Source organism: Bufo gargarizans, chromosome 2 (genome assembly GCF_014858855.1).
Source record: "Bufo gargarizans isolate SCDJY-AF-19 chromosome 2, ASM1485885v1, whole genome shotgun sequence".
Classification (NCBI taxonomy): Eukaryota; Metazoa; Chordata; class Amphibia; order Anura; family Bufonidae; genus Bufo; species Bufo gargarizans.
In genome coordinates, this window is record NC_058081.1 from 718269040 (window position 1) to 718341128 (window position 72089).

The window sequence follows — 72089 nt, forward strand, 5'->3', positions numbered from 1 at the left end:
AGGCTGTTAGGGACACCAAACGCTAATAGGGCCACAAAAGTCCTTTTAAGGAATGGTATAGGTGTGCTATCGATAGGTGTGATACACAGAGGGGTGCGATATACTTATAATATACTTTTATAATGAGTCAAAAACACATAGATCTATATAGAGATCACCTGGAAGTCAGGGGCTTAGGGGCTAGGGGCTTACTAGGGCCATTTTTATATCAGAGCGGGTGGTCTGTGGTTAGGCTATCAGGGCCAGAATAGCACCCCCCTGTAGGGCAATATCAGGGACAGTTCTTTGCCCACCCTATCCTTCAATACCACATCATCATCTAGCCCAGGGATGGATGTTTTTTGCTTTCAATCCGGGATTCATGGATGTGCACTGGAACCCCCCGGATTGTGGTAGGACATATGGTTTCTGATTTGGTGCCGCGGAGCACTTGTTATTGCCGCCGAGCACTTGTTATTGCCGACCACATCTATGCTTTTTGCTTAACTTTAATAATTAAATTTATTTTTATTTTGAGGGATATCTTTTCCATTCACATGTCTGCAAAATGGGTTCGCATCTATTCCGCAATTTTGCGGAATGGGTGCTGACCCATTCATTTTCAATGGTGCCGGAATGTGCTGTCCGCATCCGCATTTGCGGATCCGCACTTCCGCATCCGTGCTTCCGTTTCCGCCCAAAAATAGTACATGTCCTATTCTTGTCCGCAATTGCAGACAAGATTAGGCATTTTCTATTAAAGTGCCGCCGATGTGCGGTCCGCAAATTGCGGAATGCAAATTGCCGGTGTCTGTGTTTAGCGGATTCGCAAAACACTGACGGACGTGTGAATGGACACTCATAGTAACATTATTAAAGGTTATGTTTTATCTTCATGTATATTCTAATGGATTGCCTTCCGTGTACAAGGTTATAATGTCCTTTCTATGTTAGACGGTATATTATAGTGCATTTGTATTGTGCAGCAGTTGTGTGCGGTTCTGCTGCGATACTGCAGGTATATAGAGGGACAAGCGTTACTGGAGCAAATAATTTCTACTGGTGTGATATACCAGTCGCCCCCCCAAAAAACAGATTGAAGTGGGGTGTTATAATACCAATATACTTTCTTTATAGTGCATTTGCGCATGCGCGTACGCGAAAATTACATTGCCAATATTTTGCATTGAAAAAAATAATGACTGGAGATCGCAAATTCAAATAATACATCTGGTGTCACTGTCCATGTTGTGGGACTATTTGTGCACTTCTAGTAATTATTTATTGGCTGCAAATATGAGCTGAAGGTTTTTCAGGTTCGCCGGCCATTAAAATGAATGTGACCTGCCGTGAACTTGCGGTTCGCAAACATTTGATCGCGTTTGCAAACCGTCCCGGCAGATGTTCGTCCATCACTATCTATACTCCTAGTAACAGGCTCTTTGTGCGGTGTAGACTCTGGTCACACTCAGGCTGCTGTATCTGTACTCCTAGTAACAGGCTCTTGGTGCGGTATAGACTCTGGTCACACTCAGGCTGTTGTATCTGTACTCCTAGTAACAGGCTCTTGGTGCGGTGTAGACTCTGGTCACACTCAGGCTGTTGTATCTGTACTCCTAGTAACAGGCTCTTGGTGCGGTGTAGACTCTGGTCACACTCAGGCTGTTGTATCTGTACTCCTAGTAACAGGCTCTTGGTGCGGTGTAGACTCTGGTCACACTCAGGATGTTGTATCTGTAATCCTAGTAACAGGCTCTTGGTGCGGTGTAGACACTGGTCACACTCAGGCTGTTGTATCTGTACTCCTAGTAACAGGCTCTTGGTGCGGTGTAGACTCTGGTCACACTCAGGATGTTGTATCTGTACTCCTAGTAACAGGCTCTTGGTGCGGTGTAGACTCTGGTCACACTCAGGCTGTTGTATCTGTACTCCTAGTAACAGGCTCTTGGTGCGGTGTAGACTCTGGTCACACTCAGGCTGTTGTATCTGTACTCCTAGTAACAGGCTCTTGGTGCGGTGTAGACTCTGGTCACACTCAGGCTGTTGTATCTATACTCCTAGTAACAGGCTCTTGGTGCGGTATAGACTCTGGTCACACTCAGGCTGTTGTATCTGTACTCCTAGTAACAGGCTCTTGGTGCGGTGTAGACTCTGGTCACACTCAGGCTGTTGTATCTGTAATCCTAGTAACAGGCGCTTGGTGCGGTGTAGACTCTGGTCACACTCAGGCTGCTGTATCTGTAATCCTAGTAACAGGCTCTTGGTGCGGTGTAGACACTGGTCACACTCAGGCTGTTGTATCTGTACTCCTAGTAACAGGCTCTTGGTGCGGTATAGACTCTGGTCACACTCAGGCTGTTGTATCTGTACTCCTAGTAACAGGCTCTTGGTGCGGTGTAGACTCTGGTCACACTCAGGCTGTTGTATCTGTAATCCTAGTAACAGGCGCTTGGTGCGGTGTAGACTCTGGTCACACTCAGGCTGCTGTATCTGTAATCCTAGTACAGGCGCTTGTTGCGGTGTAGACTCTGGTCACACTCAGGCTGTTGTATCTGTACTCCTAGTAACAGGCTCTTGGTGCGGTGTAGACTCTGGTCACACTCAGGCTGTTGTATCTGTAATCCTAGTAACAGGCGCTTGGTGCGGGGTAGACTCTGGTCACAATCAGGCTGTTGTATCTGTACACCTAGTAACAGGCGCTTGGTGCGGGGTAGACTCTGGTCACACTCAGGCTGTTGTATCTGTACACCTAGTAACAGGCTCTTGGTGCGGTGTAGACTCTGGTCACACCCAGGCTGTTGTATCTGTACTCCTAATAACAGGCTCTTTGTGCGGTGTAGACACTGGTCACACTCAGGCTGCTGTATCTGTAATCCTAGTAACAGGTTCTTGGTGCGGTGTAGACTCTGGTCACACTCAGGCTGTTGTATCTGTACTCCTAGTAACAGGCTCTTGGTGCGGTGTAGACACTAGTCACACTCAGGCTGTTGTATCTGTACTCCTAGTAACAGGCTCTTGGTGCGGTGTAGACACTGGTCACACTCAGGCTGTTGTATCTGTACTCCTAGTAACAGGTTCTTGGTGCGGTATATACTCTGGTCACACTCAGGCTGTTGTATCTGTAATCCTAGTAACAGGCTCTTGGTGCGGTGTAGACTCTGGTCACACTCAGGCTGTTGTATCTGTACTCCTAGTAACAGGTTCTTTGTGCGGTGTAGACTCTGGTCACACTCAGGCTGTTGTATCTGTAATCCTAGTAACAGGCTCTTGGTGCGGTGTAGACTCTGGTCACACTCAGGCTGTTGTATCTGTACTCCTAGTAACAGGCTCTTTGTGCGGTGTAGACTCTGGTCACACTCAGGCTGTTGTATCTGTACTCCTAGTAACAGGCTCTTGGTGCGGTGTAGACTCTGGTCACACTCAGGCTGTTGTATCTGTACTCCTAGTAACAGGTTCTTGGTGCGGTGTAGACTCTGGTCACACTCAGGCTGTTGTATCTGTAATCCTAGTAACAGGCTCTTGGTGCGGTATAGACTCTGGTCACAGTCAGGCTGTTGTATCTGTAATCCTAGTAACAGGCTCTTGGTGCGGTGTAGACTCTGGTCACACTCAGGCTGTTGTATCTGTAATCCTAGTAACAGGCCCTTGGTGCGGTATAGACTCTGGTCACACTCAGGCTGTTGTATCTGTAATCCTAGTAACAGGCCCTTGGTGCGGTATAGACTCTGGTCACACTCAGGATGTTGTATCTGTAATCCTAGTAACAGGCTCTTTGTGCGGTGTAGACTCTGGTCACACTCAGGCTGTTGTATCTGTAATCCTAGTAACAGGCTCTTGGTGCTGTGTAGACTCTGGTCACACTCAGGCTGTTGTATCTGTAATCCTAGTAACAGGCGCTTGGTGCGGTGTAGACTCTGGTCACACTCAGGCTGCTGTATCTGTAATCCTAGTAACAGGCTCTTGGTGCGGTGTAGACACTGGTCACACTCAGGCTGTTGTATCTGTAATCCTAGTAACAGGCTCTTGGTGCGGTATAGACTCTGGTCACACTCAGGCTGTTGTATCTGTAATCCTAGTAACAGGCGCTTGGTGCGGTGTAGACTCTGGTCACACTCAGGCTGTTGTATCTGTAATCCTAGTAACAGGCTCTTGGTGCGGTGTAGACACTGGTCACACTCAGGCTGTTGTATCTGTAATCCTAGTAACAGGCTCTTGGTGCGGTATAGACTCTGGTCACACTCAGGCTGTTGTATCTGTAATCCTAGTAACAGGCGCTTGGTGCGGTGTAGACTCTGGTCACACTCAGGCTGCTGTATCTGTACTCCTAGTAACAGGCTCTGGGTGCGGTGTAGACACTGGTCACACTCAGGCTGTTGTATCTGTAATCCTAGTAACAGGCTCTTGGTGCGGTGTAGACTCTGGTCACACTCAGGCTGCTGTATCTGTAATCCTAGTAACAGGCTCTTGGTGCGGTGTAGACACTGGTCACACTCAGGCTGTTGTATCTGTAATCCTAGTAACAGGCTCTTGGTGCGGTGTAGACTCTGGTCACACTCAGGCTGTTGTATCTGTACTCCTAGTAACAGACTCTTGGTGCGGTGTAGACTCTGGTCACACTCAGGCTGTTGTATCTGTACTCCTAGTAACAGGCTCTTGGTGCGGTATAGACTCTGGTCACACTCATGCTGTGGTAACTTCTGGCTGACTGTCTATCTTCCAGGTGTGGAGTATACATCAATAAACGTCTGTGTCTCACACGGCCAGTACATATACTGTAGCTTGCCTTTCTGACTTACTCACAATCTCAAATAACATATCCACACTGTCAATAGAGGAATGTGGCTCCAAATATAGCTTGTACTTCACTGTAGAGTGTGAACAGGCACCATAGGCATCTTTTGTTTCCCATTGGGTGCTAATAGAGTCTATAGGCTGAGGTATCACTCTCACCTCTACACTGTTAAGGCCTCATGCCCACAGCCGTTGTTTGGGTCCGCATCCGAGCCGCCTTTTTGGAGGCTCGGATGCGGACCCATTCACTTAAATGGGGCCGCAAAAGATGCGGACAGCACTCCGTGTGCTGTCCGCATCCGTTGCTCCGTTCCGTGGCCCCGCAAAAAAAATATAACATGTCCTATTCTTGTCTGCAAAACGGACAAGAATAGGCAGTTATATCAATGGCCGCCCGTTCCGTTCCGCAAATTGCGGAAGGCACACAGGCTGCTTCTGTTTTTTGCGGATCCGCGGTTTGTGGACCGCAAAAAATGGCACGGTCGTGTGCATGTAGTCTTAGTCTGTGAGGCCTATCCTTGGTCTGCTCACAACTCAGACGGGTAGCTAATTGCCAGCTCACCTGTCTTCAGGTTCCAGCAGGTCCAGTCCTAGCTTTGGTCAGCAGGCTCTTTTGGTCTGACTCTGCAGTCTGGCTGAGGTGTCTGACTCCGGAGGTAGCTTTCCTAGGCTGTAGAGTAAACATGCGCTGATTCTACGGCTCTGCACTCAACTGCTGCACTGTTCTGCCTCACCCTTCCCATATCCTGTTATATTTTTAACACCAGCACCACCTAGTGGTGACTGATATGAAGTGGTAGTTTACCAGCCTGTTATAGGAATTACAGCAATATACATACATGCAGTGGCGTACCCACCATATAGGCAGACCACGCAGCTGCTATGGGGCCCGTGAGGAAGGGGGGCCAGCAGTGGAGGAGAGTCCCCGCCCCCTAATTGCTCCCGTCTATCTTCCTAACTGCCTCCTGTCTGCTAGCCCTGCCTCCTAGCTCCGCCTCCCGTCTGCTAGCTCCACCTCCCATCTCCAGAGGCGCAGAAAACATGCTGAATCTGACCACTGACCATATGTCCCCAGAAGATTCTTGTCTTCTGAAATCTTAAGGCCTGATTCTTCTAGTTTACTGCAACCCCGCCAGTAATGAAGTAAGTGACAGCTTGTAGGTGAGGACAGTGCAGAGGTGTGTGTGTGTGGAGGAAGGGGGGTCACTCAGCTTTCCCAGGCTATTCCTCTGCACATATGCCATTCAGAGCAGGAGGAAAGCTGGGTGTCACTACATTATGTAATGTGACTCAGCTTTCCTGATGTCCTGCATTTCAATTACCTAAACTTTCCCTCATGGTGTTCGTATGCGGTGTTTTATACAATAAATCATAATAACTAATGTCCCTAGGACTGCCTTAAACCTGTTAATCCTACACCTCCTATATCCTAAAACTTAACCTTTATTGGTAATGCTCATAATACTAATAATAGCTATCTATGTGATATTTTAAAATTGCCAGTACATCGCAGCCAATAGACGTAGGATTGCTTGTCTAGGATGTAACACTGTTGCCTTACTGGCTGCGCGCTGCCAGTATAATACGGGCCCTGTGTTTCAATTATCCCTATATTTATTGGCTGCAAGACTGTACTGTGTTAACCCCTTAGGGACACAGCCTTATTTCACCTTAAGGACGAGGCCATTTTTTGCAAATCTAACCAGTGTCACTTTAAGTGGTGATAACTTTAAAACGCTTTGACTTATCCAGGCCATTCTGAGATTCTTTTTTCGTCACATATTGTACTTCATGACACTGGTAAAATGAAGTAAAAAAAAAACAACTTTGTTTTTTATAAAAAAATACCAAATTTTACCAAAATTTTTTAAAAAATTGCAAATTTCCAAGTTTCAATTTCTCTACTTCTATAATACATAGATAGACCAGGCACTATAAATATGTAGCCAAAATCGAGATATTTATTGGATAAAAATATTGAATCAATTATTTAAAAATACAGTCATGTGAAAAAATTAGGACACCCTTTGAAAGCATGTGGTTTTTTGTAACATTTTTAATAAAAGGTTATTTCATCTCCGTTTCAACAATACAGAGAGATTAAAGTAATCCAACTAAACAAAGAAAACTGAAGAAAAGTCTTTTCAAGATCTTCTGTAAATGTCATTCTACAAAAATGCCTATTCTAACTGAGGAAAAAGATAGGACACCCTCACATGTATTCCCTCTTAAATTGGCTCAGATCTCACACAGGTATATCACACCAGGTGCACATAATTAGTAGATCGTTACTCTGCATGTTGAATGAGGCTTGCCCTATTTAAACCTCAGACATTTAGTTTGGTGTGCTCCTGACTGTTGAAGTGAGAGTGAGCACCATGGTGAGAGCAAAAGAGCTGTCAGAGGACTTCAGAAAAAAGATTGTAGCAGCCTATGAGTCTGGGAAGGGATTTAAAAAGATCTCAAAAGATTTTGAAATCAGCCATTCCACTGTCCGGAAGATAGTCTACAAGTGGAGGGCTTTCAAAACAACTGCCAACATGCCCAGGACTGGTCGCCCCAGCAAGTTCACCCCAAGAGCAGACCGCAAGATGCTAAAAGAGGTCTCCAAAAACCCTAAAGTGTCATCTCGAGAACTACAGCAGGCTCTGGCTACTGTTGATGTAGAAGTACATGCCTCTACAATCAGAAAGAGACTGTACAAGTTTAACTTGCATGGGAGGTGTGCAAGGAGGAAACCTTTGCTTTCCAAGAGAAACATCGAGGCCAGACTGACATTTGCCAGAGATAAAGTTGACAAAGACCAGGACTTCTGGAATAATGTTCTTTGGACAGATGAGTCCAAAATTGAATTATTTGGACACAACAGCAGAGGACATGTTTGGCGTAAACCAAACACAGCATTCCAAGAAAAGAACCTCATACCAACTGTGAAGCATGGAGGTGGAAGTGTCATGGTTTGGGGCTGCTTTGCTGCAGCAGGACCTGGTCAGCTCACCATCATAGAATCCACGATGAATTCTACTGTGTATCAGAAGGTGCTTGAAGAACATGTGAGACCATCAGTTAGAAAATTAAAGCTGAAGCGGAACTGGACCATGCAACATGACAATGACCCAAAACATACTAGTAAATCAACCAAAGATTGGCTGAAAAAGAAGAAATGGAGAGTCCTGGAATGGCCAAGTCAAAGTCCAGATTTGAATCCCATTTAGATGCTGTGGGGTGACTTGAAAAGGGCTGTACGTGCAAGAAACCCCTCAAACATCTCACAGCTGAAAAAGTTCTGCATTGAGGAGTGGGGTAAAATTTCCTCAGACCGATGTCGAAGACTGGTAGATGGCTACAAGAACCGTCTCACTGCAGTTATTTCAGCCAAAGGAGGTAACACTCGCTATTAGGGGCAAGGGTGTCCTATCTTTTTCCTCAGTTAGAATAGGCATTTTTGTAGAATGACATTTACAGAAGATCTTGAAAAGACTTTTCTTCAGTTTTCTTTGTTTAGTCGGATTACTTTAATCTCTCTGTATTGTTGAAACGGAGATGAAATAACCTTTTATTAAAAATGTTACAAAAAACCACATGCTTTCAAAGGGTGTCCTAATTTTTTCACATGACTGTATCTAATGTGACATAGCAACATAAAAAGTGTAACAATGTCTATTGTAACATAGCAGCACAAAGTTGGTTGCAACAGTATCCAATATATATTTGCAACATGGAAAATAAATGTAGCAGCAATGGGTGAATGGTGCAACAATATATTCAGTAGCAGCAGTAATTAAAGTCCAACCATAAAAAAAACGCAATCTAAGTGTGCATTTTTGCATCCAATATTCCTCTTACAACATGGCAGGGAATGTGGAAGTGTAATCAATAGCAGCACTAATTAAAGTCCAACCATGGAAAAACTGCAAAAGTCTTTGCATATAGTGATCTTCCTATGTTCCGGGTCCGAATATCTTTTAATGTTCACAATTCCACTACTGACTCTCTGTAACAGTGCATACATATAAGTCACCAGTCTTTTCAATATGACAGGAGAGACCAGAAGGAAGGCACAATGTGGTAAGCACCTGCGGTGGCGTCCCACCTACTTGTGGTTGCTGGTTCAATGTTACCTTAATCTGGTCGCTTTACCTGTCTGAATGTAGACTCGGTGATTCGTGATAGAGGGGATGTCAGCTGACTCTGTGCTCGGTATCGTCAGTGGGTTGTGCGCTCAGTGAAGCCAAGCATCACCGGAACTTTCCTTCCAGAAACCTTAGTTCAAATCCAGGGAAGACTCTTTGCCAGCATGCCGGTGCAAGGTGTAGACCATACGCGTTTTGGGGATATGAAAATGACCCCTTCCTCAGTGGTAACCTTGCAGTATTTCCCCTCCTCCTTTTATATTCTAATCCAGGTGAGTGTCAAAAGCTGTACCGGAATCACAGTATCCCACAAGTGAATGTAAAACCCGGATTTCCCATGGTGCGACTTCTATGCGTTTCCTATGTGTTTTTTATTATCAAGTTGCGTTTTTTATACCATAACTGCTTAAATATAATATAAAACACAATGGATGTTAAATAAATATAAAATATATTCAATTTCAGTAAAATACACAGTAAAATCATCATTTATTCCTCAATGCAGCCACAGATGTGGAACTAGATGGGTTCCCAGATATACCTCAAGGTATTCAAAACTGATTTTACAAACATTGTTAACCCTTTAGGTGTTCCACAAGAGTTAATGGCAAATGGTGATATAATTTCAGAATTTAGATTTTTTGGCAAATTTTCCATTTTAATCTATTTTTTCCAGTAACAAAGCAAGAGTTAACAGCCAAACAAAATGCTATATTTATTTCCCTGATTCTGTAGTTTGCAGAAACACCCCATACGTGGCCGTAAACTACTGTACGGCCACACAGCGGGGCATAGAGTGAAAGGTGCGCCGTATGGTTTTTGGAAGCCAGATTTTGCTGGACTGGTTTTTTGACACCATGTCCCATTTGAAGCCCCCCTGATGCACCCCTAGAGTAGAAACTCCATAAAAGTGACCCCATCTAAGAAACTACACCCCTCAAGGTATTCAAAACTGATTTGACAAACTTTGTTAACCCTTTAGGTGTTGCACAAGATTTAATGGAAAATAGAGATACAATTTCAAAATTTCACTTTTTTAGCAGATTTTCCATTTAATCTTTTTTTTTTCCAGTTACAAATCAAGGGTTAACAGCCAAACAAAACTCATTATTTATGGCCCTGATTCTGTAGTTTACAGAAACACCCCATATGTGGTCGTAAACTGCTGTACGGGCACACGGCAGGGCGCAGAAGGAAAGGAATGCCATACGGTTTTTGGAAGGCAGATTTTGCTGGACTGTTTTTTTTTTTACACCATGTCCCATTTGAAGCCCCCCTGATGCACCCCTAGAGTAGAAACTCAAAAAAAGTGACCCCATTTTAGAAACTATGGGATAGGGTGGCAGTTTTGTTGGTACTAGTTTAGGGTAAATATGATTTTTGGCTGCTCTATATTACACTTTTTGTGAGTCAAGGTAACAAAAAATAGCTTTTTTGGCACTTTTTTGTTTTGTTATTTACAACATTCATCTGACAGGTTAGATCATGTGGTAACTTTATAGAGCAGGTTGTCACGGACGCGGCGATACCTAATATGTATATTTTTTTTTTATTTATGTAAGTTTTACACAATGATTTCATTTTTGAAACAAAAAATATGTTTTAGTGTCTCCATAGTCTGAAGGCCATAGTTTTTTCAGTTTTTGGGCGATTATCTTAAAGGATAACTGTCACACTTAGACCCTAATTTCAATTTTCATATATGTAGTTACTAATAGCATGATATTCCAGAATCAGTTACTATTAGACTGACTTACCCCATATTTAATAAGATTCAGCCCTTAGCAACCAGTCTGCATAAAACTGCAATTTCACTGTTCAGTTAAGATGGCCGCCACTGCCCTCACCCTGAGGATAATCCGGCCTGCCCTCACTAGCCAGTAACAATAGCCCCCCAAAAGTGTCAGTAACCAGAGCCCTCTCCCCTAAAGGGTTAATCTCCTGCAGCACAAAGGGGTCCTCTTACCACATGTTGCTTTCATTTATACACTGAGCAGACGGCAGATCTCCCTTCACTGCTCTGCGCTGCTTCCACTCTGCATTGTCCAGCTCTGCTGAGTGAGGGAGCGTCTGCCAAGCGCAGGGACAGGGAGAAGTGCACACAGCACAGGCACTGTTATCAGCTGCTGGGGAGGACCTGGCTCTAATCATTTACTTACAGTCCCTGGCTGTCTGTAATCTGACCTTGCAGGCTGCGTGCGTCTGCGTCCTCCATCCTTCAACACAGATAGACGGACCCTGCATAGCAACACATAGACGGACCCTGCATAGCAACACATAGACGGACCCTGCATAGCAACACATAGACGGACCCTGCATAGCAACCTGATTTTAAGCACAGGTAAAAATAGGCAGTACAGGGAACAAAACTGTGGAATTAAGGGGTAATTGAATACACAGTGAAAAGTTGAAATAGGGCCACCAAGGAGATATTAATCACCACAATCCAATACTCCAAAAAAAAATATGACAGTTATACTTTAAGTAGGGTCTCATTTTTTGTGGGATGAGATGACGGCTTGATTGGCACTATTTTGACTATTTTGGGGTGCATATGACTTTTTGATCGCTTGCTATTACACTTTTTGCGACGTAAGATGACAAAAAATGGCTTTTTTTACACAGTTTTTTTTTTTTTTTTACGGTGGTCACCTGAGGGGTTAGGTCATGTGATATTTTTATAGAGCCGGTCGATACGGACGCAGCGATTCCTAATATATACTTTTTATTTATGTAAGTTTTACACAATGATTTAATTTTTGAAACAAAAAAAATCATGTTTTGTGTTTCCATAGTCTAAGAGCCATAGTTTTTTCAGTTTTTGGGCGATTATCTTGGGTATGATTTTTGCGGGATGAGATGACGGTTTGATTGGTACTATTTTGGCGTACATGCAACTTTTTATTTTTTATTTTAATTATCTTTATTAATTAATTAATATATCAAAACATTAAAAATAGAAAAAAAAAGGATACAATTTCTCCCCAACCCCAATTCCCTCCCTCCCCTCCCCGCCCTACCTGTGGTGCGTCAAAATTTTTATTACCTTTTTTGGGAAGTAAGGTGGGCAAAATTTCTATTTCATCATAGTTTTTTATTTTTTTATTTTTATGGCGTTCACCGTTCGGGTAAAGTAACATGACCGTTGTAAAGATCAGGTCATTATGGACGCGGTGATATCAAACATGTGTAGGGAATTTTTTTTTTTTCATTTTTAATCAGTGATAAATGTTTTTTTACATTTTTTTCAAATTTTATCACGTTATTTTTACCCAGACCCACTTGGTTCTTGAAGATCCAGTGGGTCTGATGTCTGTATAATACAGTACAGTACACTATATAGTGTACTGCACTGTATTTTACTTACACTTTGTCTAAACAGATCTATGACTTTAGCACAGATCTGTTCAGCACCATAGACAGCAGGATGCCTGAGAAGGCGCCCTGTTGCCATGGGAACCTTCCCCATTGTGGCCACAACTGAGCAGACGGGGAAGGGTTAGGAGGGGGGCTCCCTCCCTCTGTGACACCATCCTGTCTGGCGGCTGCAAAGGCACAGCAGCCCCCCGATGGGAAAGGGGGGGAGCTCCCGACTGTTAACCTCTGCTCTTCCATACCGCAGTCCGAAAGGGTTAAACGGCTGACATCGCATCACAGATGTCAGCCGTTTATACCACGTGCTGACACTCTGGTATAACCACTGGCCACCAATGATTATTAAAGAGGAGGCGGGCGGGGGATCGCGATCCCGATTGCCGCACCGCCCGCAACCCCCCCTGCACCTCCCGCCGCCATAAAATCATTCAGGGGTGCAGGGGGGGTAAAAAATCTATATTTTAGGCATATTAAAGTTTCTGATCCCCGTCAGAAACGGCAGAAAGCGCATCAAACAGCAGGTCTGAATTGACCTGCGGTTTGTTGTGATCGCCGACATGGGGGGGTCACGGGACCCCCCGCGCATTTAGCCAAGGTGCCTGCTCAATGATTTTAGCAGGCACCTTGTTCCGATCACCGCCGGCCGGGCGGCAGTGATCGGGACAACACATGACGTACCGGTACGTCATGTGTCCTGAAGAGGTTAAAACATGAGCTTCACGCTGCCCCCCAACATGTTTAGCCGAGTACCAGCGCCTTCAGGGGTTAGGGCAGAGTGTGAGCGTGTCTCCTCTCGGCTTAAATATAAGACCTCTGTCATCACTTCGAGGCTGGCTTGTGGGCGTGATTACCATCCGCATCCTGGAGAATGAAAAGTTTTTAAAAAATTTCCAGAACTATTTTTTTAAATAGTGATTTTGAGGGGCTTACGTAATGGAAACCACCCATAAATGACCCCATTTTAGAAACTACACCTCTCAAATTATTCAAAACTGATGTTACAAACTTTGTTAACCCTTGATGTGTTCCACAAAAATTGAAGTAATATGGAGGTAAAATTTCACTTTTTTAGTAGATTTTTTTAATGTTAATTAATTCTTGCAACAAAGCAAGGGTTAACAGCAAAATAAACCTCAATATATATATTACTCTGATTCTGCAGTTTACATAAATACCCCATATGTGGCGGTAAACTGCCTTACGGGCACGTGGCAGTGGTTAGAAGGAAAGGGGAACCATATGGAGGAGGCTAGAATGGTTAGAAGAGACCCTGACATACCCCTACAGTGGAAACCCTCAATAATTTACCATTTTGGAAACTACACCCCTTAAAGAATATATTAAGGGGGTACTGAGCACTAAGCGTTTTACGGATTTTGTAAACACTTGTCTGTGAAAATGAAAAGTTTCATTTCTTCCAATAAAATATTGCTTTAGCCCCAAATTTTTCATTTTCACAAGGAGTAACAGGATAAAAAGCACTCCATAATTTGTTACCCATTTTCTCCTGAATACGGCAACACCTCATATGTGGTTGTAAACTGCGGTGGGGGCACATGGCAGAATTCAGAACGGAAGGAGCGCCATATGGCTTTTGTAGCGCAGATTTTGATGGATTAGTTTACGGCTGCCATTGGTCTTTATTTTTTGAGTGATTGTCTTATGTGGGGGCTCATTTTTGTGGCATGAGATGATGCTTTGATTGGTACCATTTTGGGCTACATTTTTGATTGCTTGGTATTACACGCTTTGTGAGGCAAGGTGACTAGAAAATGGCTGTTTTGGCACAGTTTTTTTGGGGGGGGTTTTCACGCCGTTCTTCTGATGATGGACCCGATGGAAACCGTGCACCCGGCAGGATACCGCACGTACCACGGTCAGCGCTGACCACGGCAGTGAAAGGATTAATGCACCAGCATCTGTGTTTTAACCGATGCCGGAGCATATAGCAGGGGTCCAGCTGTCAGTGAGTGCGGGACCCCTGCGGCTGATCAGGTGGGTGCAGCTCCTATGCCCTCCCGATCAGAGCGTTGTAGCTGTACGGCGCTGGGATTTTTAACCCTGCTCTCAGCGCCGTAAATGTACTGCGCTGGTATGCTATGGGTTAAGCCTCCATAGACTCCCTGACACCTACTCTGCCTGCTGCTCCACAGATTCCCGTCCTTCTCTTATCTCATCCTCACCGAGCCCCTATCTCCTTATCTCCCTCATGTCTCCTGTCACCTATCTTTCTCCCACTGTTGCACCCCTCCTATTGCTTCCCTGCACATACCTCCCGACACCTACTTCTTGTATGAATCCCCCTCAGAGCCCCTTCCACCTACTTGTTGTGTCGACCCCTCCTGTCCATCCAGGGCCCTGGGCCCCTCTCTCACTCCTCTGCCTCTCATTATAGTGGTGTCTAAACCGCATGCACCATAAAGACCTTCTAACGTCACAGGGTCACGTGCTGGTGTCCCCTACCCTGTACTATGCCCCCTTACCAGACTCTGTACAGTGCCCTAATCATACCCTATAGTGTGCCCCTTATACTCTTTTTTCCGGTCACTGTATGGTGGTGTTATGCAGTTACTGTATGACAACGTTATCCAGTCACTGTATGGAGCTGTTATGCAGTCACTGTATGGCGACGTTATCCAGTCACTGTATGGAGGTATCTGCTCACTGTATGGTGGTGCTATCCATTTAATGTATGGTGGTGTTATCCAATAATTGTATGGCGGTGTTTAGGGTTGAGAAAATTTAATATTTTGAAGTTTGTGTGCTGGTTTGTGTTGTGGTATTTACTGAATTGTGTTATGGATTCCGTGACCACGGACCATAGCGCAATTCCATGATGAAATGCATAACTAACACCGCCATACAATAACTGGATAACACTGCTAGGGATGAGAGAATTTCATATTTTGAAGTTCGTGAAGTTCTGGTTTACGTTATGCTGGAGTCCTCTCCTGCATAACGTAAACCGGACGGATCCGTTATGCAGCCCATAGTCTTCTATTATGACGGAATGAATAACAAAATGCCTCTAAAGGCATTCCATTATGCATTCTGTCATGGAATTGCTTTCTGGTCCGTGGTAACTGAATCCATAACGCAATTCATAAATACCATAACACGAATCTGCACACAAACTTCAAAATATGAAATTCGCTCATCCCTAGCGGTGTTATCCAGTTATTGTATGGAGGAGTTATCTGGTCACTGTATGGTACTGCTATACAGTTACTGTATGGAGGTATCCGGTCACTGTATGGCGGTGTTATCCGGTCACTGTATAGCGGTGCTAGACACTTACTGTATGGAGGTGTTTTTCGGTCAATGTATGGTGGTGTTATCCAGTCATGGATAACATCCTATAGCTGGCAGTGGATTGCCAAAGTTATGTAGAGGCGCCGGCCTCTACATAACTTTGGTGCATCCAGTGCCAATTCTAAATGTTAGACTTCCTTGCTCACTTACATTTAGACCATTTTCTTTGCCTAAACCCGGCGTTAAGAATGATATATGAGACGGGCTTGCCGGACCCTCCCCATCATTGTACCCCTCAGGTACCACATTCATCATGGCATCTGACATTAATATTAAATAGTGATGAGCGGCAGGGGCAATATTCAAATTTGCAATATTTCGGGAATATTTGGTTGAGAATTTGAGATTATTTTCTTAATAGCGAAAAATTGGCAATATGTAATATTCGTGTAATGCACTCGAAATACAGGTGTAGGTCACTATAGCTAAATTTTTCAATTTGCTACAAGTTTTCTGAGACTGGAGAAAATGGTCGGCACGGCAGAACATTACAATAGCTTTATATGCAGATAAAGTGCTCCAATATATTTGCGATTGTGAAATTGGCACCAATGATGCAAATATTTTGGTGCAAATTCGTGCAACTTCACATTCTAACAGGTCTGACTACTTATTAGTGATTGGTGCACTAAGTATTGTTGAGAACTTGTGACATCACAGCACTATGTCTGTAGCATGTATGTATGGACAGCAGAACCTATCAGCTACACTGTATCAGGATATAACCTACACTGACTCTCTCCCACTAACTATCTGTAATAAATATATATATATATAATGTAACTAACTAACTAACTATCTAATGTAATGACACAGGAAAGCAGAGAGCACAGCAATGACACTGCTCTCTCTCTCAGATCTGCAAAATGCTGCATACAAGGGCTGCTGGGGCGGTTCTTATATAGTAAGGGGTCGGCAACTTTCCTATTGGTTGCTGGGGATGTTGCTAAGCTCAGACAAAGACATTGCAGCCTTCTCATTGGCCCACAAGCAAGAAGGGAGGTTACTGATGAAAAAAAAAATCTAGAATATTCGAAATTACGAATATATATCACTATATTCGAGAATTCTCGAAAGTGCCGATATTCACGAATAATATTCGCTATTCGAATATTCGAGCCCAACACTAATATTAAAGTGTAAAATAAAAAAAATAAAAAAATTATATCATACTTACCTCCATTTAATCACAAAGAGCCGGTCACAGCCTTTTTGATTGAAGATCCAGTACGAAATTTTGAGCGATTTGTGATGATATCACGACGGCCGACGTCATACGTCACCGAGCACGGAATTTCATTCAGGATCTTTAATCAAGATGATGGTGGCCAGCTCCTCGCGCTTAAATGGATGAGGTAAGTATGATTTTTTTTTTTTACATTTTTACCACCATTTCAGGGAAATTCGATTCACTACCACGAAGCAGAAGGAAATTCGGCTTTGCGGCAAATTGAATTTTCCCGGAAATTCGGATCGAAGTCCACTTTGTACTAAAATGTCTATGAAACAGACGGTCTGATGCAATAATGCGTCCGCCAGCACAGGTATAACAGTGTTTGCGGTAAAATGTGTTTAAACTATAAGGGAGATTTATCATCTGCGCCAATTATACGCCTCTTTTCACCAAGGTCTGTAGACAGTCAAAGTGGGACTATCTACAGAGGCAAAGTGAGACAAATTTACCAAAAGTCTCAGCAAAGGCGCATCTATGGAAAAAGCACCAACATCAAAAGTGACTAAAAAAATCACGTCACTTCTCTGACTAGACGAGGCAAAAATGGAATAATGGCAAAGACCTTCCTGTTCCCAAGATTTCTCATCTCAAGAGACCAAGGGGATTATAGCTGCAATTCTTATTTTGGTCAGCAGGTGGCAGGCCAACATAAGAAATGAGCAATTCACCTCTCATAATGGATCTAAAAGACCCAAGAGAGTTCAGTTTTAAAAAAAATGGGTTTTGTTGGCTCAAATACGAGCTTCAAAACCATAAAAAAGTTAAAAAACAGGTAAAAAATATAATATTTTTTTTATATATATATAAGATTCAATTGCCCCCTTTCCGTTGAATAAAACAATAAATACATAAATAACAAAAATATAAACATAATGGGTATCACCGCATCCAAAAATGCCCATACAAAAAAAAATATTAAATTATTTTTCCAATACGGCGAATGGCGCAACAGAAAAAAGGGTCAAAATTGCTGGTTCACCATTATTCATAGCTTCTCTTACCCAAAAAAAGTAATTACTTGTGATCTAAAAGTCACACACTCCAAAATAGTATCAATAAAAATTACAGATTGTCCTACAAAAACACATCACCCCACACAGCTCAGTAGATATTACTATAACAAAGTTATGGAGGTCAGAATATGGTGATGTAAAAAATAAATAAAAATAAAATATTTTCTAAGTTTTAATTTATTTTTACATTATTTAGACATAAAATATGCCTGGGCCCCTAATGTTTTGTCCCAGGTCCCGAATGTACTGCCTGCCAGGCAGATACAACTGTATTGCCGTTGTTCTGCCAGATTCCTATACCTGGAAGTGACAAGGCCGCACCGGAATCAGCTGGAGGAGGGTGTGTGTGGATCTGCACAAGCGCAGATCCACTAGATTTGTAAAAATAATTGCACCGCCGGGGGAGAAGCACCTACTTCATTTGCATGTGCAAAACCGTACACCGCGCCTGCGCACTCAGGGGTAGGTAGGTTTTTCAGTGCAAATTGTTCCATCAGATCTCCCCAACCCTGAGTGCGCACGCGCGGACACATCATCTGGAGCAGTTCAGCCTCACCACATAGCAGAGGTGATTGCAGGATTTCGGGTTGGTGGGGTCACCACATGGCAGAGCTAAATGCAATCCCTGAGTGTGCACGCGCGGTGTACCGTTTCGCACATGCAAATGAAGAAGGTGCATCTCCTGTGGCGGTGCAATTATTTTCATGAATCCAGTGGATCTGCGCTTGAGCAGATCCACACACACCCTCCTCCAGCTGATTCCGGTGCGGCCGCATCACTTTCGGGTATAGCATTCTGCCGAGGTATAGGAATCTGGCAGAACACCGGCTTTAGGACGGCAATACAATTGAATATAATGCACTGCAAGATCTGAAGGACCTGTGATGACATCACAGGTCACGTGATCAGTGCAGCCGGCAGAGATGGCCATCATGTGACCTGTGCAGGAGATGCCCGCAGTGAAGAAGAGAAGTCCTGGGGAAGAAGCTGTGGTGAGGTCTGCTACATGAGGAGAGGTAAGTGAAGGGAGAGGCAGAGCAATGCTGGGAGTTGTGGTTATTTAACTGGGACTGTATGTTAGGGCTGAAGGGAGGGATGTTATCATGGGACTAAATGTTCAGGAGTGATGTTATTTACATGGGGCTGTAAATTGATGGTGGCTGGGGGAGCGAGTGATGTTATTTACATGGGGCTGTAAATTGATGGTGGCTGGGGGAGGGAGTGATTAACACGGGACTGTATGTTGGATAAGGCTGGGGAGGGGGTGATGTTATTTACATGGGACTGTATATTAATGGTGGCTGGGGGAGGGAGTGATGTTATTTACATGGGACTGTATATTAATGGTGGCTGGGGGAGGGAGTGAGGTTATTTACATGAGGCTGTATGTTGAAGGTGGCTGGGGGAGGGAGTGATGTTATTTACATTGGACTGTATATTGATGGCGGCTGTGGGAGGGACTGATGTTTACATGGGACTGTATGTTGATGGCGGCTGTGGGAGGGAGTGATGTTATTTACATGGGACTGTATGTTGGAGGAGGCTGGGGAGGGGGCGATTTTATTTGCACGAGGCTATATGTTGGAAGAGGCTGGAGAGGAGGTGGTGTTATTTACATGAGACTGTATGTTGAAGGAAGGGGGCTGTAGACAGAGAGGGATGGTATTTACGTGGGACTGTACATTGGAGGGGGCTGTAGACAGAGGGATTTTATTTACATGGGACTGTATATTGGAGGGGGCTGGAGAGGTGGTGTGATGTTATTTACATGGGACTGTATGTTGATGGTGGCTGGAGAGGGGGTAGTGTTATTTACATGGGACTCTATGGCGGAGGGAGGGAAAGTTTTATTTACATAGGACTGTATGGTGGAGGGGTTGAAGAATTATAATTTGTGAGGACGCTAAGAGGAGGAATATAACTACAGGGGGCACTTCAGGGGAGAGCATTATAACAGGAGGGGGCAATATAAATACTAAGGGCACTGTGGGAGCATTTTAAATCCAGGTGACATTAGGCGTTCTTATTACTACTGGGGGCTCTATAGGAGGGACTTATAGATCCGCATTATTTCTACTAAGAGCACTGTGGGGACCTTATTTCTACTGGGGGCTCTGAGAGGACATTATTAATACTGGAGGGCTCTTCTACTAATGAGGGCACTCTTGGGGAGCATTATCACTGTTGGGGCACTGTAGGGGGCAGTATTACTAATGAGGGCACTCTAGAAGGTTGATACTATTGGTGGGACTATGAGGAGCACTATTACTATGGAGTGGGGCTATCTGTACAGTACTAATTTTTCTTCAGGATAGTATTTGGGGGTATTGGGTAGTACAGCGAGCAGCAGGAGAACACTGTGGGGACTCCAGGTTGGGGGATGGTGATAGAAATGTGAGGAAGCTAAGATGCCTGTGCGTCACACTCTGCAGAGATGAGGCGGCTGAAAGAAGTTGTCTGGACCGAAAAAATAAGCCCTCAAGTGGATATTTGAATAGAAAAAAAAAAAGTTATGGCTCAAGGAAGATAGAGAAGAAAAATTCAAACGCAAAATCAAAACCTCTGGTATTCTAAGAGTTAAAAAGTGTCGTTGCAGGGGTACCACGGGTCTGATCCATGCATATCTCACATTAATAATGTATTTTGAGGAATATGTAATTGTTATGTAACTACTTGATAACTACTTTAAGGCTATGGCCACACGGTGACATAGTGTAAGTCGTGCAACTCTTCTGCAACACATGTCGCCTTGTTGTCCTAGCCCAGTGGTGGCAGAGGCGGCACTCAGAGCCCTTTCTGTGGGCACCCACACCCTGGAAATAGTCTATGGTGTGCCAATATGCCCTAGACTCTTCCTGCCATTCATCAGCGCCGGGCGTCACATTGAATATAGGCAGGCTATAATTGCTGAATGATAACGTACATGGAATATATATTATATTGGACTGTAGTATTCAGGTTAAATTGCCGTGTTGGCACTTTGCTATAAATATGAGGGTTTGGGTTACAGTTTGGGCACTTGGTCTGTAACAGGTTAGCCATCACTGCCCTAGCCTAATGCTTGAGGGGGAGGGGGTGCTTTCAAAAGTATACCATGGGGCACAGCCTTTCCTTGTTATGTCCCTGATATATATTTTTTAAATTATGGCACAAAAACTATATGTTTGCAATTTTTTTTAATTTCTCTTTTCTTTGCTCGATGCAATTTTGATATGGCCTGTATTTTATTTTTTATTTTGACTTCAGCCTGTGCCGATTGTCACTTCTAATCCTTTTAATCCTTTTGCAAATCTGACCAGTGTGACTTTACAGTATGTGTGAATAACTTTAAAACGCTTTTACTTATCCAGGCCATTCTGAGATTTTATTTTTTTTGTCACATATTGTACTTCATGACACTGGTAAAATGGAGTAAAAAAAAAACAACATTTTTATTTAAAAAAAAATACCAAATTTACCAAAAATGTTGAAAAATTTGCAAATTTCCAGGTTTCAATTTCTCGACTTCTATAATACATAGTAATACCTCCAAAAATATGTATTTGGCGGCGAGGGACTGGAACAAGGGGATAATAGTATAAAAGTTATCCACGTACAGGTGGTAACCCTTATCTAGCAGTGGGTGCATAAGGTCCCACACAAGTTTCCCGCTAACACCTAGAGTGGGGGGACATTCTGGGGGTTGAATACGGGATTCTCACACCTCGTATACATGAAACTTGTAAGTGTACCCTGAGGTACTCTCACAAAGTTTCTACAGCTTCACGCCATACCTCACCTGCTTAGAGGGAACATACTGGTGGAAAATGATTCTCCCCTTTAAATCAATGAGAGACTCATCAACCGCGACCTCCCTTTCAGGTACATAGGCCTCCAAAAATTTGGCCCCAAAGTGATCGATGACCGGCCTGATTTTGTACAGGCGGTCATAGGCAGGATCACATTGGGGGGGACATGCTGCATTATCTGAATAATGCAGGCATTTCCAGATGGCCTCAAACTGGGAGCATGTCATGGCCGTACTATAAAGTGGGGTCTGGTAGAGGATGTCCCCACTCCAGTACAGGCTGACACAGTTTTTTTTTTACTAGGACCATGTGCAGCACGAGGCCCCAAAACGTCCTCATCTCGGCTGCACTGACCGGAGTCCAGCCACCGGTCTTATCCAAAAAGGAGCTCGGGTGTTGAGCAATAAACTGTTGGGCATACAAGTTTGTTTGCTCCACGATCAGACTCACAAAGTGGTCACTGAAAAAAAAAAAATGGTCATATTCAGTGAAGCCCACTGTGGGAATCTGAATTCCTGCTTGGCCAACAAAATAAGGAATCACAGGCTCAAAATCCTCTGGTGTACACCATGCAAGTTCACCGGTAGGGCGCACAGGTGGACTGATCTGGTGGGCCGGAAAACTAGTACGAGCCCTAGAGCTGCTTGTACTAGTGTGGGCCACAGGGTCCCTGGCATGGCGGTCCCCTTGCTCCGCCTGGCAGTGTCTCCGCCGCTTTGGGGGCTCATCATCATCGCTAGATTACAAGAGGAAAGTGGGGTCATCCTTGTCCTCACTGGGGCTCTCTGAGTCGAAGGCATGCCTCCTCGGCCGAGAACATTCGGCCGGCCATAGGGGAGTGTGTGTGCGTGCGTGGAAAACTTTATTTAGTGTGCGTGTGTGTGAGGCGGCACGGGTGTTCGCGGACTTCGCCCTAAACCTAACAGAAAAATAAATAAATAATTTTAAAAAAGTGAAAACCGCAGAAAAGGCAAAAAAATAAAATAAATTCAAACCCATGATCAGCCGTCCAAAGCTGATCAGCGATGGGGTGGGTGATGCGCTAACAGTGGCCAGACGCTAAGAGTGCTGGCCACAGACACCCGTGATGCAACAGTCAAACTTATTTTTTTTACCCTAAACTTTCCCTGAATATCCCTGCCTAACCTAACCTTTCCCTAACGTACCTTTCAGTGCCAGATGTCACCTGTGGTGGGTCAGAAGGGGAGATCCGATGCAGGCTGCTCTCTCTCCTCAGAATGGAGGAGCAGAGGAAAACTGGGGGGAGTTATCCCCTGCCCGCCCGTGCAGCCAATAGGAAGCGATCCTGTGAGGTGATGTCACCATCACCTCACAGGATCTAAGGATGGTGATTGGTGGTGTATTATCACACCACCGATCGCCATCCTATTCCGGGTTATCGGGTCAGCAGAGACCTGAATAACCCAGAAACACAGCAAACCGCAGCTCTGAGTTGGCTGTTATCACCGATGTGTGGGGGGGGGGGGGGGGTCACAGGACCCCCTCGGCATTGTCACAGAGTGCCTGCCGAATGATTTCAGCAGGCACTCTGTTCCGATCACCGTGCAGGTTAAAAACCATGCAGTTGGGTTGCTGTGCTGGCAATAAGCCTATGTAGAAACCTGTCTATATACAGAATAGATGCATGTTAAATATCATGCACAAAAATAATGAATATGAAGAATCACAGCTTCCCTAGTATTGTGTAGATACATTACTCATTACATTTACTTAATTATTGCTGAGGAAATCTTGGTTTGTAACTTATTCGTTTATTCAAAAAGAGTATTGAAATATCAATGGATGCGGTAAGTAAAACAAAAGTAGAATTACAACAAAATGAAGCACAGTAGATGCAGAAGACAATTTTAAAATTACTTGTGCACATTGATATTTTCTAGCCAAGGTTTAAAATATTCTATACTGAACACATTTTTTGCTTCCATTGTCTTCATTCATCCAAAGATCCTTAATCTCTGTTAGAAGAACAGTTTCAGCAGTAGAAGACACACAATGGCCGGAGCCAGGACGATGTTATGGACACTAAGACCACCGCTGGTGCAGATAAACTTAACATTGGTTGTCAATCCTCCAGCGCTTGCGGACTGGCTGCCGATGTCACAGATGGACTTTGATGCGCACCCTCGAATGGCTGCTGAAGCTGACACTGATCCTGAAAAATACACAATTTCATTTAACACAACATTAAAGCTGGGTTCACCTCATGTTTTATGCCTGTGGTTGACGTATACGCTAGAAAAAAAAATTAATCCTGCAAAGTACTGGAAGAAAAAAAAATATATATAATTTTTTAAACAATGGAACTCTATAGTGAACAGAGGCCACTGCATTGCATCAGTCTGAATCATCCATTTAACGTATACTCTTTTTGTATACGTAAGGCTACTTTCACACTAGCGGCACAGACCTCCGGCAGGCTGTTCCGTCGGGTGAACAGCCTGTAGGATCCGTCCTGCGGCTACTGACCGTGTGCCCCCGGACTGCCGCTCCGTCCCCTAGAACTCCACCCTGCCCCCTTTATAGTCAATGGGGACGGAGCAGCAGTTCGGGGGCACATGTTCACTAGCGGCAGGACGGATCCGACAGGCTGTTCACCCAACTGAACAGCCTGCCGGAGGTCTGTGCCGCTAGTGTGAAAGTAGCCTTAAATGGATGGCCAAAACGTGAAATAAAAGTGAAGCCAGCCTTAGCCACATATATGAAGATTTCTTAGCCTGAGCATTGTTTTTTTTATTTTGTTTTCTCATTTTTCTATAAAACAATTTTCATAAATGAGGTTTATTTAGGATATTTTTTTATCAGTCTTCAAGCTTTTTTTTACCCACAGCAAAGACCTAGATAATTTGGTAGGAAAATCATTTTTTCCCTACTACCGTTAGCCCTCAATGCCAATAAGTAGCATGAAAGAGGCTCAAACAAATGTCTCCTTCCTTAGCTTTTCCTTAGGCCTCATGCACACGACCGTTTTTTTTATGCGGTCCGCAAAAACGGGTTCCGTAGTTCCGTGATCTGTCCGTTTTTCCTTCCGTGGGTCTTCCTTGATTTTTGGAGGATCCACGGACATGAAGGAAAAAGTCGTTTTGGTGTCCACCTGGCCGTGCGGAGCCAAACGGATCCGTCCTGACTTACAATGCAAGTCAATGGGGACGGATCCGTTTGACGTTGAAACAATGTGGTGCCATTGTAAACGGATCCGTCTCCCATTGACTTTCAATGTAAAGACAGGAGTCCCTATTATACCATCGGATCTGAGTTTTCTCCAATCCGATGGTATATTTTAACTTGAAGCGTCCCCATCACCATGGGAACGCCTCTATGTTAGAATATACCATCGGATTTGAGTTACATCGTGAAAACTCATATCCGACAGTATATTCTAACACAGAGGCGTTCCCGTGGTGATGGGGACGCTTCAAGTTAGAATATACTACGAACTGTGTACATGACTGCCCCCTGCTGCCTGGCAGCACCCGATCTCTTACAGGGGGCTGTGATCCGCTCAATTAACCCCTTAGGTGCCACACCTGAGGGGTTAATTGTGCGTATCATAGCCCCCTGTAAGAGATCAGGGGCTGCCAGGCAGCAGGGGTCAGACCCCCCTCCCTCCCCAGTTTTAATTTCATTGGTGGCCAGTGCAGCCCCCCTCCCTCTCTCTATTGTATAAATTTCATTGGTAGCCAGTGTGCGCCCCCCGGCCCCCCCTCCCTCCACTGTATTAATTTCATTGGTGGCCAGTGTGCGGCCTCCCCTCCCCCCCCCCCAATCATTGGTGGCAGCGGAGAGTTCCGATCGGAGTCCCAGTTTAATCACTGGGGCTCCGATCGGTAACCATGGCAACCAGGACGCTACTGCAGTCCTGTTTGCCATGGTTACTTAGCAATATTAGAAGCATCATACTTACCTGCTGCGCTGTCTGTGACCGGCCGGGAGCTCCTCCTACTGGTAAGTGACAGATCATTAAGCAATGCGCCGCACAGACCTGTCACTTACCAGTAGGAGGAGCTCCCGGCCGGTCAGACAGCGCAGCAGGTAAGTATGATGCTTCTAATATTGCTAAGTAACCATGGCAACCAGGACTGCAGTAGCATCCTGGTTGCCATGGTTACCGATCAGAGCCCCAGCGATTAAACTGGGACTCCGATCGGAACTCTCCGCTGCCACCAATGATCGGGAGGGGGGGGGGGGGCGGGAAAAAGCTTTTATGCAGACGGATCTTAGGATCCGTCTGTATGAAAGTAGCCTACGGCCACGGACCACGGACACTGATGCCAATCTTGTATGCATCCGTGTTTTTTCACTGACCCATTGACTTGAATGGGCCCGTGAACCGTTGTCCGTCAAAAAAATAGGACAGGTCATATTTTTTTGACGGACAGGATACACGGATCATGGAGGCAGATGACAAACGGTGCATTTTACGAGTTTCCAACTGACACATTGAAAGTCAATGGGTCCGCAGAAAATCACAGAAAACGGAACAACGGCCACGGGCGCACACAACGGTTGTGTGCATGAGGCCTAATCCCGAGACGTGTGATGCCAGATGAAAAAGAACCAATTTTTGTACCTGACACATAAGTTGTCATTAGAAGACACCTATTCTCATCCCCAGTGCATTGTACTGTATCATTGGTGTAACACCAGGTAGAGTCTTCGGAGATGCAGGATCGGCAGACCAGACCATTGGGGGTAGAACTTGTTGTTGGAACTAGAAGAAAACAGGTGAAAGAGAGAAATATAAAGAACATTGGTTTCCTTAACATTTACATGCTAATGTTTTTCCATGTATGAACCACAGGTATTACTAGAAGAACCACATAGGAACCTCCATATTTCCCATCAGGACACTGGGAAAGTGCTCATTCATTACATTTATTAAGAAATTATTAAACAAGAGTGTAAGAGCAAGTTCCTAAACTCTGTGTAAACGCTGCATGCGGTTCAACCCATTATCCTGCAATGATCTCATGGAAGAGAAATACTGTACCACCATGAAGCAAAACAGATGTTCCTTATCATTTAAATTAATTAAAAAATCTTTCCTGACTTCAAACATGGCAATAAGAATAAACCTCTGGACCAACATCCCAGCTCTAGTCATTTAGTACTAAATCTTTACAACTAAGGGGGTTACATAGGTATCAAGTCACACGTCAAGCTCTTACCACCTCCTGCCACCTCCAAATCCTTCCTTAACCTTGAGTCAACCAAAATGCTAGTGCATATATCAGCAACCCCCGCACTCTAGGTGTTCTGAAACTACAACTCCCAAAGTGGTCTATTCACTTCTATGGGAGTTAGAACAGCCGAGCATGTTTGCATACTGGAAGTTGTAGTTTTACAGCAGCTGGACCATGTGTTGGTGCATACTCTCATCATCTCCTGCCTGGACGTCTGCAACATCCTCCTCTGTGGCCTCCCAGCTAACATTCTTGCACCCTTCTAATCAATCTCCAATTCTGTTGCCAATCCATCTCTCCCCTTGTTTCTCCTCCAACCTATAAGGCCATCCACAATCTGCCCCATCCTTACATCTCTGACCTACTCTCCCGATATATCTCCACACATAATCTTGGATCCTCAGATGGCCTCTTTCTTTGCTCTCCTTGTAGTGTCCCACTAGGTATGGGTGGGCACTACACAAGGGTCAATTGGTGTGCACGTTACTCTTACTCACAAGGAACAGAAATGTCATATTTAATTCTGCATTTAATGTATGTTTTAATGTGTTGTTATATGCAATGTACCCCTGTCTAATGCAGCAGCAGGCCTAGAGGGTGTAGTTAGACATCCCAGACACTAGAGGGAGATAGGGAGCCCCTAGTATAAATGTCCAGGCCCAGACAGGGGGAGGGTGTGCAGAGTCAGGAGTCTGAGAAGACACAGGTTAAGAAGCCTGCTCCTGACATGCAGCTGGATAGCCCTGGCTGCTAGTGATGTCCAGGAGGCTGTTGAGAAGCTCCAGCTTGCCTGAAGAACAAGAGAGCCTAAGTTAGCTCTGAAGAGATACCCCAGTTGCAGGATTCAACCTCCTGGGAGAAACCGACAGTATCCACCTGATGGGAGGAGGCGTCCCAGGGTAAGCCAAGTGCCCCTGATAGGCAGAGAAACTTAGAAACCATTGCAAGTAGTATAATACCTGAGGAAGGAGATAACCAAGGATATAAGCCACCCTTTTAGGCATCCGGGCCTTGGGAGTTATCAAGCCAGAGTAGGAGTTCTAGAAAGGACAGTGTAAAAGTACAACCTGCTGCTGAGTGCTTGTGGAATTTACCCTTAGTGTAACTTGCATGACTATTGCCTGCCATACTTGTGAATAAGCCCCTTCTTGTGGAACTGTAATAATCTAAAGACTGTGCTACTCCCTGCTGTACAAAGTTGGATTGTCCAGTAAAGTTTATGTTTGGTTTACTGCATACTTGTGTACCTTCATCTTTCCAACCACCAACCGGCGTGCCACCGGCCAAAGGCACTGGCGTCACGAATACCACAGGGACCTTGCCCCAGGCACACAAAATACCTGTAACATCCAGGGCACCTCAACTACCATCTGGCCTGGTCCCTATCTACAGAGCGTGCCCCAGAGGAACTGTGTCTACCTCTCCTTCACTGCCACGCGCCTGCCCAGGGTTCCGCAAATATAGTGAGTACCCTCGATTGCCCATAACTGTGACCTCACTTCGTCTATACCCTGCAGGTCTGGCATGTTGCATAAATTGGCGTCACGAACAGGATACGAATATTCCTGCGCCATAGCGGATTTAAAAACTGTGTGCTGAAGATTATCTTAAAGTGACATGCCCCAATTGTTTTATTGAAAATTGCTGGGCCAAAGTGAACTGTAATATTTGCGGTGTGAAGATTGTGCTATATGGACTGTTTTCTACTTATTTAAGCCACCGCTTGCTGTCAATGAATAGACAGCTATTTTGCTCAAAGATGGCCGCTGAGCTTGCTTGAAATTGTTTGCTGCGTCATCTTCATCTTAAATTGGCGGTAAAAATTGGCGCCTTCTGCTAAAAGTGCGGGAAGGCTGTATGCTGGCGCCACCGCCCTGTCTGGACATTTGCATGTCTGCTGTGATGGACTCCGCCTCCCCATACTGGAGTACCTGGGGGGCGGCCTCCCAGTGCAATGGGAGGATCTGTCTGAACTTATTGGCGCCACCCTGTCGCTCTCCAGAGAAGGATCGAGCATGTTGAGGAGTGAGGACTTTCCTGCTGAGATGTCCGCGCCTGATTTACTAATGACGAATGTGACTGGTGTTGAGCAAGAGGACGCTCCACCGGCCTACTCTCCGGGACTGGAGAGACCCGCCTGCCCGCCACCGAGGACGCAACCGGAGACCTATTATGGCTCCTGGAGAGACTTCTTCCAGCCCTCGTTCAAGTGGTCCGCATTGATGGCAGAGATCCGGGAGGCCGCCATAAAGAAGACAACCAAAACCAAGATATACTATGAGGAACTGGCAAAGACCGTTCACGAGTGCCACACCGACACACAACCCCGCCTGGAAAGGAGAAGGGGGTTGGTTGTGGCCTTTGACAAGGACCGAGGCTTCGGTTTTATAAAAGATTACCTGACTGGACGAGACTTATATGTCAACAGGAGGTCCGTCAAGCGGAGTTACCTCCCAGAACGTCTACACAACCTCCGCGAGGGAGAGGAGGTTGAATTTACCCCTGCTGAGGGCCTGCGAGGCCCCTATGCCACTGCCGTGTCCCGTCCTAAGAAGAAGACAGAGGACTGGGACTTTGATGAGGACTACTCTGGCTGCGAGCGTGAGTCTGTGCGCTCTCCGGAGGACAACCCTGGCTGCGAGCGTGAATCTGAATGCTCTCCAGGACCGGCCCATCACGCCTTCCAAGAACGGGGCTCTTTCATTGGCCCAAATGTGTTCTGGCAGCCGACAGTGGTAGAGAAGAGGGTTAGCCCATGGCCCTCACCTGAGTTGCCTCGCAGGGAGAAAACTGTCCGTGAGCTTCAGGATGCAGAGAGATTTAAAGCTGCCCTGGAGAATATCCGCAGAGGGAGGAAAGCGGACGCCTCACCTGAGCCTGCAGCGGCTGCGCAGGACGAATCACCCACCGCCCAAGTGCCGACAACGACAGCGGAGACCAGCGATCCCGACTCCGAAAGCCTGGACGACCAGATCGTGCGGCTGGAGCTGAAACTGCGGGAGCTACGCCAGCTTGCCACCGCCAGGATCCGGACTCCACCTGGCCTACAACGTAAGGACCCGGACGTCTCCGGGCCAAAGGTGAGAGTACCTGTCCCTGCCAGTCGTCCCTCCTTAGTACCGGCACCTGCGGTGGGATCCTCTTATGCTGTGCACCGGCGCACAGAGCCAGTCGGCCCAGAACCCACCGGACCGCTTGCAGCAGCGGTACCCAGGCCAGTGCAGCAGCCTACAATAGTTATGCCTGCTCCGGTGAGGTCAGCGACTGTGATTACCCCTAGGCCTATGGGGCCTATACCTATTAGGGGTCCGTTTATGTTACAGTTGCCCCCCAATACTGTGTTGTGGGCACATCCATCGATTGAACCTCAGTACAGGCCCAATATACAAATGGAGCCAGGGAGCACCACTGAAATGCAAAGTGAATATGACATGCCCCTGTGATTTGGCCTGCTAGGCCCTTGATGTTTGCTTTATTTACCAAGGGATCCTAAAGAAGATTTAACCCTTCCAGGACAGGAGTCCTTTGTTGTTTTGGCCCTCTGTTGCTGCTGCCAATTACCCACGGCTCAGTGGAGGCGGTGAGCCACTGAAATACCACGTGCAGCAAGGCCATCTTGTTTACAGGACCTCCTGCCTGCTTTCTCAGAGTGAAAACCCAGTTGTGCCTGTTTTCATAAGTTGCACTCTTAACCCTTTAACCCCCTTTTCAGGTTGATTAAGGGTATTACAGCACTACTTTGATGTGTATGCCATTTAAATAATGTGGACTATTTTATGTGCTGTCATTTTATTATGCAACTGGAATTTAAAAGAATTGGGCCCAGGGATAGACTCAAATGCACATGAGCCTCTGAGATTTTGCTACTGTTTTAAAGTATTGTGCCCAGAGATGGACTCCACCCCGTGCGAGCCTCTGTGATGCTTGCTATGATTCCTAAAGGTCTTATATCTCTACTTAGCTGTGGAATGAACGAAAAGAAAAAAAAACCTGGGTACGGACTCATTTTATATGCTTTGAGCCTCCAAGAGCTGTTATTTAATTGTTTTTACATTTTCCATGGACTACAACTGTTCTATCATGGACAATTTGCACTTAAGAGTATTATATGGACTATCCTGGTATTTATTGTTATGCTGTGCCAGGTCAGCGCCCCTGTTCCCATTGTTTTATCCTGAGAGAAGAGAACGACGCCCCTTTTCACCATTACTTGCTCCTATTCCAGTGGAACTGCCTAATATATGTATACATATAATGTATATTTTGCAAATGTAGATGTGTTTTCCTGCTTTGCTTTATTGTCCTCATTACAGGTGCAGTATCCAGCTGTGCAGGGACCCTCCATGTTGCGCCGAGGACGGGCAACGTTATAGCGTGGGGGTATGTAGTGTCCCACTAGGTATGGGTGGGCACTACACAAGGGTCAATTGGTGTGCACGTTACTCTTACTCACAAGGAACAGAAATGTCATATTTAATTCTGCATTTAATGTATGTTTTAATGTGTTGTTATATGCAATGTACCCCTGTCTAATGCAGCAGCAGGCCTAGAGGGTGTAGTTAGACATCCCAGACACTAGAGGGAGATAGGGAGCCCCTAGTATAAATGTCCAGGCCCAGACAGGGGGAGGGTGTGCAGAGTCAGGAGTCTGAGAAGACACAGGTTAAGAAGCCTGCTCCTGACATGCAGCTGGATAGCCCTGGCTGCTAGTGATGTCCAGGAGGCTGTTGAGAAGCTCCAGCTTGCCTGAAGAACAAGAGAGCCTAAGTTAGCTCTGAAGAGATACCCCAGTTGCAGGATTCAACCTCCTGGGAGAAACCGACAGTATCCACCTGATGGGAGGAGGCGTCCCAGGGTAAGCCAAGTGCCCCTGATAGGCAGAGGAACTTAGAAACCATTGCAAGTAGTATAATACCTGAGGAAGGAGATAACCAAGGATATAAGCCACCCTTTTAGGCATCCGGGCCTTGGGAGTTATCAAGCCAGAGTAGGAGTTCTAGAAAGGACAGTGTAAAAGTACAACCTGCTGCTGAGTGCTTGTGGAATTTACCCTCAGTGTAACTTGCATGACTATTGCCTGCCATACTTGTGAATAAGCCCCTTCTTGTGGAACTGTAATAATCTAAAGACTGTACTACTCCCTGCTGTACAAAGTTGGATTGTCCAGTAAAGTTTATGTTTGGTTCACTGCATACTTGTGTACCTTCATCTTTCCAACCACCAACCGGCGTGCCACCGGCCAAAGGCACTGGCGTCACGAATACCACAGGGACCTTGCCCCAGGCACACAAAATACCTGTAACATCCAGGGCACCTCAACTACCATCTGGCCTGGTCCCTATCTACAGAGCGTGCCCCAGAGGAACTGTGTCTACCTCTCCTTCACTGCCACACGCCTGCCCAGGGTTCCGCAAATATAGTGAGTACCCTCGATTGCCCATAACTGTGACCTCACTTCGTCTATACCCTGCAGGTCTGGCGTGTTGCATCCTCTTCTGTTCCTTGCACAATCATCTACAAGATTTCTTATATATCTCTTATACTCTGGAACCCACTATCCCAGCAGATCAGACCCTCCCCTACCTTTCAAACCTGCAACTTGAGATCCCAACTTTTCTAAAAATTCTACAACTTACAATAACCACTAAACAGCCACCTGAGCAGCCTCTACCCTCAGACACTGTCTTTTTTCCATATTCCGTTGTAGATTTTAAGTCCTGACAGGCCGGGCTCTCTCCTCCTCTGTACCATTCTGTTGATACTGTAAGTTCACGCTTACTGTGCTTGTTTTGTTTTATATGTATGTATATGTTACCCTTTTTTTAGATTTAGATTTGTTTTAGATCTGCAGCGTCCTGGAATAAATGATGCTTAAAAATGAAAATGAATAGATAAATATATCATAGGGTCACATAGCAAAACTGTTTTGGCCCTCCTTTGCCTAAAAGTCAAGCTTTTGTTCACTTCTATCTTAGCAAAAGTTGAACAGGGACTTAATTAATATGGTGCTCATCCTAGACACTGTATTTCTCACCTTTACACCAGACAAGTGGGACAATTATATTGATGAATCCCCCAGATACAACTCTAGGTCTACTTGCTTATTTCAGTACCTGATAAAACTGAAAGCCTGCAGCCACCACGAAGGGAGCTTGGTGTATAATTTTTTTTTTTTTAATTTTTACAGTTACAATGGAAGCTGTAAAATCTCTTTACACTCATTTACCCCAATTGGTGACTGCAAGAAAATTATTAAATTCTACTGTGCCAATGGTTCTACAGAACCGTGCTAGCCTTTGTTTTTGCCACAGTTGTATTGCTGGTGTGTTGTCTTGATATGTGACTGTCAAGTTCGGTATAAAGGTTTTTTACAGTAATAATTAATTCACTTCATCCCCCAACATCACCCCTGCTTTACTCCAAAACACCAGTAATTGTCTGGCAGCTGTCTCTAACATCATGTCCTCTCTGTATCTAAAACTGAACCTCTCAAAAACTGAACTTCTTGTCTTTCCCCCATCTACTATCTCACCTAAACTTGATATTTCAATTTCAGTCTGCAGCACTATCATAACTCCTGTGCAACATGCCTGCTGTCTTGGGGCCACAATTCAATAGTGATGAGCGGCAGGGGTCATATTCGAATTCGCAATATTTTGCGAATATTTTGTAGAATATTCGTCGAATATTCGCACATTCGAATATTCGTTATATTCTACGATTTTTTTTACTCGGAAAATCGGCAAGGTAATTGTGTAATATGCTAATTTTTGAAATTAGAATTTTTGTTATACAAATTTTTTATTGCAGATTTTCAACTTACAACTATTAGACAAAGAAGATTATAGCACTATATTAGCTAAATTGCTCTATTTTCGTTTTTTTCGAATATTCGCTAAATTGCTATAACTTTGTTTTTCTGAATATTTGTAATATTCTAAAACAAGAATATATAGCAATATAGCGAATATAAAAAAAATAAAAAATAATATAAAGCAATTTAGCTAATATAGTGCTATAATCTTCTTTGTCTAATAGTTGTAATTTTTTTCTCATCTGAAGTTCAGATTGGAAAAAAATTACAACTATAAAAAAAAAGATTATAGCACTATATTAGCTAAATTGCTCTATATTCGATTTTTTTTCGAATATTCGCTATATTGCTATAACTTTGTTTTTTTGAATATTTGTAATATTCTAAAACAAGAATATATAGCAATATAGCGAATATTCGAACAAAGCGAATATAGAGCAATTTAGCTAATATAGTGCTATAATCTTTTTTTTATAGCTGTAATTTTTTTCCAATCTGTACTTCAGATGAGAAAAAAATTACAACTATTAGACAAAGAAGATTATAGCACTATATTAGCTAAATTGCTCTATATTCATTTTTTTTTTCTCGAATATTCGCTATATTGTTATATATTCTTGTTTTAGAATATTATGAATATTCGAAAAAACAAATTTATAGCAATATAGCGAATATAAAAAAAAAATAAAATCAAATATAGAGCAATTTAGCTAATATAGTGCTATAATCTTCTTTGTCTAATAGTTGTAAGTTGAAAAATTAGCAATAAAAAATTTGTATTACGAAAATTCGCAAACAACACTACTCCTAAAGTCAAATATACTGCAACCTTCTCATTGGCCCACAAGCTAGAAGCAGGGAGGGATCATGTGTACTGATTTTTTTTTTTCGAATATTCAAAATTACGAATATATATAATTATATTTGAAATATTTGTGAATTTTCAAAGTACCTATACTCGCGATAAAAATTCGAAATTAGAATATTCGTGATCAACACTAATATTCAATACCTTACACGCTCTTGCCATCTGCACCTCAAGAATATCACCAGAATCCGCCCTTTTATTATGGTGGAAACGGCAAAAACTCTTGTTGCCTTGATTAATTCTTGTCTTGACTACTGCAACGCATTACTAATCGGTCTCCCTCTCACTAAACTCTCCCCCTTTCAGTCTGTCCTAAATGCTGCAGCCAGGCTCATCTATCCATCCACCCGCTACACTGATGCTACTAGTCTGTGCCAGTCACTTCACCACAGAACACAGTTCAAACTTCTCACCCTCACCCACAAAGCTCTCCTCAATGCTGCACCTCTATATGTCTCCTCCATCTACCACCCTACTCTTGCTCTCCGTTCTATTAGCGGCCTAAGGTTAATAATCTCCATAATTCGTACCTCTCACTCCCATCTTCAAGAATTTTCTCAAGCTGCACCTACTCTGGAATACTCTGCCCCGGAATATTAGGTCAATTCACAACTTCTCCACCTTCAAATGTGCCTTAAAAACACAACTTTTCAGGCAGGCTTATCAAGCTACCTAAAATGAAAATTCCCTGAATAAACCTCTCCCCCACCAACTCCTCTGGCCTGAACTTGATCCTCTAACAGCCCCAAACCCAAAACAGATCAGCCAGCACCACACCTGTCAGTTCAATAATGAATTGAATCCTACTGTCACGGACGGTGTACAGGAAACAAGACAATGCAACATGCATGTAAGACTCACTGGATCCAAAGCTAAGGAACCAAAAGGGAGACCCCTGCACAAAACCTGGCACTTTCCCTGGCTGCTCAGCCTATGCAAAGATCCCAAAGGTGGATGGTTGCATATCCACGTACCTCGACTATATAACCCCTGAACACCCTACAATAGTGAGGGGACACGACCACCGGCTCCCTACACCAGACACGGAGGGAGTCAGGGTCACCTGGGATCCAGCAAACAGAAAATAACAGATAAATGTACAGCACTTAACTTTGTAGCAGACTGGAAAACAGGATCAGCATGCACACACACTCCAGGAAGAAGTATAAGCCGCCCAGTAATGCATTATGGGGCGGAATTTAAAGGGACGCAATCAGTCCACCTACATGACAGCTGAGAGAGGCTAATGAGATGAGGAACTGAACACCACAACAAAGAAAACTCAAGGAGGAGGTTCTGAAAGGCTTCTGTCAGAGCTTCTCAGCTGTCTGGTTGTGACACCTACTTATCAAAATCAACTACCTTCTGTGTCACCCCCAATTCATCATTGACTTAATAGGATGGAAGATCACTTCCGTCAGCTGCCAGACCTGCCACCCACCAAGTACCCTCACTCCCCAAATAACACTCTGAAGCCAACTTCTTGGTATAAATGGCCGTAACAGCCCGTTTATTAAACAAACAAATTCTTTATCAACTTTTTTTTAATGATCACAATAATAAGACATAAACAGTAATAAGACATAAACACATAAATAAAGTGCAATAAATTCCAACACATTGAGAAAGGATCCTAGAAGGCAACCCAAGCAAGCTGCGTTATTCACTCCCATCGCTACTTGACTTTCCACCTTACCCTTGGCCGCAGTCACCGACCCAAAGGTACCAAATCCTCCAAAATTACATCTCCATCCACCCCTGTAAGCATTTTAGCCCAAACAGGAGCCCCAGCCATCAGCTTACCGAGCCTCATGAGATGCACGCTCCCACGTGTCATGCACCTTTTAAACATTGTATTGCCTTCCAGGACCCTCTATTAACCGGCCACAAACGAACACAGGAGACCTCACCTGTGGACGTCCTGCCACACTCTCAGAGCTGTCTCAAGACCCTCCTGTAACCCTAAGGCCCACAAATCCATACCCACATCATTGAGATGCACACCATCAGCCTTCAATAATTGAGGCGACGCAGCCTCCAATTCCCTATGGTGCACCACAAATTTGCCCTGACGACGGACAAAACGACCAACCTCCTTGATCTCGCTCCACTGACCTCGCAAACCACCATGACCTTCAGACCAAACGACCAACAAATCAGGAGAATCTCCCAGCAACCGCAACAGATCCAGTTTGATGTCACGGATCACATCCCTAGAAAGACAAATCGTTCCCCCCAACATGCAAAACTAAATTGTCGGAGGGGCCTATCCAACAAGGCAAAAGCATGAAATTCCAGCAATACCCGACACCACAAAAGCCCCCTCACACCAAGACTTGCAACTCCTCCAGCCAAAAACCCAATTGCCTTCCATTCCTCCGCATGTCGGCTCTCAGCGCTCCCCAGTGAACGTATAAATGAATGACCCAGAATCCACGCCAAACATGAAGAAGATCCTAAAAAAAAAAAACCACAATGAGACTTGGTCCAAACATGCAATCACCTACGCAACACACATCTCATACCTTCCTCATTAAAACAAATATTATCCCAATCTGCTGCCTCGCGCACTACTACTCGCCACCAGCTCAGAGACCCTAAAGGCCCCAAAGAAAGCCAATGAAAACGCGGCCTGAAAACAAACACACCTCATACCAAGAATTGCACACCACACCAACCTGCTCCCACAACTGTTGTAACACCGAAAAAGAAACCGGACGAGGAGTGTCCTCCCTAACAGCTCTGCTCCGATAGCCCTTCAGAACCTGGCACACCAAAAAACTCTGAGACCCGTTGGCTAAACCACGCAAATGCAACCAAAAAGCCACAGCCGCCACCCTTTTAGAAGCCACGGAGAAAGGCACTCCTGAACTATAAGATAGCCCCACAAAATAAACCAACACATGAAAGTCCTCCGCCACTTCACAACCCCCCACCTGATCCACTAACCGTTCCCAATGAGACCACACAGAAGAATAAGCTGACCACGTACTCCTAATCACGGACCGCCTAATCAGATCTGATGAGACCCCAAGGCCACACTCCAGAGCCACTGAGGACAGGGCAGACCCTTTGCGTCTGCGCTCGGGACCAAACTGCAAAAATGGTCCCACTGAAAACGAGAAAGGGAATCAGCGATGGAATTAACACCGGGAACATGCACCGCCACAAAACAAGCATTCAATCTTAACCTTCTGAGGACCAGATGCCGAAGCAAATGCACAACAGGAGGTGAATTAGCTGACTGACTATTAACCGCTTGCACCACACCCAAATTATCACAACAGAAACGCTTGTTCCGTAACAACTCCCCCAATAATTCAGTTGCCAAAACAATCGGGAACAGCTCCAACAGCACTAGATTACCAAGCAAGCCGGCCCCTCTCCACTCTTCAGGCCAAGGACCCGCACACCATTGCCCTTGACAAAAAGTGCCATACCCGCAAGAACCCGACGCATCCGTAAACAATTCCATATTTGCACTAGCAACTGGCGCCTCCATCCACATCGGACGACCGTTAAAATCCACCAAAAAACACTCCCAAACTTCTAAATCCGCCTGCAGAACTCCCCACAGGAAATAACAGATTGTGAATAAGCCGAAACTTGTTCGGCTCCTATTTTGGTACCAACCCCAACGGCGACACTCACAAACCCTGCAACGGACACTCAACCAACGGGCCCGCTATTCTCCCCGCTACCACTTCCTTGGCAATCTTCTCAAACTACCACCGGGTGAGACAATGTGGAAGACAAGTTGCGATCAGCGACCACAACCGCCTCTGAAACACACGGGATCTTAAAACTGTCCCTAAAACCCGATAACAACAACTCCACTGCCTCCCGATTTGGATAAATCCTTAGAAAAATCTCCATCTCGACCTCCTTCACTGGAGTCACCCCTCTCCTGCACCCTTGCCTTTTCCGTGCTTAAAATACTGCGACAAGCTGTGAGCCCCGCCGCAACCGGAGCATTCGTGCTTGAACCTGCAATCTGCCAAGTACTTACAGTACCCCTCATTAAAATGCCAACAGCATCCCTTTTTATTCCCACCATTCAATTCTGCCACCAAGGAACCCCCGGCCGTAACCCGAGAGGACTGGTTACCCCCTTTTGGAGCCGAGATTAGCCGCATTCATAGGCTGATGTCCTTATGGTCCCACCTAATACTAGGCCGGACTGCCTTCCTCTGACGAAACTGCTTGTCATACCTGAGCCAAGCCAACCCCCCATACGTCCGATATGCCTCCCCCACCGCATCCATATAGCAAAAAAGCACCGAACAGTGTTCGGGCGCCTTCTCGCCTATCACACTTGCCAATATAGCAAAAGTCTGCAGCCAATTCAGAAAAGTGCGCAGTATAAGCCTATACTGCCGCTTCTCCTCCTCCTCCCTTTTGCCCTCATCCAACCTCACCCTATCCAACTGATACTTCTCCAACGGAAGTAACGAAAATATTTCAACATACTCGTCCTTCCAAATCTTCTACCTGACCTCCAGCTTCAAGTGCGCTCCCAACGGCCCCTCAAAGCACAGGTATACCTCCCCTTTCGCCGCATCCGCCAACCTAACGTCCTCACCAACTTTACCTTTACGTCCCCCGCTCACCACCACATCACCCACCGGAGCACCAACCACAGCAACAGGCGCACACCCCACCCTAACCACACTAGATTGTTCGCCAATCACGACCTCCGGCCCAGACGCCCACACCGCTGTTGTGGAAACAGCAGCCTCAGTTCCCAAACGGGAAATAAGAGACAACATACCCGACAGCAATTCCTGCGCCAAACTCTCAGTCCCAGCCCTACCTTACTGACCACCCGCAACCCCCAACCCACCACACCCTTGAGCCTGACACGGAGATCTCTCACCTGGCTGACCCTGGGGGTATACTCTCTTAGTCGCCGCAGACCGCTCTGGAACACTTCCTGGCATCAAACCGACCGGAGATGTAGAAGACGATGGACCAACGCCAGAAACGACCTCAGGCCTGTCGGCCACTTCACATTCTTCCAGGCTGAGTTCACCTTCTTCCAAATTCGAAACCGACTGGAGACCCCTACCACCGGGTCGCAGATCCGATGACATGTCGTACCGTCCCGTAACCTCGCTGGTCTCCACATCCGTTCCGCCATCCCTTGGCACACCTCCTCCGGTAGCCAATAGCCGCATTACGCCCCATCACTGCCAGGTCCCCTGACTGTTGCACTGGGGGCGGGGCCAAACTAAAACCCCCACCAGCACTCCTCCTCTTATCCTCTGGCTTGCAGTAGCCAGCCTCGCCACCGATGTCGCTGTTGCCGCCGAACTCTCTTCTGGCTGTGAAACAGACGACCGCTGCCGACCTACAGGCCGCAGCGCCACCCACTCCGTCGGTGCCACTTCTTCAGCAGAGCGCTCACCACAGGACAGTGAGGCCGCATCCCCCGACATCCTCACCGCCGATCTTCTGTCCGCGCAGGTCCAGGTACCCGTACTGGTGTGCTCTACGCTGGGGACATCCAGGGTAGAAAAAAAACGCATCACCATGCGACCCCCCCCCGCCGAGCAAGGGATGAACGACGGGAACTAACCCGTCCTTCTCCCGCAGGAACCCGACACGGTGCTGGATTTCTAACGCTATGCCGGCCAGCCGTAGCCAGATCAGCCCCAGCCGGCCGCAGTGGAGGATACCAAAGTGGGCTCCGCAAACGTCGCCACACACAGGGGGTCGCCTCGGGGCTCAAATGCACAGGTGGCATGGACCGCCGAGCCCTAACCCTCCCCACTAACGCAGCCGGAGATGCAGCGGGCGCCGCCATAGCTGCCTGCAAGCTCCTCTGAACCCACGCAGAACCATGCTGTTCTGCCGCGGCCCTGACCTTTAAGGGAAGCCATAACTAACTGCAGCACTGCCAATAAAACCCTAACTCACCGATACACCCCGGACACTGGTGCAGATCCCACCCCTACCCTAAGAAATATACAGCCCGCGAAAATAGCAAACCCCACCCTCTTTCCTAACATACAGACACCTAACCTGAAAACACATACTTAACCCTTTACTGCCTACATACTTCCCCCTAAGTCAAGTTACACTACGCTACTGTCTGCGCCTTGCTCCGTTGCTCTACAGATTGTAAGCTCTTGTAAGCAGGGCCCTGACTCCTAGTGTTTCAGTTGTACATTAGCCAGTTAGTTTTGTTTTGTACATGAACCCTATGAATTTGAAAAGTGCGGCGGAATATGACAGCACTATATAAATAAATATTATTAGTAATTCACAAAGTTATTACATGAAGTCTTGCGAGACTTCGAAGTAATAACTTCGGCTAATCGAAGTCAATACATTCCAAGGGTCCATTCACACATCCGCAAATGGGTCCGCATCCGTTCCGCAATATCGGGAACGGGTGCGGACCCATTCATTCTCTATGAGGCCGGAAGAGATGCAAAGAGCACACTATGTGCTCTCCGCTTCCGCATTTCCGGAAAGCAGCCACGAACTTCCGGGCTTCGTCCCCGAACTTCTGGGCCGTGGCTACGCCAAAAAATTGAACATGTCCTATTATTGTCCACCATTGCGGACAAGAATAGGCAGTTCTATGGGGGGTGGTGGCCGGTTGTATTGCGGATCCGCAATACACTAGGGATGTGTGAATAGACCCTTATACTGTACGGAGCTGGAAAAAAGTAAGCAAGACTCAGAACCTTATATATAAAAAGTATTATATTCTTTATTGCAGCATATATAAATAATTAGGTAAACATAAATCATTTAAAATGGGGACAAAACATCTAGAAATGGAGCAATGTCCACAAACACTGTACTGAGTATGGATCCCAAAGTACCCACATAGCTCCTACAAAAGATGGAAAGACATGTACATAAGGCACATGACAGTGTGCCCCCCGTGGCCGTATTGCGGCCCGCATAAGGCGGGTCCGCAATACACGGAGCACCAGCGGAGATGCGGTGCGGAAGGAATGGAACCACGGAACGGAAGCACTACGGAGCGATTCCTTGGTGTTCCGTTTCGTGCTTCTGTTCCGCAAAAAGATAGCACTTGTGCTATCTTTTTGCGAAACGGACGGATCCATTGAAGTTGAATGTGTCTGGATCTGTCCTGGCCGCCGCACGAACGTTGCCTGTGCATTGGGGACCGCATGCAACGGAACAAATACGTTTGTGTGCAAGAGGCCTAACACAAAGGTAGGTAAGCCTGAACCAATCCAAATAATAATATCAGATCTACATAGCAAACCTAATGCTACAGAGGGGATGAAGTAACATACCCACTCAAAGGGTTAACCATCCCAAAGCCAATTTAGGACCAGGAGAAACATAAGGAAAAATAAAAACAACTAATAAACGAGGTCAGGACAATAACCAACCTGTGGACATGTTTGTGGGAGCGTACTTGAATGGAGCATGACCTTCCATGGCCGTCAGATTTACGATAGTTTGGTGACAATTACAATACAAATCTACCCCGGCCAATCGCTCACGTACAGTAGATTTGCTATTCTGGTGGACAAACTGACAGAAGATGGACCAGTTTTGTTAAGAGGCCCATCTTAGGGCACTTTCACACCTGCGTTGTTTGATTCCTGCAGGCGGTTCCGTTGCCTGAACTTCCTGCCTGATCAGGCAAACTGTATGCAAACACATGCCATTTTTTCTGACTGTTTAGGCATTTTTCAGAATTATCAGAATCCTGATCAGTCTGAAAAATGCATTGCAATACCGGATCCGTTTTTCCGGTATTTATTTTCTTCCCATTTTTAAAGGTCCGCGCATGCAGGAATACCGGATCCGTCAATGCAGTATTTTGAATGCCGGATCCGGCACTAATAAATTTCTATGGCAAGTGTTCCGATTTTTGGGCCAGAGATAAAACCGCAGCATGAAAAAGTCCTGAAAAGTCAAAAAGACTGAACTGAAGACCAGTGATGGCCAGTTCGCCCGCGAACACATGCGAGCTGCCATCTTAACTCACAAGTCCGGCGATGCACAGGTAAGTCCTTACCTGTGCCTGTGCGCGAGCCGGTCTGAAATGAAATGCGGTCTCCGGGTGCAGGCAGTTATTTTTTTATTTTTTATACTTTAACGCAATATTGACAAAGAGAAGCAGAAAGAGACGACTTACATGTGGGAAGATCAGGAGTGCAGTTGTCAGTGTTGCAGCATGAAGTGCTCATCCTCATATGTCCTTGTTTTAGGCCCAAACTGCCCTTTAAGCCACATTGAGATGAAGGTGCGCATGTCCTGACCAAAGATGTAGACTTCGCTCCAGCTAAAAATAAACAAAGCAAACATTTTCTCTTACTGAAATAGGAAAGTATATATATAATCAGTAAATAGTAAGTATAATCAATGTCTCCTGCCCTTCCATATTCTCTGTGATCCAAACATACTGGAGGAGCGCAGATTGTGTACACTGGTTACTTGTTATGCACAAATGTCTATTCTTACAACAGGTCACATTTAGAGTTGAGCGGACACCAGGATGTTCGGGTTCGGACGAACCTCGGGACCCGAACTTGACCCCGAACCCCATTGAAGTCAATGGGGACCCGAACTTTTGAGCACTAAAATGACTGTAAAAATGTAATGGAAAGGGCTAGAGGGCTGCAAAAGGCATCACAATGTGGTTAAGAGCATGGCAAGTGCTCTGCAAACAAATGTGGATATGGAAATGACTTTAACCCCTTAGTTACCACCCATATGTGTTTTTACGGCGGCACTTCAGCCCAAGTTAGCGAGTAGCGCTGTAGCTCCGTGCCACCAGCTCGGCAGTGATCAGAGACCGTGACAAGCGGTCTCTGATCACGTGATTGCCGTGATACACTTTATCACGGCGATCACAGAAAATGCCGGCAGTGGAGCTGCCCGCACTAAACTTTCTCCCTCCTCTCATGTAAGAGAAGAGGGAGAAAGTCTCCGGTGCAGCGATCGGGTCCCCCAGCGCTTCTGGCCCTAAGCTGGGTCTCGATCCTCACCCCACACCCCCCTTACCCTCAATAAAGATGGCGGCGGCGGCCCGGCGCATGCGCAGACTGAAAACCACTCACCGCTGCTCTCAGTTAGGTCTCTCTCCTCAGGAGAGGAGAGAGAAGTTCAAATTATGCCCCGACCGGGTCTACCAGCACCCCGATCGGGGCAATATGGCCCACAGATGTGTTAAATAAAGTTATTAGGGCGCCCCCCTCCCACATCTAAAAAAATTAATAAATTGTAAGTGCAGTCAAAATAAAGTAAAGATGTGGAAATATATTTCTGATAAAAATATTGAATAGCATTTATGTATGTATGTGAAATATTGCAGTTGAAAATAGGAAAATGTGCAAATTTTTACAAATTTTCACTTTTTTAATAAAGATACGCATATTTTATTGGTAGAATTTTACCACCTCAGTAAAGTATAATATGTGACGAGAAAACAATGTCAGAAGTACTTTGATGTGCAAAACCGTTAAAGTTATTCTAAGCTAAAATGACACATGTCAGATTTCCAAAATTTGGCTTGGTCATTAAGGCCCAAACAGGCTTGGTCACTAAGGGGTTAAAGAACATAATACATAAAAATAAAAAATAATAATCTTGATCTAGGAGGACGAGGTCCATATGGAGTAGGAGGTTGAAGAGGCGGTGGATGTGGCGGTGTAGGTGGAAGTGGCGGTGGAGGAGGAGGTAGCCTACACTGGTTTTTGGTTTAAAATTTTATTTTTTAAATTAGGGTACACCCCAAAACATTGGGAAATATAACCTGTGATAACCCCCTGCAGTCGTGCTAAACACACGTTCAGACAATACACCGGCTGCAGGGCATGCCAGCACCTCCAAGGCGTAAAGGGCAAGCTCAGGCCATGTGCCCAAATTTGGAGACCCAGAAGTTGCAGGGGCTGACCCCTGTCAGTCAGTTTGTGTAGGCGTGTGCACACTTACTGCCCCACCATGTCGCACGTCCCCGTGATGTTCACGATCCAATTTGATATCTGCTCTATCAACTTTTGATGTTCATTTATGCGCCTACCATGGTGATCACGGGTGGCGGGGAATCAGGGTTCCAGGCCAGAGAGGGAGCGTGAGAAAGAGATACCACATCCAAGGGAGGATTATTTTTTTCAAATTTTAAATTATAGAGCGGAAATATGGGACAAAGTATTAAAGTGTAAAAGTGGGACAACTTTTTAAAGTTTAAGCATTGAATGAAAGGATGTCGCGCATCAATGAATTAAGAATTTCTCACATTTTATTCCCTGTCAACTATGCAGAGCAGGTGTTTCTATCTGGCAAAATTTGAAAAATGTCACCTGACAATGTAATTGACGATTTTTTATTTATTTATGTTCCTGTCACCTATGTAGAGGTGCCCCAGTGACATCCACCATCCATTTGGATATCTTCTCTATCAACTATTGATGTTCTTTTCTGAGCCTACCATGTTGATCACGGTTATCGGCTAATCAGGGTTCCACGCCAGAGAGGGAGCATGAGAAAAAGAGACCAAATTTAAGAGAGATAAATTTATACTTTTTTTTTGGGGATCGAGCGGAAATATGGGAAAAGCTATTGAGGCGCAAATGTGGGACAAATTACAGTAGCCCAAATGTGGGCCAAAAGAGTCAAGCGGAAATGTGGGAAAAACTATTGAGGCGCAAATGTTGGCCAAAAGGGTATAGCGGAAATGTGGGACAAATTATTGAAGTGCAAATGTGGTACAACTTGTTTAATTTTAAGCATTTGAATCAAAGGAGGTGGCGCGCATCAATTAAAGAAGCATTTCAGAAATTGTATTCCCTGTCACCTATGCAGAGCAGGGGTTTATTCAGGTCTAAAATTGTATAATGTAACAGAAAAATTACAGAAATTTATTAACCTGTCTACTTGGTAGAGCAGGGGTCTATGACAGAAAACAATTGGTGAATTTGACCCTAAAATGTAACTGACAAATGTTATTTCTACTAGGTATAGCATTGGTACATCACACCCAAAAATCTGTAAATTTCAACAGAAAATGTAACTGACAATTAAAAAAAAAAAATTGTTAACCTGTCTACTAGGTATAGCAGTGGGACTATACACCCAAAAATTGGTGAATTTCACCAGAGAATGTAACTGACAAAGTAGTGAAATGATATAAAATAAAATACGTACAAATAAATAAAAAAATAATTGATTTATGAGGTGGAGTTCCATATGGTGTAGGAGTTTGAGGAGACGGTGGACGTAGCAGAGTAGGTAGAAGCGGCGGTGGAGGACGACGAGATAGCCAACACAGGTTTTTGGTTTTAATTTTTAATTTTTTTTATTAAGGTACACTCCAAAAGAGTGTGAAATATCCAAAATACAAGAATGAGCAATTGCGCTGCAGTATAACAATGGCTGGTTAGTGCCGGTATACATGTCTATTCTGCACAAGCTACGGACAAGTCCTGAGCGGATCCATGCCTGGTTCATTTTAATGAACGTGAGCTTGTCCACATTGGCTGTGGACAGGCAACTGCGCTTGTCTGTGATGACGCCCCCTGCCGTGCTAAACACAAGTTCAGATAATACACTGGCTGCAGGGAAGGCCAGCACCTCCAAGGCGTAAAGGGCAAGCTCAGGCTATGTGCCCAATTTGGAGACCCAGAAGTTGAAGGGGGCAAACATGTCATTCAGTAAGTGTAGGCGTGTGCACACATACTGCTCCACCATGTTGAAATTCTGCCTCCTGCTAAGACGTTCCATATCAGCTGGTGGGGCTGGTTGTTGTGGCGTGCTGACAAAACTTTCCCACATTTCGGCCATGCTAACCCTGCCTTCTGAGGTGCTGGCGGTGACCCAGCTGTGTTGGCGACCTCTTCCTTGTCCTCTGCCTTCGCCTTGTGCTTCCACTGTGCCCCTGCTGTCAGGTGGGAATGCCACCAGCAGCGCGTCTACCAGCGTGCGCTTGTACTCGCGCATCTTACGATCACGCTCCAGTGACGGAATTAAGGACGGTACGTTGTCCTTGTAATGGGGATCCAGCAGCGTGGCCACCCAGTAATCAGCACAAGTTAGAATGTGGGCAACTCGCGGTCGTTGCGGAGACACTGCAGCATGTAATCATCGCTTATGTGTGCCAGGCTGCCCAAAGGCAACGAAAAGATGTCCTCTGTGGGAGGTGTATTGTCTGTGTCCTCTGTATCCCTCCAGCCATGCACCAGTGATGGCCATGAGTTGGTCTGGGTGCCACCCTTCTGTGAACCTAGTCCCTCCTCCTCCTCCATCTTCAAGAACTGTGCCCTGGCTGGACAATTGTGTACCTGGCGTTTGAGGGTGCAGGAACCCACCCTCGGAGCCACTTGGCAATGACTGGCCGGAAACTCTACGAAATGATCCCTCTTCCTCCTCCTCCTCCTCCTATGTCCTCTGTGGGAGGTATATTGTCTGTGTCCTCTGTATCCCCCCAGCCATGCACCAGTGATGGCCGTGAGTTGGTCTGGGTACCACCCTTCTGTGAACATAGTTCCTCCTCCTCCATCTCCTCCTCCTCCTCCTCCTCCTCCTCCTCCTCCACCTCCTCATCTTCAAGAACTGTGCCCTGGCTGGACAATTGTGTACCTGGCGTTTGAGGGAGCCACTTTGAGGGAGCCACTTGGCAATGACTGGCCGGAAACTCTACGAAATGATCCCTCTTTCTCCTCCTCCTCCTATGCCACATCCTCTTCCATCATCGCCAGGAGCGTTTTTTCAAGGAAGTATAGAAGTGGGATAGTAACGCTGAGAACGGCGTTATCGGCACTGGCCATGTTGGTGGAGTACTTGAAACAGCGCAACAAGGAACATAGGTCTTGCATGGAGGCCCAGTCATTGGTGGTAAAGTGGTGCTGTTCCGCCGAGCGATTCACCCATGCGTGCTGCAGCTAAAAATCCACTATCTCCTGCTGCTGCTCGCACAGTCTGGCCAGCATGTGCAAGGTGGAGTTACGCTGCAGCGCTGACAAGCGAGCAGCAGCAGGGAGAGAACGCTGAAAGCCCGAACAGACGGCATGCACTTTATGCAGCAGCTCTGACATATCGGGGTAATTTTTAAGGAATCTCTGCACCACTAAATTCCGCACATGCGCCAGGCAAGGGATGTGCATCAAACGGGCTAGTCCCAGAGCTGCTACGAGATTTCGCCCATTATCACACACCACCAGCCGGGCTTGAGGCAGACTGGCACAAACCACTCATCGGTCTATTGTTCAAGGCCCGTCCATAGCTCCTGCGCTGTGTGGGATTTGTCCCCCAAACAGAAGTTTTAAAACTGCCTGCTGTTACTTACCTCTGGCTGTGGTGAAGGTGTTACGCTGACCGGATGAGGAGCTGGTAGAGGATGAGGAAGCAGAGTAGGAGGAGGAAGCAACAGGAGGCAAACTGAAGCGCCCTGCAATCCTCGGTGGTGGAAGGACATGCGCCAAACTGCTATCTGCCTCAGGCCCAGCAGCCACTGCATTTACCCAGTGTGCTGTTATGGACATATAACGTCCCTGACCGTGCTTACTGGTCCACGTATCCGTAGTGAGCTGCACCTTGCCACAGATGGCGTTGCGCAGTGCACACCTGATTTTGTCCCCTACTTGGTTGTGCAGGGAAGGGATGGCTCGCCTGGAAAAGTAGTGGCTGCTGGGCACGACGTACTGTGGGACAGCCACCGCCGTAAGGTTTTTAAAACTATCCGTCTCCACCAGACGGAATGACAGCACTTCAAAGGCCAGTAATTTAGAAATGCTGGCATTCAGGGCTAGGGATCGCGGGTGGGTAGGGGGGTATTTCCTCTTCCTCTCCAGCGTTTCGGAGATGGGGAGCTGAACGCTTCCGTGGGACATTGTGGAGATGCTTGGTGACCCAGGTGTTGCTGTTGCTGGCAGATCCTCTGTTTGCGGGGTGGCAGGTGGCACTGTCACTCCAGAGGGGGATGAAGAGGCCGAGACTGCAGCAGAAGAAGAAGCAGGAGGAGCCAGAGACCTTTCTTGGTTTTCGAGGTGTCTACTCCACTGCAGCTCGTGCTTTGCACTTAAATGCCTGATCATGCAGGTTGTGCTCAGATTGAGAACGTTTATGCCTCGCTTCAGGCTCTGATTGCACAGCGTGCAAACCACTTGTGTCTTGTCATCAGCACATTGTCTGAAGAACTGCCACGCCAGGGAACTCCTTGGAGCTGGCTTTGGTGTGCTCGGTCCCTTGCTGCGGTGGGCAGTAGCATGCCTACTGTCTAGAGGATGGCCGCTCCACTTTTGCACCCTGTTCCCTCTTCTGCTGGTGGCCCTGTGCGACCACCGCCTCTTCCTCCGAACTACATAGGTCACTTGCATGACCTTGAGTCCATGTGGGGTCAAGGACCTCATCGTCTTCCACATCATCTTCCACCCAGTCTTCCCCCCTGCCTTCCTTGTCGGTCTGCACATTTTCAAAAGCCCCAACAGTTGGCACCTGTGTTTCATAATCATCCGAGACGTGCCGCGATGGTCCTCCCATGTACTCATCTTGAAACATAAGTGATTGGGCATCAGTGCACTCAATCTCAATGTGTTTATTAACTGAATTTGACCGCAGTTTATAACCCTGGAATTTCACACGTGCTGATGCTACAAGGCCAGAAGAATAGTGGAATATGGCAAAAAAAAAAGTTTTTAAAAATCAAGAAAATTATGGCTGTATTTCAAGCTTAAATTGCACACTGACTAATCCAGATGTTGTATATTACCAAAAAAGTGTTTTTTTGGTAACAGAATATGAAAGCTGTATATATTAAACTTGAATTTAACACTTGCAGATCAGGAAAATAGTGTTTTTTGGCAAAAAACTTGTGTTTTTAAAAACCCAGAAAATGATGGCTGTATTTATAGCTTAAATTGCACACTGACTAAAGCCTCATGCACACGACCGTTTTTTTAAGGTCCGCAAAAACGGGGTCCGCAGGTCCGTGATCCGTGTCCGTTTTTTCTTCCGTGGGTCTTCATTGATTTTTGGAGGTTCCACGGACATAAAGAAAAAATCGTTTTGGTGTCAGCCTGGCCATCCCAAACGGATCCGTCCTGACTTACAATGCAAGTCAATGGGGACGGATCCGTTTGACGTTGACACAATATGGTGCAATTGCAAACGGATCCGTCCCCCATTGACTTTCAGTGTAAAGTCAGGAGTCCCTATTATACCATCGGACCGGAGTTTTCTCCAATCCGATGGTATATTTTAACTTGAAGCGTCCCCACCACCATGGGAACGCCTCTATGTTAGAATATACTGTCGGATATGAGTTAGATCGTGAAACTTAGATCCGACAGTATATTCTAACAGAGAGGCGTTCCCATGGTGATGGGGACGCTTCAAGTTAAAATATACTAAGAACTGTGTACATGACTGCCCCCTGCTGCCTGGCAGCACCCGATCTCTTACAGGGGGCTGTGATCAGCACAATTAACCCCTCAGGTGCTGCACCTGAAGGGGTTAATTGTGTGTATCATAGCCCCCTGTAAGAGATCAGGGGCTGCCAGGCAGCAGGGGGCAGACCCCCTCCCTCCCCAGTTTGAATATCATTGGTGGCCAGTGTGTGCCCCCCCCCCTCTATTGTATTAATATCATTGGTGGCACAGTGTGCGGCCCCCCTCCCTCTATTTTATTAATATCATTGGTGGCACAGTGTGCGCCCCCCCTCTATTGTAATAATATCATTGGTGGCACAGTGTGCGGCCCCCCCTCCCTCACTATATTGTATTAATATCATTGGTGGCACAGTGTGCGGCCTCCCCACGGCCCCCCCTCCCTCCCTCTATTGTATTAATATCATTGGTGGCACAGTGTGCGGCCTCCCCTCTCCCCCCCCCCCCCGATCATTGGTGGCAGCGGAGAGTTCCGATCGGAGTCCCAGTTTAATCGCTGGGGCTCCGATCGGTAACCATGGCAACCAGAACACTACTGCAGTCCTGGTTGCCATGGTTACTTAGCAATATTAGAAGCATCATACTCACCTGCTGCGCTGTCTGTGACCGGCCGGGAGCTCCTCCTACTGATAAGTGACAGGTCTGTGCGGCGCATTGCTTAATGATCTGTCACTTACCAGTAGGAGGAGCTCCCGGCGCAGCAGGTAAGTATGATGTTTCTAATATTGCTAAGTAACTATGGCAACCAGGACTGCAGTAGCGTCCTGGTTGCCATGGTTACCGATCGGAGCCCCAGCGATTAAACTGGGACTCCGAACGGAACTCTCCGCTGCCACCAATGATCAGGGGGGGGGAGAGGGGAGGCCACACACTGTGCCACCAATGATATTAATACAATAGAGGGAGGGAGGGGGGGCCGCACACTGTGCCACCAGTGATAGTACAATAGAGGGAGGGTGGGGGGCCGGGGGGGTGCACTGGCCACCAATGATAATAATACAATAGAGGGAGGGGGGCCGCACTGGCCACAAATGAAATGAAAACTGGGGAGGGAGGGGGGTCTGCCCCTGCTGCCTGGCAGCCCCTGATCTCTTACAGGGGGCTATGATACTCACAATTAACCCCTTCAGGTGCGGCACCTGAGGGGTTAATTGTGCTGATCACAGCCCCCTGTAAGAGATCGGGTGCTGCCAGGCAGCAGGGGGCAGTCATGTACACAGTTCTCTGTATATTCTAACTAGAAGTGTTCCCATCACTATGGGAACGCCTCTGTGTTAGAATATACTGTTGGATATAAATTTTCACGAAGTGAAAACTCAGCTCTGAAACAGCTTTTATGCAGACGGATCTTCGGATCCGTCTGTATGAAAGTAACCTACGGCCACGGATCACGGACGCGGATGCCAATCTTGTGTGCATCCGTGTTCTTTCATGGACCCATTGACTTAAATGGGTCCGTGAACCGTTGTCCGTCCAAAAAATAGGACAGGTCATATTTTTTTGACGGACAGGATACACGGATCACGGAGGCGGATGACAAACGGTGCAATTTCCAAGTTTTCAACGGACCCATTGAAAGTCAATGGGTCCGCAGAAAATCACGGAAAACGGAACAACGGCCACGGATGCACACAACGGTCGTGTGCATGAGGCCTAAGCCTGCAAATGTACCAGATGCTGTAAATTGCCCAAAAAATTCTGGTTTTTAATGTCCCAAAAGCTCAGATGCAGTGCTAGTTCACTGAGCTTACATAAAATGGCCGCCCCACACCTAACTGACTTATAAATGTTTTTTTTTTTTTCAGTCACTAGGCTCAGGGCAGGATAAAAAAAACACAATGTATGTAGATAGCGGAGTTCGATTCAGGTTTTGAGCAAAGATTCAGTCCTATTCTCTCCCTGAAATCACCCGCTGCATCCTCTCCCTACACTTAGCACAGCAGAGTGACGTGCAGCGCTACGTAACTCCAGCTTATATAGAGGCTGGGTCACATGTGTAGTGTTCCACTAGGTAAATATGGGCACTACACAAGGGTCAATTGGGCCACGTTGTTACCCACCTCCTGTGGGACAGGGTCATTGTATTTTATATAATGTTTTTATGTGTATTTTCCTGTTATCTCCTGTGTACCAGGCCTGTTAGGGGTGTAGTTCCTCCTCTTAGGCAGTAGAGGGAGCTATGGAACCCCCTAGTTTATATAGGCAGGTCCAGTCCAGGGAGAAGTAGTGTGTGGTTAGGAGCCGGTGTGACTTTAGCTAGGCAGCAGCTGAAGTGCAGCTTCTAACATGCAGCTAGACAGTCCATGGTACTAGCCTGCATCCAGGAGAAGAGTTTGCCTCCTGAGAAACCAAGTTCCTTTACAAGTTCAGCGCAGAGCCAAGTTTATTCCAGCCAAACAGAGAGCTGAAGGGCAGAAGGATATTTCTACAGCAAGGAGACATATACCAGAGGAAGTGTAATGGGGCAATGGGGCATACGGGCCTTGGAGAAAGCCAGACAGGAGCTGAGGAAAATACAGCCTGATCTGTAAGTGTTATTACCTCTGTGTATCTTGCAAGGACTTTGCCTGCCGTTTATATGAAGCCTGCCTGTTACAATCTTTTTCATGTGGAACTAACTAAAGAACTGTAAATACTTGAACTGTTTCAGTAAAAGGAAGTTCTGGTTCACTGCAACTTGTGTTCCTCAATTATTCCTACAACAAATCGGTGTGCCACCGTTACCGGCACTGGCGTCACGAACTTAAAGGGATCTTGCCACCGGCATATTAAACCTGCAACACCCAGGGCACCTCACCTACCACCTGGCCTGGTCCATATACTGTACATAGAGAGTGCCCCAGAGGATCCCTGTGCCAGCCTCTCCATCACTGCTGTACGCCTGCCCAGGGTATATATAAAAACTGAGTACCAAAAACACCCTTGGTTAGTAACTGTGACCTCACCATCGCTCACCCTGCAGGGCTGCGTACTGCACATGCTACACTGGTCAATCACAGCCATGCCATTAGCAGGCAGGTTTGTGATGGCTTCTAAGGTCAGACAGTTAAACGCTTGTTGCTTGGCTTAAAAAGTGCCAAGAAAGCGCTGAACACCAAACCCAAACTTTTACTGAAATGTTCGGGTTCGGGGTCCAAAAATCCTAAAGTTCGGTACGAACTTGAACTTTACAGTTCGGGTTTGCTCAACCCTAGTCACATTCCTTCATAATTTATTTAGGAACAAGAGCTCATTTAACCCTTAGACATACAGAGTTGCTCTCACGCCTGTGTGGCACACGTTGCCCTACTTTCCCCTGTGTGAACTGGGGCTAGTGCTCAGTGAACTGTCCTTCAGCATTGCAAGAATAAGAATTTTTTTCACCTTACATCACAAAAAATGTAAAACAAAGCAGTCAAAAAGTCATACGCACCCCAATATCATACCAATCAAACCGTCACCTTATCCCGCAAAAAATTAGACCCTAAAAAAAAAAATTATGGCTCTCAGAATATGGAGACACTAAAATGTGATGCAGAAAAACTTTATCCAGCTCACCTTCCTGGTTGTGAAATAGTCCCGACTCCAACGACCTAGGGGAGTGTCCCCACTGCAAGCTGCAAACAATTTGAAAGGAAGGTCTTGGAAGCATGAAAGTCCTCTTAAAAGCTTCTTCTTTTATTGAACATACAGGACAGCAGACATAACCACTGGGGTACACGGAATGCAAGCGTTGACGCGTTTCGGGTACTAGACCCTTAGTCGTAACGGTGCTTCATAGTGTGACCCCTCAATTTAAAGGAGCGTGATGTCCAACCCTCCAAAATTCTGGGAGGCAAGGCACCCGTTACAGTGTGTAACTCATCTTATATGTGATTAGCAGGTTGTAAGAAAGGGTGTGATACATAGTGTGATAACCAATTGGAACGGGTGCCTTGCCTCCCAGAATTTTGGAGGGTTGGACATCACGCTCCTTTAAATTGAGGGGTCACACTATGAAGCACCGTTACGACTAAGGGTCTAGTACCCGAAACGCGTCAACGCTTGCATTCCGTGTACCCCAGTGGTTATGTCTGCTGTCCTGTATGTTCAATAAAAGAAGAAGCTTTTAAGAGGACTTTCATGCTTCCAAGACCTTCCTTTCAAATTGTTTGCAACTAAAATGTGATATTTTTTTTTTCAAAATGCTGTTATTGTATAAAAAAACTTAAATAAATAAAAAAGTATACACATTAGGTATTGCCGCATCCATAAGAACCTGCTGTATAAAAATATCACATGAACTAAATGGTGTAAAAAAGCCATTTTTTGTCATCTTAAATCGCAACAAGTGTAATACCAAGCGATCAAAAAAGTCATATACACCCTAAAAGTACCAATCATACCGTCATCTCAAACCGAAAAAACTTAGCTCCTACATAAGACAGTTGCCCCCCAAAAAATAAAAATAAAACTATGGCTTTAAGAATATGGAGACATGGGGAGGAGTAAAGTGAAAAGAAGGCAGAGCAGCCTGGGCACCTACACACTGAACGCCGCCCCTGGGCACCTACACACTGAACGCCGCCCCTGGGCACTTGCGAGTGCTCATTTGCATATTAATTAAACTTTGTTTTTCCTGCTGATGCAAGTCTAAAGAAAAGAACAAAGGTACAGTTACAATCCTGCATAGGTGTCCTACAGAGCCATGTAAGCACTGTATATGGCCATATGGAGGTGACCGACTCCCTTTAAGTCACAGAGGATTGTCTAGACCGGAGACACTTGTAGGACTGTGATACTTCTTAGGTTTTGATGGGTTTTCAGCCCATTGATCTAAACAGGAATATACCATAGGTCCCCATTCACAGACAGCAAACAGGGATATTAAAAATATTTAAAGTCTATTGGAAAATTTATACACAGATTAAGCTTGAGTTACGATAGAGTCTAACCCCTCCAAACCACTAGAAAAGATTGAACTTAATCAGACAACTCACCAATAGTGGTTTCTGTGTACGCAGATCCGCACTGATTTCCTGAAGGACAGGTCATGCTGGGACCCGAGCATGTCGCTCCGCTAGAAAAGCACTGTGTACACGAAAGAGCATAACCTAAAGAAATGGGACACAGTCAGGACATTTATTACCTATTAGTTATTTGCAAGCACATTTTTTTCTGATGCAATGTTCGGAGAATAATGTATAATAGCTTATGTAGCACTATGAACAGGATCAGAAGTAAAATCTTACCAGGCATTGGGGGGTTAACATTAAAATAAATGTTAGTTTATGGTAATATTATTATTATTAGTTTTATTATTTCTTCTTATTATTAGTATTGCTATTTAATATTATTTTTAAGATTAAGACTATTATGAACAAATCCATAAAAATAAGTAAATAAATAATAAAGCAAATATAAAACAAACAAAGGATGATTCAGGTCTTATAATGTTTCTGAAAACTTACTTGTCGCTGCAAGAGCCGAGAGGAGGCTGAGAATTCCGATCAGGGAGCTCATGGTTCAGTTCTTGAAGGCAGGATGTAATGTGAGATGACACTCTCGAGGATCGAGGTTCTTAATTTAATATTGTTAGGGTGGGACTTGAGAAAGGAAAGAAGAAGCCTACCAAGAAACGAAACAAACTTTACCTCTTCTATGATTTTGCAATTTTGTGAAACAACTTTGTTTGGATTGTGAAAGAATTGTGTAAATAAATTCTGAATTTTAAGTTTGGTATCAGGCTCACATTGTCTATCCCCTTTCCCCCTAAATCAGTAGGGGAGAGATGAATGAATATCTTAAAATTTGGTTTGGGTCCGATTCATCCAAAATCACCTTTATGATTAGATTCAGGTCCAAATAATTTCTAACCAAATCCCTCTCATCCCCAGAATCAAATCACTTCAAATTTGATTATGTTAGATTCAATAGTTTTTGTTCCCCTTAATCCTTACATGGACGGCGCTGGGAAGTTCTCTAAACATGGAGCCCACTCGTGCGTGCAGTGGGCGCCATATCCGACGGGCCTGTGACTAATGTCCATGACTGGCAGTAATGCAGATCACAGGCACTTAAGCCTTTAAATGCTGTGATTAAGTGTGACCAAGGCATCTTAATAGCGGGAAAACCTAGAAGCAAGTGGACCAACAAGTCCTATGGAGTTAGAATATAAGGAGCTGTCACTGGAGGAGGAAGAGGGTGTCATTGGTAGAGGAGCAGGAGGATGATGACACCTGTCACAATGACCATTCATCTCAATGGGGGGAGTGGAGCCATAAAGAATTAGGTCCTTGGACTAACACTGCCCAGAATGGTAAGCTGTATGTATGCTTGCTTGCTTACATACTGACAGGCGTATCATTCACAAGAAGGAGTCTGATGATTACTGGATCGCCATGCTTTTAGACCCTCGCTATCAAAGCAAAATGGGAGAATGTTTTCCTCTTGCTGAAAGGGAGGCCAAATTACGTTATTACCAATAAACACTGTGTGTGTAGCTTGTCACAGATTTCGGTGGTTCTGACCGGGGGCCCTTTCCACCCCCTGCAGAGTTACCCATCTCCCCCATCTCTGCTACCACAAGCAGCAGAAGCCACAGCAGCAGCAGCCAAATCAGTACCATCAACACGATGGAGCAATTCTTTCATGTTCTTTGCCAGACTGATGCAAATCAGCAGATGGAGATGTACCACCTCAGCATCCAGGTCCAATCCTACCTGGACTCTGGTCTTTCTCCAGAGGATACTGTTTCCTGACCCCATGGACTTTTGGTTAGTTAGATTGGAACAGTGGGCCAAACTGTGCCAGTGAGCTCTCTCTCTGTTCTTTCTTCCCCAGCCTCCAGTGTTATCTCAAAGAGGATTTTCAGCACAACATGAGACTTTGTGACACCCAAACAGACCAAGTTGTCCTCTGCCAGTGTACAAAATATCACTTTTGTCAAAATGAACAAGTTATGGATCAGTGAGGATTTTCACACTCCTCTGACTGGGGTCAATGTATAGATCTGCCCTTGCTGATTGTCACTGATCAGCGGATGTGAACCCACCTTGCCACTATCTAGCAATACTCTGGAGAGGAGTAACTAAGCAACTACCCGGATTTCACTAGAGCCTCAGATGGTGAGGATAGGCTTGACCGTCAGAAATTGCCACGGGCTACTCCAGAGCATAAACCAGTCAGTGGCAGCTTGTCCAGGCAGACCAGGAGGTACCTGAGAAGGTATCAACAGTAGAAATGTGGTCAGACAGGCAGGGTTGTTACCAGGAGCAAAAAGACAGGAACCGGAGGAAGAGGCAGAGACATAGTCAACAAGCAATGGGTCAGGGCAGGTGGCACAGGAACAAGGTCAGACAATCCGGGCGCAAGCAGGCAGGGATCAGACTAGAAACAAAGTCCAGGAACAAAGTATAAAGTCAGGAACACAAGTGGTAAACAAACTCTTTAGCACAAGATGAGGACCTAGACTCTGAGGCGTCTGGGTAAAGGGCTGAGCCACTTAATTCAGTAAAAAAGAGAGATACTTAATCACCAGTCCGCAAGAATTCTGCTGCAAGTCCGAGTAGTGTTGTGGGGTCGATCACACTTTCATGGAATGTACATATAGGGTTAGGACCGTGCGTATCGTAAATAGATGGTATAAAACAGTTTTTTTCTCCTTCTCCCTTTAGAAAGGTACCGAGGTCTGCAGATGTCCTATTTGTGGATATCCTGCAACTTGTAAAAGAATGCAATAGTGTAAATCCGTATGGCAATGCACAGATTGTACTTACACGGCACTCCACCAACAACAGGCGTATCAAAGGTATCCTCCGCAGCTTGTTTAGTTCTTCGTGGCGAAGGTCCACGTTCACACGCCAGCACACAGAGCCCAACCACGGACTTAATTCCAGCACACACCAGATGAGTCTGCTAGTGTTCCCAACTTCTTTTGATTTAGAAATTTAAACATGCACTTTAAAATCGCATTTAAAAATCCCAGCGTCTTTTTTCCTTGCCCGACCCAGGTTTCGCTCCTTGAGTTTCGTCAGGGGCACACATCTTCTCTCCCTCCCCCTTCTGTTCAGCTCCTCCTGCTCTATAATATGCTGCCTGCAGATTACTTCACAATTTCATGGTGACAGATTCCCTTTAAGGTATAAATTTGGGATGCCTGTGCAGCACATGCTACTCTATCTTCTAACATTGATATGTGTGTGTATGTATAATCAGTGGTAGGAATCTGCACCCATTGAGGCAACAGTTTTTGGACGCCAAGTCCCAACAAGCCACTGTTTTTTCTTCCATAACACTGTATGTTTAAACACTGATAAGAAATTATTTTTGGAATGTTTCTAACAAGAAAAACATAACACATGGGATGGCGCAGTCAAACACGCATTTACCCATAACTACAGTATATATATATATGTCAGTGTCACTGTGATATTTGCAATTGCTGTCATGGCATTCCAGAGCTTAAGGCCGAATGCACACGACAGTGTTTCATGGCCGTGAGCGGTCCGTGGTAACACGGCCTGGATTCCTTCTGAGAGCAGGAGTGCACGGCGTCATTGGTTGCTATGCTGCACCCAGTGTATTACTGTAGTGCAGCGGCGGCATGAAGCGCACGGCGTCATAGCAACCAATGACGCCGTGCGCTCCTGCTCTCAGAAGGAATCCAGGCCGTGTTACCACGGACTGCTCACGGCCATGTGCATTCGGCCTAAGAGGAGAGAGTGGAGGAGAGAAAGAGAAAACATTCTTAAAAAAACAAAATACATTTTTTATTTTATTTTTTCTTTCTAGGAGATTAGAGGGTGCTATATACCGATTTTCAGGGCAACTGAAACAACTTTGACTTGTGACTAATTGGATCTGAACTGAACCTTTTGAAAAATTGGCTGGTTTGCTTCTCGGCCTTCTGGCTATGATCAAGGCATGACCGTATGTAGTCAGAGGGTGCGAAGTTTGAGGTGATCTGTTTTTGTTTTCAATAAAGGAGACAACTTTTTTTTTTCTGTGGCTTAGGCTGACAGTTCTTAAAGATGGCTGGAATCCCTAACACCGTTCGTTTGGAAGTGGACCCAAAGGATATAAGGAAAAACACTTTGGAGTTTATGGTGGCAGAGCTCAGGGAAAAGAAGGCTGGAGCTGAGAGACATCACACCTACAGTGTCCAGAACTTTCATAAGCAAGGTGTGTATGATATAACCTTCCTGAATGAGAATTTATGTTTGGGGGTATATGAATGGTTCCGAAGCCATTCAATGGACTGTTCCATTGTTGGGTGACGTGAAGCATGATTCTCTGCTATGATATGAAGACTGATTCTCTGCTGACATGAAGCCAGATTCTCTGTTACGGGACCTCTCTCCTCTGCCTGGGTGCCAGGGCCTAAATTTATGACAATGGACTGTTACAGTGGTGGGTGACGTGAAGCCTGATTCTCTGCTATGACATGCAGACTGATTCTCTGCTGACATGAAGCCAGATTCTCTGTTACGGGACCTCTCTCCTCTGCCTGGGTGCCTGGGCCTAAATATCTGACAATGGACTGTTCCAGTGTTGGGTGACGTGAAGCCTGATTCTCTGCTATGACATGAAGACTGATTCTCTGCTGACATGAAGCCTGAATCTCTGTTATGGGACCTCTGTCCTCTGTCTGGGTGCCGGGGCCTAAATATCTGACAATGGACTGTTCCAGTGTTGGGTAAAGTTATGCCTGATTCTCTGCTATGACATGAAGACTGATTCTCTGCTGACATAAAGCCTGAATCTCTGTTATGGGACCTCTCTCCTCTGGCTGGGTGCCGGGGCCTAAATATATGACAATGGACTGTTCCAGTGTTTAGTGACGTGAAGCATGATTCTCTGCTATGACATGAAGACTGATTATCTGCTGACATGAAGCCTGAATCTCTGTTATCGGACCTCTCTCCTCTGCCTGGGTGTCGGGGCCTAAATATATGACAATGGACTGTTCCAGCGTTGGGTGACGTGAAGCCTGATTCTCTGCTATGACATGAAGACTGATTCTCTGCTGACATGAAGCCTGAATCTCTGTTATGGGACCTCTCTCCTCTGCCTGGGTGCCTGGGCCTAAATATCTGACAATGGACTGTTCCATTGTTGGGTGACGTGAAGCATTGTTGTACATTGCGAAAATGGCGTGTATATAAGGGGCAGGAAAGTTGAATTTGAGTAGAGTGAGTTTAATGTAAGACCAATCTATGCGTGAAAAACTTTTTCCGCGTCGGTGCCTAGTAGAACCAATGGCAGCTTTTATATGTGGTGTAATAAAGAGCATCTAGAATTTTGGTTGTATTATCTTTGCCCTCCCATCCTTTTACAAAGCCCACCTGATCAGGGTGAATAAGGTTTGGTAGGAGTGATTGAATTCTTGTTGCAAGGGTCAATATTTAGGAGGGATATGGGGCGGTAGTTAGCACATAGGGTGGGATCTTTGCCCTCTTTGGGTATAATAGTAATCATTGCTTTTGTCATGTCTAAATTACATACGCGCAGCAGGTAGGGGAGTAATGTGGCCTGGAAGGTGGAGTAATAGATAGTTAAAAGCCTGTCAGCTCCTAGGCATTTACCGTTTGGAGAGTTTTTGAGAGCTAAAGTGAGTTCAGCAGTGGAGAATGGTTTGGACAGATCTTCGGATTGGGAAGGGGTTAAGGATGGGAGATTTAGGGTGTCTAAAAAGGATTTGGTAAGGAGATTTTTATCCATTTTGGGCTGGATGATAATGGAAGGAGGTAAATTATAAAGGTCTTTATAGAAGAGGCGGAATTGTTCAGCAATGGCCTCAGGCGAAAAAAGTTGATGACCTTGGGGGAGTTAATTGAGGTTACGTATCTGGCGGGTTTTTTACGTTTAATGTGATTCATCATTAATTTTGAGGCCTTGTTACCATGGGCATAGAACTTATGTTGGGAGGAAAGGTAGTATTTGGCAGTTTTTTTGTTGAGTAGGCTTTTGAGTTCTGCTCTAAGTGTTGAGAGGTCAGATAGTTGTTGAGGAGCAAGAGATTGTTTATGTAACGCTTCCAAGACATGTATACGATCTAGTAGTGTCTAGTAGTAGTCATTTGCTGATGAAATGACCTTGTATAAATGCTTTATGGGCATCCCATAGCACTTGTGGGGAGATGTCAGGGGTATCATTAGTTTTTAAATATTGTTCTAGGAGGGAGGAGAAGTGGTTTTTATGGCCATCATCGCTCAATATGGACTCATTAAGTCTCCAAGTGGGGGACTTACCAGACTCAGGTAGGGAGTGTAAGGTGCAGAAAATCAGAGAATGGTCTGAGATGGTGATGTTTCCAATTTCAGGGTCAGTGCTTTGATGCGGGAAGTCTTTGGATACAAAGATATAGTCTATTCTACTATATGAGTGACCTGGAGCGGAATAGAAAGTATAGTCAATAGTAGAAGGGTTCATACATCTCCATATATCAATCATACCCATTACTTGTAATTTAGCTTTGCGTTTTTTCAGAAGTTTAATTGATACTGGGGATTTTTTGGAGGACTTATCCAGTAGCGTATGTAAAGCAAGATTAAAGTCACCTGCTAAAATTAATGTACCTTCCTGGACAGATTCCACCAAAGATAGAACAGATAGAAACCATGGGACCTGGTCAGAGTTAGGGGAGTAGACATTCACAAAGGTAAATATCTTATGGCCAATAAGACCTTTCAGGATGATATATCTTCCCTCTGGGTCTGACATATGGGTGGAATATTGGAAGGGGAAATTTTTTCGAAAGCCCATACTGACTCCGCTCGAGGCCGCACCATCTGAACCACAGTGAAGCCACACCGGAAATCTAGAGTGGGAAAGGTCTGGCAATTTGCCTTGTTTATAATGGGTTTCTTGGAGAAAAATTACTGAGCAGCTCTTTTTCCATAGAAGAGAGAGGACTTGGGATCTTTTAGAGGGAGATCTAAGTCCCTTTACATTGAATGTAAGTTTGAAGTCAGTCATAAGGGGTTATATGATAAGTAAGGGGGAGTCCGGGCGTAATACTGCTGGTCCCAGCTATAGAGGGGAATGTAGGAATGGTAGGCGGCCCTGAGGAGAATCAGACTCCTGTGTGTCACAATCATAGTCAATGACATAGTACCACAATACTCTGAGTGTGAATTAACAAAAAGAGAATGAAACAAAAAATAAACCAATAAAAAAACCAGGGTCGCATTGAGGCAACCAACAATGAATACATTAGCAAGAAGCTCATAGGCCTCTAATAGAAGAGGGGGAAGAAGGGTATCAGGATAATTAGAGAGATTTGCTGTGTATTAGGAATTAGTATAAAAGTGAGACCAGAGAGGTATTAGAGGGGGAGAAAGAGAAAGGAAAATAGAAAGAAAGAAGAAAGAAAAAGGGGGTGGGGGGATGGGGTTAGGTGGAGGTTGTAGGGTAGTGAAGTAAAGGTAGATAGAAGGAAAGCAATGAATGATTTAGAGAGATTAGGGGAGGGAAGAAAAAAGGAGTATATTTGGTCAGCAACAGATATTAATTATAGCATTTAAGCGGCATTTAGAGGTATTAAGAGGTGGACCAGGCGATCCTCTTGGGGGTCAAGAGGCTGTTTCTTCTCTTTGCCCGTTGATGCTTTGGCGTGTTGGCTCTCTCCCACGGAGTCATCCTTGGTAGATCTGGCAGAGATGTGATGTCTGAGACAGCATCCCAGTTAGCGATATCATGAGGAGGAATGTCCGTTGAGGAGAGGACTTCTTGAAGGTCTTCATAAGAGGAGATTCTGATGAATTTTCCATCGTAGTTGAAAGAAAGACAAAAAAAAGGGGAAAAGTCCATCTGTATGGAATCCGCTTGTGGCGTAGGAGATCCGTGAGGGGCTTAAGCATTTTCCTCTTCTGGAGAGTAATCAGGGATAGGTCCTGATAACCCTATATCGATATATCTTTAAAGGAAATGCTGTTTGCCGACCTAGCAGCAATGAGGATTTTCTCTTTATCCACAAAGTTTAAGAAACAACAAATACTGTCTCTTGGCGGTTCAAGAGGTCTGAGGTATCTTTGCTTCCCAAGAGAGAGTTGCGATTTGTTTAATAGAGGGCAGGATTTCATCGCTTGTCAGCGCTTCAGGTATACCTCTGAATCGAAGATTATTTCTTCGGCTGCGGTTCTCTTGATCCTCCATATTCACATATAGTGTGTTGATATGCGTCTGTCAGATGGAGAGGGATTGAGCCACCGCGGAGCTGTGTTCTAATGCAGCTGCTTTTGTAGTCTCCAGAGTTTCCACCCTGTGGCCCACGTGTTGGATTTCCTGAGTCAGGACTGATATTTCTTGTTTCAGCGGGAGAAAAGCTGCAGCCAGAGCTTGTTTGATAAAGCGCCTGGACACCGGTAAGGCCCAGGGGGATCCTGTGTCACCTGCTTCACTTTCCCCATCAGACTGACCTTCATCTCCGGCATCAGAAGCGTGTTCATTCGGCGGCGCCATTTTGGATTCTTTAGCGCTCGCCCTGCTGCTTGTTACTTGAGGAATTTAGCCATCCCCGAGTTAGGATTAGTTGCTTTGGAGAGAGCCCCCGGTTCGGAGGGTCTTTGTCCTCTGATTTTGGCCATGTTTAGGGTCTCTAAGCTTACGTAGGCTGCTCTCACAGCAGGTCAGTGAACGGAGCTCAGCAAGAGATGGCCATTCAGCTCCGGCGCTGGCTCCGCCCCACTTTAAATGTGGCTTTTATGGTGTACTGAATACACTGTATTCCCATGTACCCCTTCCACCACAAAAAAGAGTATATGGTTCAATCTTCCTTTTCTCGTCCTCCTCCTCCATCATATCAACATGCTTATTAGGCTGCCCTCGCTCCTAATGTTTTAAATGGTCAGCTCAGCAGCAGTCCCTCACCTCTAATGTTTTATATTCAAACAATTTTTATTGTTCATAGTAGTCTCATAAACACATAAGTATTTCACATATTCGTTTACAATAGTAAAGGTTTCTTTTGTCCTACTTTGTAAGGAACAATGATAGCAAAAATGACATTTCATGTATTACAAGACAGCACATATCTTGCTAGTAGTATAGAACAAGATAAGAGGAAATATAATAACATTAGAATAACAGAAAAATTAAATCATATAACGAGGGAAAGAGGGGGGGGGGTAGGAGAGAGAGAGGGGGGGGGGATTGGATGTTGCAGTGCACGTTCCAGCCATCTCACATAAGGGGATCATAGACCCATCGAGTCTCAAGGACATAAGTTAGAGTAACAGTAGTTTACAAGGATTGAAATCCTCTGTAAGTCACCCAAGGACTCCACACTTTTTGGAACACGTGAGTGGATCTGTTTTCCCAACCAGCTATTTGTTCCATTCTGTAAATATCATCGCATCTATTTACCCAAGTATTTATTGGAGGAGGGGAGGTATCCCGCCATTTGACAGCAATTAAAATTCGTGCAGCAGCCAAGAGATGTGAGATGAGACGTTTGGTCGAACCACAGCACTTTAATCCATCCAGTAGATTGAGTAAGCAGATTTGCGGAAATGGTTGGACCAAACACTTACATATCTCAGTGATTGTTGAACATATCTGTGACCAGTAACCTCCAATTATATCACACTTCCACCAAATATGAAAGAAGGTGCCACGTTCCTTATTACATCTCCAGCATTGTTCACTGACATCAGGGTACATTTTATGTAGGATTTCTGGTGTATAATACCATCTAGTGAGAATTTTGAAATAATTTTCCTGCAGTCTTACACAAGTGGAGATCCTTGGGGTCATAGAGAGACATCTGGTAAGCGACCTTTCCTTCCCATCTAGATTTAGATCTGTTTCCCATTTCTTTAGGTATGGGTTGACCTCCAAGCTTGAAAAGGTGAGTATTATAGAATACAGAGTGGAGATCTTTTTAATCGGTTCTTGTTTTTGAAGGGCAATTTTCTCAAACTTAGTTGGTTCTGTCCTATGTATTGGGGACAATGGTCTCAGGTACTCCCTTACATGCAGTCTATGCAGAAAGGACAGAGGGGAAATATCATTCTCCCTATCCCAGTCATTTTTTAACGTACCCCAAGCATCTAATAGATCCACAACTGGTATGGTCAAAGCTTTCACCTTATCAGGCAGAGTGTGAATGAATTGTGGAGATGCATCATATAGTATATCCCTCAATTGTAGCAGAGGGGAAACTTTGGCCGTCAGATAATGAGGACACAGTTTTTGTTTCCATAAATGTATTGAATTCTTAGTGATGGGGTTTGCGATACCTAATTCAAGTACAGATTTACCATGTAGAAGCAATGGTCGAATAGCAACTTGGCTTATGGCAAATTCTGATTGAATGTCGAGCCTGTCCCCTTTGTAACGCAACCATTCTAGGCATCTCATTCCATGTACCGCTAAGTAGTAGCCATGGAAATCCGGCACACCCATTCCACCCTGCTTGATAGGTATAGAGGTGTATTGTTTCGTGAGTCTAGGTCTCTTCTTATTCCACAAAAATTTAGAGAGGATTGCTTCTAACTTTGTGAAAAAGGATCGGGGAAGTGGAATGGGGAGGGTTTGGAGGAAGTACAATACTTTTGGCAATACAATAGTTTTGAGTAATGAGCGTCTGCCAAACCATGAAGTGAAGGGTATTTCCCATGAATCCAATGTATGCCTGATTTCATCAGATAAACCAGTGTAATTCTCAATATACAGTCGAATAGGGTCCGACGTAAGTTTAATACCTAGAAACTTAATACTGGAGTTTGACCATTGATACGGGGTGTGGAGCTCCAAGTCCTTCTGAGTTCGGGTATCCAATGTCACATTCAAAACTTGAGACTTTGTGAGATTAACCAAGAAGTTAGACAGATCACCGAAAAGTTCAAAGAGTGACTGTATAGCTGAGAACGCTTCGTTCAGATTTGTAATTAATACCAAAAGGTCATCAGCGAATGCCGCTAATTGATGGTGAACCCCTTGTAGCTCCACACCCCGTACTCTGTCGTCCTGTCTTATAGCTTGGAATAGGCATTCAACTGTCAAAACAAATAATAAAGGCGACAAAGGGCAGCCCTGTCTTGTCCCATTAGAAATTCGCAGAGGGGGAGAGAGTGTACCATTGACCACCACCCTGGCTGATGGTTTGGAATACATAGCCATAACCGCGTTGACATAGTCCAAAGGAATATTAAACTTCGTCAAGGCTTTCCTCATAAACAGCCAGTCTATACGGTCGAACGCTTTTTCGGCGTCTGTCCCCAGCAATACTAATGGAACAGATCGGCTACGTGCGTGATGAATAATGTTGAGAAGACGGGTAGTGTTCATCCTACCCTCTCTCCCTGCAACGAATCCAACCTGTTCACTGTTAATAAGGTTTGGCAATAGCGGTTTAAGCCTGAGCGCCAGGATTTTAGCGAACATTTTTAAGTCATTGTTTAGTAAAGATATAGGTCTATAGCTTGCACAGCTCGTTTCATCTTTTCCCTCTTTAGGGATAATGGTGATGTGAGCCATCAACATCTGGTCTGGCAGAGGGGTCCCTTTAAATGTGTCATTACACAGTTTCAAAAATTGGGGAAGTAGGACTCCCTGAAATTTACGGTAATATATCATTGGTAGGCCATCAGGGCCTGGACTTTTATGCATTGGGGAAGATTTAACCACCTCTATTAATTCCTGTACTGTAACGGGTCTTATTAGAGAGGTTATTTGTTGGTCTTCCAAGACAGGAAGCTTTAGAGTCGCTAACCAACCATCTATCTTTTTCGATCTCTGGTCTCTATCTTGAGGGGTGTCTTTTGTGCGTAGATTATATAGTTCCTCATAAAATTCCTTGAATCTCATTGCTATATCTGCTGTGTTTCTAGCTAGTGAGGATGTAGTTGTGCGAATTCTCTGAATAAATGACTTGGCTTTCCTCTTTTTAATCTGCGCAAGCAAAAACTTTGAAGCTTTGTCTCCACGCGCATAGTATTTACCTCACCTCTAATGTTTTAGATAGTGAGATCGGCAGCAGGCCCTCATCCCCTAATGTTTTAGATGGTGAGATCAGCAGCAGGCCCTCATCCCCTAATGTTTTAGATGGTCATCTCAACAGCAGCACCTCAGCCCTAATGTTTTAGATGGTCAGATCAGCAACAGGCCCTCGCCCCTAATGTTTTTGATGGTCACCATCAGGCCATCAAGTATAATTTTTCAAGGGTGTGTATGATGCCCTCCTTTATGTGTAATAAAGGGTGTATTAGAGTGATGGTTCCTTGTAATTTTTGGCAGCCCTTCCGCTTAGTGCATAGGATTTATGACTGTAGGAGTCCCACTACCTGAACAATTGTACCACAACGTGAATGAGGCCCTCCTTCATGTGATATACAAGTTGCTTCGGAATGCCTTTTCCTTGTAATTTTTGGCAGCAGTTGCACTTTATACACAAGAAAATATACAGGAAATAATATTTCCTAAGAATTTTTCCTCTAAAATCGATTTTATCTTCGGTTTTGTGAATATTATTGTCAGTCTGTTAAAGTGGAGTACTACTCAGACAACATGGTTCCCAGCAGCGACCTGGGAGTCCAAGATGCATCCAGACATCCTCCCCATACTGTTTCTGAACCATTTCAGTGGTGTTTCCATCAATTTCTGACCTTTTATATGAACCAGACACCCTCCCCTCTTCAGAGCAGGGGGTGCCTGGTTTAATGCTCGGGTTCTCCCATTGACCTCCATAGTGCTCTGGTGCTCTGTAGAGCACCTGAGCATCCCGAGGTGTTCTACTCGAGCACCCGAGCACTTTGATGCTCGATCAACACTAGTCATCAATAGTAAAAAGCAGACAACTCTTAAGTTTTACAGATTTTTTTCATCTTTACCATAGTGTAGCTCTCATTTCTAATGGTGCAGGTGGCAACCCTCAGCTTTGAGTGCAGATGCCCTGTCAGTCCACCTACCAGTTCCTCCCATTACATGTATAAGCCTGCAAAATAATCGAAGGCCAGGATACAGGACTATGAATTTTTGAGGCTCTACTTACTAGAATAGGGTTCTGTATGGGGGCGCCACCTAAAGCGGATGTAGATACAGGGCTAGGGCTGCAGAATCTTTTACTCTGCGGTTAGTGAAGCCTGATCATGACCCTGGATTCTGTGGGGTTGTAAAATGAATTGAGAAATGAGAAAAGGTTTATAGGAAATGAATCATGGTGAGTTTCGTTTTTCAAGAAGTGAAATCATCTGTTAAATAAACTTTGCCTTCAAGCAACAATGTACAGTACAAATAGAGGAACACAAGGTGTGTGACGTGGAAAAGAGGAACATCTGTCCATTAAAAACCTCAGACTGTCTGTCCACAGGGATGATCAGTATTTCAGCATTTCTTAAGAGCAGCCTCCTTGTAGCTGGGCGTCTGCGCTCTCTGATTTTGAAAACACATTGCCCTTAGGATTATTTTCTGAACCTGTTTGATATTTGTTTGCTTTTGCAGGATATGGACATGTTGTTCTCTTTCTTTCCCTTGTAGGATAGACTCCTGGAAAAATACATTAATGTGAACAATTAACTTAGAATTTATTATATGGTGCCTGTGCTAGAACCAGCTCTGGACCTCACATGGTTCCAGAGATCTACCATTCATTGCTACAGTGATCTGCTAGATTTATTTATAGTAGGTAGTTGATGGATGGAGCTGAGCATGCGCGACCACTTGTTACTGAGGTGAATGGAGAAATAAGGAAAAGAATGAACAGCAGATGGCACTATATAGATACATTTTATTATTATTATTATTATTATTATTTACTAGCTGAAGGACCCGGCTTCGATCAGGTATTTATCATCTATTTCATTTAATGTTTGTGTGTGCCATAAAAAATATCAACAGTTTCCCCCTATACCAGTGACATCTATAGAACCCCACCGCCTCAACAGTGACCTCCACAGCCCCCCACCCCTTAACAATGACCCCCCCACAGTGCCCCGTCTCCTTAAAATGGGACCTCCACAGCAGCTCACCCCCTTCACTTTGCTCTTCACAGCAGCCTGCCCCTTTAAAAATGAGTTTCACAGCACACCACCCCCTTGACAATGACTTAACAGTGTCCTTTACAGCAATCTGCCCCTTAACACTTACCTCCATAGCGGACCATCCCCTTAACTGTGAGCTCCACAGCAGCATGCCCTTAGGGTGGCCAGAGGTCCAGTTTTAGGCTGGACAGTCCGGCTTTCAGACTCCCTTTCCTCCGTCTGGCACAGGGCCTGGACGGACACAGGGATGTCCTTTTGAACAGCTCACTCTCAAACAGCAGCACTGTACTGTCAGAGTGTGAGCTGCAGGGAGAAAGTCACCGTCCCTCCCACCTCTGCAGCTGACAAAAGTTGATTTTTAACTTCATTTTTTCAATCACTGTCAGCTGAGGAGTGGGAGGGGGCATAGCATAACCCGATTGGGGGCGTGTCCTTTTGAACAGCTCACTCTTAGACATCAGCACTGTGCTGTCTGAGTGTAAGCTGCAGGGAGAAAGTCACCGTATCTCCCACTTCTGCAGCTGACAGAAGTTGATTTCACCTCCACTGAGGAAGGGGAGGTACCCCGAAACGCGTATGGTCTGGTCGGAGTAGCAAGCAACATACTTATATGGACTCAATCTCATACGGTTTACCATAAGCCCAACAATATTTATCCATTGGTGATCCAGGAGCAAAGAGCTTTTGCTGTACACAGACTTCACCTGGAGACGTGGAATTCAACATCTGATCCCTTTCAGCGTACGATCCGCCGGTCACGTGGACACATTCATATCACGTGAGTTACCGCCAGGTCACGTGGGACGCCGCGCTAAGACCGCGAGACCACATGGGACGCCGTAGTGAGTCAAGGCGGCGGGGAAAGAAGATACCCGGTATCCGGCGGTAATGTATGATGCTTATCACACTACCATTGCCTGATGATTATATATGGCTGAGACACTCAAGATACGGACATATCTTTTACAATAGGTGATAAGTGGTACGCTCCTACTATCTAGTGGACATCATCTTACCATCTACCACTGATCCATTCTTATATGGGACACTTGTTTACAGCGTCCCCTGACCAGGTGGTACGTTTTATAATCAGCCATCCATTCCTACAACAGCACTCTCTAACGGCTGTACAAGCTTTAACATTGGCGCACTATGTGCAATATTGCTATATAGCTACATCTATTTTATGTTTATGTACAATTTATTTTATTGATGATATTAAATGTTAATTTTAGACTATTCCGTTGTCCAGGGCTCCCTGATATCTGAGTGCCCCTCTACTACTACTTTTTTCTTCTAGAAGTTGATTTTTACCTTTAGTTTTTCAATCCCTGTCTGCTGAGGAGTGGGAGTGGGCATGGCCTAACCAGATCGGGGGCGTGTCCTTTTGAACAGCCCACTCTAAGACAGCAGCATTGTTCTCTCTGAGTGTGAGCTGCAGGGAGAAACTCACCGTCCTTCCCACCTCTGTAGATGACAGAAGTTGAGTTTTAACTTCATTTTTTCAATCCCTGTTGGCTGAGGAGTGGAAGGGGGCATGGCCTAACCGGATCCGGGGCGTAGCCTAACGGGACACAGAAGTAGATTTTTACCTTCATTTTTTTAAATCCCTGTCGGCTGAGGAGTGGGAGGCGTGTGGCCTAACCGGATCAGAGGCATGGCTTAGCGGGACCTAGGGGTGGGGTTTTAAGTCCATCTTTTGAGGGCGGCCTGAATTGACACCCTACCTGCCCCCTGAACTGTGACCTCCACAGTGTAGTGTCCCACTAGGTAAATGTGGGCACTACACAAGGGTCAAGTGGGCCACGTTATTCTCCACCTCCTGTGGAACATGGTCAGTGTATTTTATATGATGTTGTATGTGATTTTCCCTGTTATCTGTGTATCAGGCCTGTTAGGGGTAGTTCCTCCTCCTAGACAGTAGAGGGAGCTAGGGGACCCCTAGTATTTATAGTCAGGCCCAGCTCAGGGAGGAGAGTCTACAGTCTGTGTAGAGTCAGAAGTGAGTGTGGACTTTAGCTGGGCATCAGCTGAAGTGGAGCTTCTGACATACAGCTAGATATCCCAGGCTTTTAGTTTGCCACCAGGGGAAGAGTTGCCTCCTGAGAAAAGCTAAGTTCCTACAAAGTACAGTGCAGAGCCAAATTGATTCCAGCCACACCGAGAGCTGAAGGGCAGAAGGATCTATTTAAAGCAAGGGGACATATACCTGAGGAAGTTTTCCCTAACCAAGGATAAAGCCAGCAATTGGGCATACGGGCCTTGGGATAAAGACAGACAGGATTCTGAGGAAAGTGCAGCCTGATCTGTAAGTGTTTAACCCTCTGAGTATCTTGCAAGAACATTGTGCCTGCCAATTGATGTAAAGCCTGCATGTTACTACCTCTTACATATGAAACTTTGATGAAAGACTGTATATAGTTAACTGTTTCAGTAAACAGAAGTTTTGGTTCACCACAACATTGTGTTCCTCAATTATTCCTATTATAAATCGGTGTGCCACCGTTACCGGCGCAGGCGTCACAAATTTAAAGGGATCTTGCCACAGGCACATTAAATAAAACCTGCAACATCCAGGGCACCTCACCTACCATCAGGCCTGGTTCCTATATACAGAGAGTGCCCCAGAGGACCCCTGTTCCGCCCTCTCCATAACTGCTGTACGTCTGCCCAGGGTATAAAAAAGATGGTAAGTACTATAACCACCCTTGGTTAGTAACTACCCCTGTGACCTCACCATTCGCCTCACCCTGCAGGGCGGTGTACTGCAACAGCACTCTGCTCCCTTAAGAAAAATGGCTGGGTTGTTATGGAAACCTGGTGAAAAACTGAGTGTATGTTAAGGACCTGCGAGCTTCTGTTGGCTGATAAGGGACATGTGACTGTGTGTATGGCAGTTGGGATATGAAGTTGGGATCTGAAGAGAGAGACCTGCAGGCTTCTATTGGCTAATTTAGGTCATGTGTTGTGCTATATTTGCAATGTGTTGGGGTAGTGAGTCCCAGAGTAGGATAGAGGCACGTGAGAAATCTTGTAGTCGATTGTGTGAGGAACAGATGAGAAGAGAATTGAGGAGGAGGTCCTGTGAGGATCTGAGATTGCATGTGGGGATGTATTGAGAAAGCATGTCAGAGAGGTAAGGAGGGGCCTTTATGTAGTTGTAAGCATTTTAAACTGAATTCGCTTGGCAATGGGGAGCCAGTGAAGGGATTGGCAGAGGGGGGAGGCAGAGGAGAAACAAGGGAAGAGGTGAGCAGAGT

At 45.3% G+C, this 72089-nt stretch overlaps 1 protein-coding gene across 1 annotated transcript; it reads right to left on the minus strand.

Annotated features, from left to right (window-relative positions):
• Positions 1–23377: 23377 nt before the first annotated feature.
• On the minus strand, positions 23378–55477 carry LOC122929133 (phospholipase A2 inhibitor and Ly6/PLAUR domain-containing protein-like). The gene is made up of 5 exons (XM_044282627.1): positions 55318–55477; positions 54847–54960; positions 42643–42789; positions 26214–26354; positions 23378–23798 (listed from the first exon to the last, which is right to left on the minus strand). Exons 1-5 carry the CDS (start codon positions 55367–55369, stop codon positions 23605–23607), a joined length of 648 nt encoding a protein of 215 aa, XP_044138562.1. The 5' UTR covers positions 55370–55477; the 3' UTR covers positions 23378–23604.
• Between the last annotated feature and the right edge of the window lie 16612 nt (positions 55478–72089).

Coding starts and splice junctions, on each gene's coding strand:
- LOC122929133 (XM_044282627.1), bottom strand. CDS start 55,369: ATGAGCTCCCTGATCGGAATTCTCAGCCTCCTCTCGGCTCTTGCAGCG. Junction 26,355..42,642: donor CACTCCTGATCTTCCCACAT/GTAAGTCGTCTC, acceptor GTTTTCTTCTAG/TTCCAACAACAAGTTCTACC. Junction 23,799..26,213: donor AATGACAACTTATGTGTCAG/GTACAAAAATTG, acceptor TGTATTTTTCAG/GATCAGTGTCAGCTTCAGCA.